A 72089-nucleotide genomic window follows, 5' to 3' on the forward strand; every position below is an offset into this window, starting at 1 on the left:
TATTGAACAAAGGAGAGACTATCTAAAATATTTCGTAGTATAGACAAATGCTGTGATAGATGTAAAACTGAAGTAGCTACTTTGTCACATAATTTCCGGCATGTTCATCATTAAAATCGTTTTGGAAATCTTTATTTCCAACAAGTTCTGAAGCTCTGAAAATGAATTTACAACCTAATAGATTGACTGTTCTATTTGGTATAGTTCCACATCATATTCAGGGTATTTCATCTTCAGATCTAGTTGTAACTGCATTTGTTACACTATTGACAAGAAGGGCCATTTTATTAAAATACAAAGATACTTCTTCCCTTGCATTAATTGATTGGTTTTCTCAAGGAATCTTATGTCTTAGTTTGAAAAAAATTAGGAGAACTTTTGATCCTCGATTCGATTTTGAGAGAAGATGGGGTTCTTTGCCAAATATTATCATTTAATTTGAATTATGCTATGTGGTTTCCTTCCAATTTTATTTTTTTATAAATATGAAATGGCGGTTGATGATTGTGTTTTCTTTCTGACAGTTATTTAGTTTATAATATTTTCGCTTAGTAATTCATTTGTTAGTATTTTCTAGTTAGAATTAGAAGTGTTTAAAGTATGCCTGTAAAGCATGCCTGTAAAAAATATCGGCATGCGATGACGTCACATCCGGTTTCGCCGCGTCTTGTGTGAAAATACCGGTTTGAGATTAACGCGAGGGTGGGGGGCTCACCACGAGGCACACCTGAGCAGAAGTTGTTTTGCAAGCATTAGAAATCACACTGAGAGCAACGCTGTAAGTTAATAGATAATCGATATATTGAACTAAGATGTTAATGCCGATCCTGTTAAAAGTAACGACGGTCGATAATGTTTATGTTTTCGTTAGTTAAAGAGTTGCGGATAGTTTGCATTGAAGTGTATTTAAAGTACTCAATGGCGTAGGTAAACTCTGCCTGTATACTGCACCTTAATGTAATGTAGTTATAGTCACTTTTACAAGTACTTACAATTGAAATGTGATATTAAGAAAGGAACAAATACTGTATCAATCTTGTATTGTTTTATCAACAGTTTTCACCATATGTTAATGTGAAGAGTGAACAGTAAATGGTTAATCTTACTGCGATCTGGTTTTCATTGACTGTGGTTTATCTCGACGTTTAATTCGGCGTTATCTGTTACACCCGAACGAGAACGTTACAATGATACTATTTTTATATTTAGATGATGGCTAAACGTATTGCTCCGGGGGGGTTGATTTCTAATGGGTTTTTTCCCTTTTTTGTAGTTAGTGGGTTCCCCCCTAGTTAGATGGGGTTCTTTATTACCTTCTTTTTCGTAAAAATATTTTCCATTTTTATATTTAGCGATTAGTTTTTTTCTTCAGCTTTATTAATTTTATACATATTAATCCATTGGTCTTGTTTCATTCTATAGCTGTAGAAGATTATGTACTGGTAAAAAAGATTATAAAAATGAAAAATGAAAATGACAAAACAACAATGTAACAAAGCATTATAGCTGCAGAGGTCACGTCGAGTTACATTGTGAGGCCGAGTCCATTTCATCATTCTTCTGGATTATGACCACAGACAGGAAGCCGTCCTTGAGCCGGGTAGTTCGCGCTTTAAGGCTTTTGTATCGCTGCCCCGATGGAGGAGCGGGTTTGCAGCGAGGATGTCCAGGTTGTGAGGGTCTTTGAGTACATGGCCTGCTTTTCCGAGGCAGGGGAAGTGTAGGAAGAGTCCATGGAGTGGAGGCTTGTTTCCCCGATGTTCTCTGCTCTCCAAAGTTCTCTGCAGTTCCTTGCAGTCATGGGCAGAGCAGTAGCCATACGAAGGCGTGAAGTATCGATAAGAAGCTCAGAGACCTCGGCCTTCACCCTGCCTTGTGTAGCTGGATCCTGGACTTCCTGTCAGATCGCCGGCAGGTGGTAAGAGTGGGCTCCCTCACCTCGGTCTCGCTGACCCTCAGCACACATATCCCACAGGGGTGTCTCCTTGCACCCTCCTTTACTGTCTGTAATCCCATGACGTGTCGCCACCCACAGCTCCAATCTGCTAATTAAATTTACTGACGACACTACTCTGACTGGCCTAATCTCAAATAATAACGAGGCAGCCTACAGAGAAGAAGTCATCACCCCGACACAGTGGTGTCAAGAAAACAACCTCTCCCTCATTGTGACAAAAACAAAGGAGCTGGTTGTGGATTACAGGATGAATGGAGACAGGGACCAACTTCAACATTTCCCTGTCTGTTATTGAGACAAAATGCACATTTTAATATTGATCATGACACAGCGTATTTTATATAACGTTAATGATATGAAGCATATTTACAAATCGTTACTGACAGAGAACCGTATAATTTGTGTTCTGCGTGTTATATGAATGTACTTACCTGTGATGTTGCCACAAGTCAGTCTTTCTCTGTACCTGTACCTTCCCATACTTGTGCAGTTGGCAATAAATTCAACAGGACCTGAGAAATCTCAGTGAGATTTGATTAGTGATGATCATCTTGTCAGCTCGGTAGGTCGAATGTATGAGACAGTCCACTGTTAAATGCAAAACACTGAACAGTGTCGATGATCAGAGGGATCATGGACTCCAAGTTCATCGCTCCCTGAGAGAGACTGCACAGATTGATCGGGTGGTTAAGAAGGCAAATGGCATGGTTGTCTTTATTAGTTGAAGCATTGAGTTCAAAAGTCGGGAAGTTGTTTTTCGGCTGTTACGAGCCTGTTACTATATACTAATAAAGGTAATGGTTTTAACATCAAAACCAGACTCCAGTGTGAACTCTATTGCTGCTGGTTCGTTTCTAAAACGCTACAGTTCGTAACAAGGCTTTACAAAACAGGTTACACCACATCTGGAGTGTTTCATACAGTTCTGGTCGCCCCCATTCTCGGAAGGATGTCGGGGCTTTGGAGAGGGCGCAGAAGAGGTTTACCAGGACACTGCCTGGATTAGAGGGCATGAGCTATAACGAGAGGCTGGACAAACTTGTGTTGTTTTCTCCAGAGCGGAGCAGGCTGGGGTGAGACTGGATGGACGTTTATAAGATTACAAGAGGAATAGATAGAGTGGACAGACGATATATTTTTCCTGGGGGTTGAAATGTCTAATACATTTAAGGTGAGAGGAGATGTGAGCGGCAAGTTTGCTTCTTTTCACAGACTAATGAGCAGCTGGAATCTCTGCCTGGGGGAGGGGGGAGTTGTCGCCAATCCTGACACGTGATCCCGTTTGCCCCTCCCATATAACCGCAGATTGGCAGCACCTGCGCGTCTGTTTCCGAGGGCCCGACTCCCGATGATGTAACAATCTCTTCGCGCATGTTCACCGTTTCCGGGTGGACGGTGTTATCCTCTCCGCTCAGAGCTGAAGTGGGTCGGCTGTGTGTTCGCGAAAGACTTTCGTCTCTTGCGTCGGGATCACTGTCTGCGGGCCGAAGATATCACTTTCCCTTCGGTGAATGTTGAGACCGATCCCGAGCGGGGAGATCCGATGTTGGCCGTGAGCCCCGAACTGAGGGTCAGGAATTCATTTGTTTCCCAACTGTCTGGGCTCGTCAGAAATGTGTCGACTTCACTTAATCTGCATTGAACCAAACCAGGAGCCCAGGCTGTCTGTTTCCGCAGAATTGAAATGGAAGTCCCGCCGACAGGTCACGTGAGGCTGTGTGCCACAGATTCGCCCCGCCCTCCGCTTTGTGACGCCAGATCACGTGGTGTGATTTTGGCCAATGTGTTTCATTAACTTCCCCGAACCCGTCTCGCTTCCTGAGGCTCCTTGCATTTGTCCTGGAGGTTTTTGGCTGTTGTGTCTTCTCCCGGGCTGGGGTGGGTGAGAAAGGAGAACGTCCCAGGTTGTGGGGATCTTTGATTTCACTGCCTGCTTTACCCAGGGACTGGGAAGTCCAGGGGGAGAATGGTTTCAGCCTCAGCTTCACGCAGTAGAGCTGAGCCACACATTACTCCTGCAAGTTTATAGTCCAGCAACTGTGGTCGGTCAAGTACAGACAAGACAGGATCTGTAATACAAATTTCCTGAAATGGACCTGTTTTAACCTGGAAGTGGAGTGATAGTATAACAGTAAAGGAAGCACAACTTGACCTTGTAAATTATCCTGGAACCGATTTGACTGTTATTCCCGGAAATGTGTCCGGTGCAGTTGTTGCTAACAAGGCTTACAAGAATAATCTCAGGAATGATCGGATTTATGTTTGAGGAGCATTTGATGGTTCTGGACCTGTGCTCGATGGAGTTCAGAGGGACGGTGGGGGTGGTGGAGGGATGTATGGTTAATAAACCTACCGAATGCTGAAAAGCCTGGATACAGTGGACATGGAGAGGATGTTTCCATTAGACAGAAAGTCTGTGATCTGACAGCACAGTCTCAGAATAAACTTGCTTCCCTTTAAAACTGAGATGAGAAATTTTTTTTGGCCAAAAGATGTCTGATATTTGGAATTTGTGAATTTGTTTGAACCTGCCATTTGGGTATATTTGTGACAGATTAATATATTGATGATTGCTGAGTAGCTTCAGGGTTACAGGAGGAAGGCAGGAATATGGTGTTGGAATAAAAATCAACCCTGGTTGTGTGGTGGACAGACCAGATGGATCGAATCACCTAATTCTGTTCCTGTGTCGTATGTCTTACCATGACTGAATGATGGCTCCTTCTTATCCCATATCGTCTGTGTCATGTGAGGGACAATAAAAGATTGTTCACTGAGATCATTATATTTGCCTTCAATGGTTAAATTTCAGTGAGTTTTATTCCTAGTAACATTAAGCAGAAATGTTAGGTCCTCCTTTGTATTGTTAACGTGCTTCATTATCTTTCATGTTTAAGTCAGACCTGCAGTGAGAGATTTATTGGAAGAAAAACCACGACTGAAGACGAAGGAACAGCAACAAGTGAACCAGCCCGAGGATTGAGAGCACTGATTGGAGAGAAACCATCTGACTCAGAGATTCCATTGATTCAGTCCGGAGAAAGTTTGGTGAGTCTCATTTACTCAAACACTGGTCCTTTAGATGTTACATACCTGCACAAAGGAAGGTAGGAAATAGTTGGGAGTGAGACTGAATATGCCCAGAAGGACCAGTTATGCCTCTGTCAGACCCAGTTGTGAAGAAGCCCCCCCTTATATTACCTTTAAACTTTTTGCCCTTCATCCTTAACCCATGTCCTCTGTTTTTTTTCTCTCCCCTAGCCTCAGTGGATAAACCCTGCTTGCATTCACTCTATCTATACCCACCCTAATTTTATATACCTCTATCAAGTCTCCCCTCATTCTTCTACACTCCTAAGAATGAAATCCTTACCTATTCAACCTTTCTCTGTAACACAGTTTCTCAAGTCCTGGCAACATCCTTGTAAACCTTCTCTGCACACTTCCAACCTTATTAATATGCTTCCTGTAATTCGGTGACCAAAACTGCACACAATACTGCAAATTCAGCCTCACTAATACCTTATACGATCTCACCATAACATTCCAACTCTTATACTCAATACTTGAATTTATAAAGACCAAAGGATTCAACAGTGGCTAGATGGGAGATGCCAGAGAGTAGTGGTGGATAATTGTTTATCGGGATGGATGCCAGTGACTAGCGGGGTGCCTCTGGGATCTGTTTTGGGCCCAATGTTGTTTGTAATATACATAAATGATCTGGATGATGGGGTGGTAACTTGGATTAGTAAGTATGCCGATGATACTAAGGTAGGAGGTGTTGTGGATAATGAGGTGGGTTTTGAAAGCTTGCAGGGAGATTTATGCTGGTTAGAAGAATGGGCTGAACGTTGGCAGATGGAGTTTAATGCTGAGAAGTGTGAGGTTCTACATTTTGGCAGGAATAATCCAAATAGAACATACAGGGTAAACGGTAGGGCATTGAGGAATGCAGAGGAACAGAGACATCTAGGAATAACAGTGCATAGTTCCCTGAAGGTGGAGTCTCATGTAGATAGGGTGGTGAAGAAGGCTTTTGGAACGCTGGCCTTTATAAATCAAAGCATTGAGTACAGAAGTCGGGATGTAATGTTAAAATTGTACAAGGCATTGGTAAGGCCAAATTTAGAATATTGTGTGCAGTTCTGGTCACCGAATTATAGGAAAGATATCAATAAATTAGAGAGAGTGCAGAGACAATTTACTAGGATGTTACCTGGGTTTCAGCAGTTAAGTTACAGAGAAAGGTTGAACAAGTTAGGTCTCTATTCATTGGAGCGTAGAAGGTTGAGGGGGATTTGATCGAGGTATTTAAAAATTTGAGAGGGATAGATAGAGTTGACATGAATAGGCTGTTTCCATTGAGAGTAGGGGAGATTCAAACGAGAGGACATGATTTGAGAGTTAGGGGGCAGAAGTTTAAGGGAAACACGAGGGGGTATTTCTTTACTCAGACAGTGATAGCTGTGTGGAATGAGCTTCCTGTAGATGTAGTAGAGGCCAGTTCAGTTGTGTCATTTACGGTAAAATTGGATAGGTATATGGACAGGAAAGGAGTGGAGGGTTATGGGCTAAGTGCGGGTAGGTGGGACTAGTTGAGATTAAGAGTTCGGCATGGACTAGGAGGGCCGAGATGGCCTGTTTCCGTGCAGTGATTGTTATATGGTTATATGGTACTAAAAGCTCTCTTTACTGCCCTATCTACATGTGATGCCACTTCTGGGAATTTTGTATCAGTATTCCTAGATCCCTCTGTTCTAGTGCACTCCTCAGTGCCCTGCCATTTACCTTGGATGTTCTACCTCGGTTTGACCTTCTAAGGTGCGATACCTCACACTTGTCTGTATTAAACTCCATCTGCCATTTTTCCAGCTGGTCCAGATCTCTCTGCAAGCTTTGAAAACCTTCTTCACTGTGCATACACCTCCAATCTTTGTATCATCAACAAATTTGCTGACCCTATTTACCAAATTATTATCCAGATCATTGATATAGATGACAAATAACAATGGACTGATCCCTGTGGCACACCACTAGTCACAGGCCTCCACTCAGAGTAGCAATACTCCTCTACCACTCTCTGACTTCTCCCATTCTCAATTTCCAATCAAATTTACTACCTCACCATGTATACATAGTGACTGAATCTTCCTAACTAACCTCCCATGCGGGACTTTGTCAAACGCCTTACTGAAGTCCATGTAGACAACATCCACTGACTTGCCTTCATCCACTTTCATTGTAACCGCCTCGAAAGTCTCCAATATATTTGTTAAACATGACCTACCATGCACAAAGCCATGTTGACTCTCCCTAATATGTCCCTGTCTATCTAAGTAATTGTCAATCCTATCTCTTAGTACTCCTTCCAATAATTTACCCATGACCGACATCAAACTTACAAGCCTATAATTTCCCGGATTACTGTTGGAGCCTGCTTTAAACAAAGGAACAACATGAGCTATCCTCCAAATCTCTGGCACCTAATGCGTAGATAATGACATTTAAATATATCTGCCAGGGTCCCTGCAATTTCAACATTAGTCTCCCTCAGGGTCCGAGGGAATACCCTATCAGGTTCTGGAGATTTATCTAGTCGCCTCAAGGTAGCAAGCACCTCCTCCTCTTCTATCTGTATAGGTTCCATGACCTCAATACTTGTTTGCCTTATTTCCATTGACTCCAAGCCAGTTTTCTTAGTAAATTCAGACACAAAAAAAAACATTTAACATCTCCCCAATTTCTTTTGGTTCCATGCATAGTCGACCACTCTGATCTTCAAGAGGACCAATTTTATCCCTTAACTATCATTTTGCTATTAATATACCTGTGGAAGCTCTTACTATCCTTCACCTTGAATGCCAACGCCACCTCATGTCTTCTTTCAGTCCTCCTGATTTCTTCCTAAAGTATTTTTTTGTACTTTTTATACTCCTCAAGTACCTTATTTGCTCCCTGTTTCTTATACATGTCATACATCTCTCTCTTCTTTATCAGAGTTCCAATATCCATCGAGAACCAAGGTTCCTTATTCTTATTCACTTTGCCTTTAATCCTGAGACTTTGTTCCCAGGGTGTCCTCATGGGCCATCCGGTAATGATTTAAGCTGGTGACAACCCTGTTTTCCCCTGTGGGGTAGCCGTCATGTGGAATCGGGCTAATGGTCGGACCTTCAACCAAGTGAGTCCAGTCTCCGCTGTTAGTCTGGCCAGTTTACTCTTCAGAGTGCCATTGGCTCTCTCCACTCTGCCAGCGGCCCGTGGGTGATGTACACAGTGGAATTGTTGCTTGATAGCTAGTTTGTTACATACTCCTTCGTTTGCTTTCACCATAAAGTGTGGGCCATTGTTGAACTCAGCATCTCTGGCTTGTACCTGGGAATTATTTCCCTTAATAATACTTCACAACAGTCAGCAGAATTAATGGTAGTTGGAATAGCTTCAATCCATCTACTAAACACATCTATAATAACTAAGCAGTATCTATAGCAATGTCCTCCAGGCAATTCAATAAAATCAACTTGTAGACACGAGAAAGATCCACCTGTCAAAGAAGTCGTACCCGGTGTGCAGGGTACAGGTTACCAACCATTCCCTCCTTTCCCAGGTGTGTACAATTATGTATATAATCAACCAATATTGGTAAAAACTGTGTAGGAACCCAGACCTGTCCCACTGGGTGATCCAAAGACCTAGCTTAGGGTCTTTCTGGCACCCCATCTGGGACCACAGTTTTCACTCCTCCTCAGAGGCAGCCCCCTGAGAAGAACAAAACTCGAGGTAGCTGTAGAGCGGTGAGTAAGTTGTTTACAAAGGTGACATTACTCATGGGGAGACCAGAGGAAGTCAGGAATCCCCATGTTCCCAGAGAGCCCCGTAGTCATGTACAATCCCAAATGCATAACGGGAGTTTGTCTAAACGTTCCAACTTTAGTCTGTTGCTGGGATACAGGCACGAGTCAGAGCAAACAGCTCAGCCTTCTAGGCAGAGACAGCTGCTTCAAAGGAGGCCTGTTCAATTACTTCACTGTCCGTCACTATCGCATAGCCAGAATGTCGTTTTCCTGCTGGATCCACAAAAGAGCTTCCGTCCTCATAAAACGTTTCCTCAGGCTAGAGGGGGTATTGCAGAATGGATGGGAGAGTCTGTCCCTTCACAGTGATCCGGACGGGCTAGAAGGGGTAATACCGAATGGATGGGAGAGTCTGCCCTTCTTTCACAGTGATCCGGGCGGGCTAGAGGGGGTATTGCGGAATGGATGGGAGAGTCTGTCCATCTTTCACTGTGATCCGGACAGGCTAGAGTGGGTATTGCAGAATGGATGGGAGAGCCTGTCCTTCTTTCAAAGTGATCCGGACAGGCTAGAGATGGTATTGCAGAATGGATGGGAGAGTCTGTCCTTCTTTCACAGTGATCCGGACAGGCTAGAGGGGTATTGCAGAATGGATGGGAGAGTCTGTCCTTCTTTCATAGTGATCCAGACGGGCTAGAGGGGGTATTGCAGAATGGATGGGAGAGTCTGTCCTTCTTTCACAGTGATCCGGACGGGCTAGAGGGGTTATTGCAGAATGGATGGGAGAATCTGTCCTTCTTTCACAGTGATCCAGATGGGCTAGAGGGGGTATTGCAGAATGGATGGGAGAGTCTGTCCATCTTTCACTGTGATCCGGACAGGCTAGAGTGGGTATTGCAGAATGGATGGGAGAGCCTGTCCTTCTTTCAAAGTGATCCGGACAGGCTAGAGATGGTATTGCAGAATGGATGGGAGAGTCTGTCCTTCTTTCACAGTGATCCGGACAGGCTAGAGGGGTATTGCAGAATGGATGGGAGAGTCTGTCCTTCTTTCATAGTGATCCAGACGGGCTAGAGGGGGTATTGCAGAATGGATGGGAGAGTCTGTCCTTCTTTCACAGTGATCCGGACGGGCTAGAGGGGGTATTGCAGAATGGATGGGAGAATCTGTCCTTCTTTCACAGTGATCCAGATGGGCTAGAGGGGGTATTGCAGAATGGATGGGAGAGTCTGTCCTTCTTTCACTGTGATCAGGACGGGCCAGAGGGGGTATTGCAGAATGGATGGGAGAGTCTGTCCTTCTTTCACTGTGGTCCGGACGGGCCAGAGGGGGAATTGCAGAATGGATGGGAGAGTCTGTCCTTCTTTCACTGTGATCCGGACGGGCTACAGGGGGAATTGCAGAATGGATGGGAGAGTCTGTCCTTCTTTCACTGTGATCCAGATGGGCTTGAGGGGGTATTGCAGAATGGATGGGAGAGTCTGTCCTTCTTTCAAAGTGATCCGGATGGGCTAGAGGGGGTATTGCGGAATGGATGGGAGAGTCTGTCCTGCTTTTACAGTGATCCGGATGGGCTAGAGGGGGTATTGCGGAATGGATGGGAGAGTCTGTCCTTCTTTCACAGTGATCCGGACGGGCTAGAGGGGGTATTGCAGAATGGATGGGAGAGTCTGTCCTTCTTTCACAGTGATCCGGATGGGCTAGAGGGGGTATTGCAGAATGGATGTGAGAGTCTGTCTTTCTTTCACAGTGATCCGGACAGGCTAGAGGGGTATTGCAGAATGGATGGGAGAGTCTGTCCTTCTGTTACTGTGATCCGGACGAGCTAGAGGGGGTATTTCAGAATGGATGGGAGAGTCTGTCCTTCTTTCACAGTGATCCGGATGGGCTAGAAGGGGTATTGCCGAATGGATGGGATAGTCTGTCCTTCTTTCACTGTGATCTGGACGGGCTAGAGGGGGTATTGCGGAATGGATGGGAGAGTCTGTCCTTCTTTCACTGTGATCCGGACGGGCTACAGGGGGAATTGCAGAATGGATGGGAGAGTCTGTCCTTCTTTCACTGTGATCCAGATGGGCTTGAGGGGGTATTGCAGAATGGATGGGAGAGTCTGTCCTTCTTTCAAAGTGATCCGGATGGGCTAGAGGGGGTATTGCGGAATGGATGGGAGAGTCTGTCCTGCTTTTACAGTGATCCGGATGAGCTAGAGGGGGTATTGCGGAATGGATGGGAGAGTCTGTCCTTCTTTCACAGTGATCCGGACGGGCTAGAGGGGGTATTGCAGAATGGATGGGAGAGTCTGTCCTTCTTTCACAGTGATCCGGATGGGCTAGAGGGGGTATTGCAGAATGGATGTGAGAGTCTGTCTTTCTTTCACAGTGATCCAGACAGGCTAGAGGGGTATTGCAGAATGGATGGGAGAGTCTGTCCTTCTGTTACTGTGATCCGGACGAGCTAGAGGGGGTATTTCAGAATGGATGGGAGAGTCTGTCCTTCTTTCACAGTGATCCGGATGGGCTAGAAGGGGTATTGCCGAATGGATGGGATAGTCTGTCCTTCTTTCACTGTGATCTGGACGGGCTAGAGGGGGTATTGCGGAATGGATGGGAGAGTCTGTCCTTCTTTCACAGTGATCCGGACGGGCTAGAGGGGCATTGCAGAATGGATGGGAGAGTCTGTCCTTCTTTCACTGTGATCCGGACGGGCTAGAGGGGGTATTGCAGAATGGATGGGATAGTCTGTCCTTCTTTCATAGTGATCCGGATGGGCTAGAGGGGGTATTGCGGAATGGATGTGAGAGTCTGTCCTTCTTTCACAGTGATCCGGACAGGCTAGATGGGTATTGCAGAATGGATGGGAGAGTCTGTCCTTCTCTTACTGTGATCCGGACGGGCTAGAGGGGGTATTTCAGAATGGATGGGAGAGTCTGTCCTTCTTTCACAGTGATCCGGATGGGCTAGAGGGGGTATTGCAGAATGGATGGGATAGTCTGTCCTTCGTTCACTGTGATCCGGATGGGCTAGAGGGGGTATTGCAGAATGGATGGGAGAGTCTGTCCTTCTTTCACAGTGATCCGGATGAGCTAGAGGGGGCATTGCGGAATGGATGGGAGAGTCTGTCCTTCTTTCACAGTGATCCGGATGGGCTAGAGGGGGCATTGCAGAATGGATAGGATAGTCTGTCCTTCGTTCACTGTGATCCGGATGGGCTAGAGGGGGTATTGCAGAATGGATGGGAGAGTCTGTCCTCCTTTCACAGTGATCCGGATGAGCTAGAGGGGGCATTGCGGAGTGGATGGGAGTCTGTCCTTCTTTCACTGTGATCTGGACAGGAGGTCTGACTTCATGGACTGAAATTGCCCAGAGATGGGGTACAACATCTTGGGTTCGGTCACTATTGAAAGAATGTCTTACCAGATGTCCCGTCTTCACCTCAGATTTCTTCCAGTATCGGAGCTGCCCCTTGACCAAGTCTTGCCAGTCTCCCTCGGTGCTGGATGCCTGTTTCATCAAGGTGTGGGCAAGGAGCCCTCGGCTCTTTGGCTTGAACCCAGGGCAAACCCTGACAGTCGTATTGGGAACCACCAGTCCTGTCTGTCGCCAAATGAAATTTGGAACTTTGGCCAGAAATGCAGTGCCGTCTCTTCCTTTAACCTCTCCAATCACCGTGACTGGGAATTTCTGTTCCTCGAGGGGTGCATAATATTAGCTGTCCTCAGTGTGCACCCGGTAGGGTCATAACACAGAGTCACATGAGAGCTGGCCGCTGGCAGAAGGGGTTCAAATGTACTGGAGTCCAGATAAAGTGCCCACAATTGGGTGGTCAGAAACTGAGGAAGCTGTCAGTTGTTCACAGTTCTGGCATGATATCCTTGTCCGTGCATGGAATCTCGACTTCCAACAGACAGAGCAAGTCTCTCCCTACGAGATTACACCCCCGTCTGGTGGTGACAGTAAATGAAACCTCACACTGGTTCCCCTGGAATTCCACCTGCAGTGGCTGGATACGTGAATACGTACGTTCCGTGCCTCTGAACCCAGACAGAGTGATTGTAGCGTCTGATAGCATGAATCCCTTTTCCGATACTATTTCCTGATCGAGAGTGGTTGTGCTTGCCCTCATATCAATCATAAACGGAACTGTATTTCCAGCAACTTGAAATATTACAGTGGGCTCTTCCTGAGGGTTTGCACTCACGGTTGGAAGCATCTTCTTGTCAGTTTCTGAATGTTTTGTTGTCCCCACCTGTCCCTTGTTAGGTTTTTGCTCCCATTTCTGTTCCTCAGATATAGCCTGCTCGCGTCCTTCTTCCCACTGAGCTTATTCACCTTTAATATTAGTTCCCTTCGGGGTTGATCGGGATTCGAAAGTTGGGTCCTAATGATATGTCAAAGCTCATCGCATTTGATTTCGGTCATTGTCAGGCCAATCCATATTATTTGTTTTAATCATGTTGGCTAACTTAGTTGGTAAGCATTGGAGCAGTAGGGCATTGAACTGGGCGGACAGATTTGCTTGGTCTCCTGCGAAGGTGCCGTAGCAGGCCACAAATCGCTCTCAGTAGTCTGGTCCAGATTCCCCAGCCTTATGTTTGCATTTAGGTACTTTGGTGATGTTGACAGATTGCTGGAGATCTGGTCTGTCTGTTCATTCTCGTTATGGTTTCCCACCTGAACTCCTGATAGGTTTGGTATTTCAATTCTGCCTTCCATTTCTGCCCTTCATCAGCTGAGAGTATCATGCAGCAGAGACCGAATAAATCTTGCGGAGTTGCATTAAACGTTTGTGTAGTACTGTGGACACACTGAGCAAACTGTGCTTGTTTTTCTTTTCTATCTGGGGCCAGATTCATGATCATTATCATTTCTTGAGGCTTGCAGGGAGCATACACAGGATTCACTGAGGGCTGTCCCTCCTCCTAACCCTAGGGGGAGCGTTTGCTACTGCTGTTCAGGGGGATTTAAACTAATGTGGCAGGGGGATAGGAACAAGTGCAGAGAGACAGAGGCGTGCAACATGAGAGTAGAACCAAAAAGTAGTAAGGTGAAAAGTAAAAGTGGCAGGCAGTCAAATCCAGGGCAAAAATCAAAAAGGATATGGTTGGAATCACAGAGACATGGCTCCAGGGTGACCAAGGATAGGAGCTCAACATCCAGGGATATTCAGTATTTAGGAGGGATAGACAGGAAAGAGAAGGAGGTGGGATAGCGTTGCTGGTTAGTGAAGAGATTAACGCAATAGAAAGGAAGGACATTAGCCTGGAGGATGTGGAATTGATATGAGTAGAGCTGCATAACACCAAGGGGCATAAAATGCTGGTGGGATTTGTGTACAGGCCACCTAACAGTAGTAGTGAAGTTGGGGATGGCATTAAACAGGAAATTAGAAATGCGTGCAAAAAAGGAACAGCAGTTATAATGGGTGACTTCACTCTACATATAGATTGGGTGAACCAAATTGGTAAGGGTGCTGAGGAAGAGGATTTCTTAGAATGTGTGCGGGATGGTTTTCTGAACCAACATGTCGAGGAACCAACTAGAAAGCAGGCCATTCTAGACTGGGTATTGAGGAAGGGTTAATTAGCAATCTTGTCATACGAGGCCCCTTGGTTAAGAGTGACCATAATATGGTGGAATTCTTCAGTAAGATGGAGAGTGACATAGTTAATTCAGAACCAAATGTTCTGAACTTATAGAAGGGCAATTTTGAAGAAATGAGACGTGAATTAGCTAAGATTGATATTTCAATGATATTTAAAGGGTTGACAGTGGATAGAAACATAGAAAATAGGTGCAGGAGTAGGCCCTTCAGACCTTCGAGCCTGCACCGCCATTCAGTATGATCATGGCTGATCATCCAACTCAGAACCCTGTGACTGATTTCTGTCCATACCCCCAATTGCTTTAGCCACAAGGGCCATATCTAACTCCCTCTTAAATATAGCCAATGAACTGGCCTCAACTGTTTCCTGTGGCAGAGAATTCCACAGATTCTCCACAGTCTGTATGAAGAAGTTTTTCCTCATCTCGGTCCTAAAAGTCTTCCCCTTTATCCTTAAACTGTGACCCCTCATTCTGGACTTCTCCAACATCGGAAACAATCTTCCTGCATCTAGCCTGTCCAATCCCTTTAGTATTTTATATGTTTCAATAAGATCCTCCATCAATCTTCTGAATTCCAGTGAGTATAAGCCTAGTCGATCCAGTCTTTCTTCATATGAAAGTCCTGCCATCCCAGGAATCAATCTGGTGAACCTTCTCTGTACTCCCTCTATGGCAAGAATGTCTTTCCTCAGATTAGGGGACCAAAACTGCACACAATACTCTAGGTGCGGTCTCACCAAGGCCTTGTACAACTGTAGTAGCACCTCCCTGCTCCTGTACTCAAATCCTTTTGCTATGAATGCCAGCATACCTTTCAACTTTTTCACCACCTGCTGTAACTGCATGCCTCCCTTCAATGACTGGTGTACAATAACACCCAGGTCTCATTGCACCTCCCCTTTTCCTAATCAGCCACCGTTCAGATAATAATCTGTTTTCCCGTTCTTGCAACCAAAATGGATAACCTCATATTTATCCACATTAAATTGCATCAGCCATGAATTTGCCCACACACCTAACCTATCCAAGTCACCCTGCATCCTCTTAGCATCCTCACAGCTGACACCACCGCCCAGCCTCGTGTCATCCGCAAACTTGGAGAGGCTGCATTTAATTCACTCATCTAAATCATTCATATATATTGTAAAGAACTGGGGTCCCAGCACTGAGCCTTGCGGTACCCCACTAGTCACTGCCTGCCATTCTGAAAAGGTCCCGTTTACTCCCACTCTTTGCTTCCTGTCTGCCAACCAATTCTCTATCCACATCAATACCATACCCCCAATAACGTGTGCTTTAAGTTTACACACTAATCTCCTGTGTGGGACCTTGTCAAAATCCTTTTGAAAATCTAAATATACCACAGCTACTGGCTCTCCCCTATCCACTACTAGTTACATCCTCAAAAAATTCTATAAGATTCGTCACACATTACTTTCCTATCACAACTCCATGCTGACTTTGTCCGATGATTTCACCTCTTTCCAAATGTGTTGTTATCACATCTTTGATAACCGACTCTAGCATTCTCCCCACCACCGACATCAGACTAACCAGTCTGTAATTCGCTGGTTTTTCTCTCCCTCCTTTTTTAAAAAGTGGGGTAACATTAGCCACCCTCCAATCCTCAGGAACTAATCCAGAATCTAAGGAGTTTTGAAAAATTATCACTAATGCATCCACTATTTCTTGGGCTACTCTGGGATGCAGAGCATCTGGCCCTGGGGATTTATCTGCCTTTAATCACTTCAATTTACTTAACACTACTTCCCTTCTAACATGTATTTCCCTCAGTTCCTCCATCTCACTAGACCCTTGGTCCCTTACTATTTCCAGAGCGTTATTTATGTCCTCCTTAGTGAAGACAGAACCAAAGTAGTTATTCAATTGGTCTGCCATGTCTTTGTTCCCTATGATCAATTCACCTGTTTCTGACTGTAAAGGTCCTTACATTTGTCTTGACCAATCTTTTTTCTTTTCACATATCTGTAAAAGCTTTTACAGTTTTTATGTTCCCTGCCAGCTTTCTCTCATAATCTTTTTTCCCTTTCCTAATTAAGCCCTTTGTCCTCCTCTGCTGGTCTCTGAATTTCTCCCAGTCCTCAGGTATGCCGCTTTTTCTGGCTAATTTATATGTTTCTTCTTTGGACTTGATACTATCCCTAATTTCCCTTGTCAGCCACGGGTGCACTACCTTCCCTGGTTTATTCTTTTGCCAAACTGGGATGAACAATTGTTGTAGTTCATCCATGCAATCTTTAAATGCTTGCCATTGCATATCTACTGTCAACCCTTTGTATCATTTGCCAGTCTATCTTAGCTAATTCACGTCTCGTACCTTCAAAGCTACCCTTCTTTAAGTTTAGAGCCTTTGCTTCTAAATTAACTATGTCACTCTCCATCTTAATGAAGAATTCCACCATATTATGGTCACTCTTACCCAAGGGGCCTCGCACAACAAGATTGCTAACTAACCCTTCCTCATTGCTCAAAACCCAATGTAGAATGGCCTGCTCTCTAGTTGGTTCCTCAACATTCATATGCAATGGCAAGCATTTAAAGATTGCATGGATGAACTACAACAAGTGTTCATCCCAGTTTTGCAAAAGAATAAACCAGGGAAGGTAGTGCACCCGTGGCTGACAAGGGAAATTAGGGATAGTATCAAGTCCAAAGAAGAACGATATAAATTAGCAAAAAATTGACACACCTGAGGACTGGGAGAAATTCAGAGACCAGCAGAGGAGGACAAAGGGCTTAATTAGGAAAGTGAAACAAAGATCATGAGAGAAAGCTGGCAGGGAACATAAAAATTGACTGTAAATGTTTTTTATAGATAAGTGAAAAGAAAAAGATTGCTCAAGACAAAGGTAGGTCCTACACAGTCAGAAACAGGTGAATTGATCATAGGGAACGAAGACATGGCAGACCAATTGAATAACTATTTTGGTTCTGTCTTCACTAAGGAGGACATAAATAATCTTCCAGAAATAGTAAGGGACCGAGGGTCCAGTGAGATGGAGGAACTGAGGGCAATACATGTTAGTAGGGAAGTGGTGTTAGGTAAATTGAAGGGATTAAAGGCAGATAAATCCCCAGGGCCAGATGCTCTGCATCCCAGAGTAGCCCAAGAAATAGTGGATGCATTAGTGATAATTTTTCAAAACTCCTTAGATTCTGGATTAGTTCCTGAGGATTGGAGGGTGGCTAACGTGACCTCACTTTTTTTTGAAAATGAGGGAGAGAGAATCCGAGGAATTATAGATTGGTTAGCCTGACATCGGTGATGGGGAAAATGCTAGAGTTGGTTGTGAAAGATGTGATAACAGCACATTTGGAAAGAGATGAAATAATCGGACAATGTCAGCATGGATTTGTGAAAGGAAAATCATGTCTGGCGAATCTTATAGAATTTTTTGAGGATGTAACTAGTGGAATGAATAGGGGAGAAAAAGTGGATTTGGTATATTTGGATTTTCAAAAGGCTTTTGACAAGGTCCCACACAGGAGATTAGTGTGCAAACTTAAAGCACACAGTATTGGGGGTATGTTATTAATGTGGATAGAGAATTGGTTGGCAAACAGGAAGCAAAGAGTGGGAATATACGGGACCTTTTCAGATTGGCAGGCAGTCACTAGTGGGGTACTGCAAGGCTCAGTGCTGGGACCCCAGTTGTTTACAATATATATTAATGATTTAGACGAGGGAATTAAATGCAGCATCTCCAAGTTTGCGGATGACACGAAGCTGGGCGGCAGTGTTAGCTGTGAGGATGCTAAGAGGATTCAGGGTGACTTGAATAGGTTAGGTGAGTAGGCAAATTCATGGCAGATGCAATTTCATGTGGATAAATGTGTGGTTATTCACTTTGGTTGCAAGAACAGGAAAACAGATTATTATCTGAATGACCGATTAAGAAAAGCGGAGGTGCAACAAGACCTGGGTGTCATTGTACACCAGTCATTGAAGGTGGGCATGCAGGTACAGCAGGTGGTGAAAAAGGCAAATGGTATGTTGGCATTCGTAGCAAGAGGATTCGAGTACAGGAGCAGGGAGGTTCTACTGCTGTTGTACAAGGCCCTGGTGAGGCCACAGCTGGAGTACTGTATGCAGTTTTGGTTCCCTAATCTGAGGGAAGACATTCTTGCCACAGAGGGAGTACAAAGAAGGTTCACCAGATTGATTTCTGGGGTGGCAGGACTTTCATATGAAGAAAGACTGGGTCGACTAGGCTTATACTCGCTGGAATTTAGAAGATTGAGGGGGGATCTTTTTGAAACGTGTAAAATTCTAAAGGGATTGGACAGGCTAGATGCAGGAAGATTGTTTCTGATGTTGGGCGAGTCCAGAACGAGGGGTCACAGTTTAAGGATAAAGGGGAAGCCTTTTAGGACCAAGATGAGGAAAAGCTTCTTCACACAGGGAGAGGTGAATCTGTGGAATTCTCTGCTACAGGAAACAGTTGAGGCCAGTTCATTGGCTATATTTAAGAGGGAGTTAGATATGGCCCTTGTGGCTAAAGGGATCAGGGGTATGGAGAGAAAGCAGGTACAGGGTTCTGAGTTGGATGATGCATGATCATTCTGAATGACAGTGCAGGATCGAAGGGCCTAATGGCCTACTCCTGCACCTATGTTCTTTGTTTCTATGTGTGGAAAATTAAAATCTCCCACAATCGCAACCTTATGCTCACTACAAATATCTGCTATCTCCTTACAAATTTGCTCTTCCAATTCTTGCTCCCAATTAGGTGGTTTATAATACACCCCTATAAGTGTTACTATACCTTTCCCATTCCTCAATTCCAGCCAAATAGGCTCCCTAAATGAGCCCTGTAATCTATTTTGTCAAAGCACTGTTGTAATATTTTCTCAGACAAGCATTGCAATACCTCCCCCTCTTGCCCTTCTGATTCTATCACACCAGAAGCAACAAAATCCAGGAATATTTAGTTGCCAGTCACACCCCTCCTGCAACCATGTTTCACTAATAGATACAACATCATATTTCCAGTTATCAATCCATACTCTAAGCTCATCCACCTTTCTTACAATGCTCCAAGCATTAAAACAGATGCATTCAAGATACTTTCCACCTCGTCCTCTCTGTTTATCACTAATGGTGCAAACAACTTTATTATCTCTTTTTTTTTCCTTCTCCCCTACATCTTCGGTCTGAGCGCTCCTACATCAGGGAGGAAGTTCAAATCAGCTCTGTGTTAAAAGTTTAGCCATCACAGTGACTGAAGGCAGCTGCAGGTTCATGAGGGACTGTTACCGTCAGATTCTGCAGTTCTTGCGGCTGCTCATCGCACCCAGGACTGAACTCTGGTCAGTGAGTATTGGAGGAGTCTGTTCTGCTGATGTTAGACTTAATCTAGACTGGTGTTTAATATTGTGGATCTGTGAAAGATAAATCAGTTCTGTATCAAATCCCGTGTCTCAGATATTTACTGTCTAGAGACACTCACAATGTACACTAGAAAGGCCACTCAGCCCATCTGGTTCCTGCCCATGTTTCTGTTCCGTATCTGTATATCAAAATCTCTCCCTGTCGTTCCCCTCTCACTCTCCCTGAGATGACAGGTTGCAACTAGTCACCACTCCGTGGGATAGGAGATTTCCTGTGAATTTCATGGAAACATATAAATGCACAACTCATTACAGATGCTTTGTCCCACATTGTTGTGCTGACCATGTATCTTACTCTAGAAACTGCTTAGAATTACCCTGCCACACAGCCACCTATTTTCCTAAGCTCCATGTAACTATCTGAGAGTCTCTTAAAAGACCCTATTGCATCCGCCTCTACCACTGTCGCTGGCGGTGCATTCCACACACACGCCAATCTTTGCTTAAAAAAACTTAGCTCTGACATCTCCTCTGTACCTACTTCCAAGCAGCTTAAACCTATTCCCCCTTGTGTGAGCTGTTTCAGCCCTGGGGGAAAAGCCTCTAGCTATCCACAAGACCAATGCCTCTCATCATCTTTTACACCTGCATAATTTTCTCCAGGGTGAATAAGATGATGAGCTCACTGTGGTTTTGTGTCTCTCTCTCCCTCTCCCCCTGCCCCTCTCTCTCCTCTGACATCACAGTCCCAACTCACTCAGGCTCTTAAAGCGACACTCACAGTAAGCGAACCTGAGGTCTCGGAACACAATGCACCTCTAAAGTCTGACAGCAGACTAGCGAGTGAATCTTCGATGGTGCAGAGTCAGAAACCAAAGAGTTGCCAGCCTGAGTCAGGGCTTTGGGGCTCCAGAGAGAGATGGGGTCTAGAGTTTACCAGGAGGAGCAGGAATCAGATCAGCAGGATGTGGCTACAAAAGAAAAATCAGAAACATTTGGAAACTGGTTGGCCGAAAAGAAGGTGGTTAATTTCAGGCAGCAAATGTGGAGAGGAATAAAAAGACATCATTTAGGGAGAGCCCCTTCAGCATGCCAAGCCTGTGTACTCCGCTGCTTAGTTCCTCTCTGAATTGCAGAGTTCCTCCAGTGTTTTGTGTATGTGCATCTCTGTATTTCCAGCAACTGCAGAATCTCCTGTGTTTTATAACTGCATTTTACTTTGGCATTAGATACACGTTGATATTGAGTATATTGTTTATGGGAGCCGCTTTCTGCGTTAAAACAGCTGCAGAATTTTTCTATACACACGATAAAAAAAAAAATGAGGTATGGACATTGAACCGGTGCTTGCAGAAATGGTTAATGGCACCGTGATTACCCATAGGGCCATGCGTTAAGAATTTTGCCAGCGCTGAAGCGCCGATGAAATGCGCAGGCGTCCGGCTGAGGACGTCCCCGATGCACGCAGTACACAGAAGGCCTTGAAAATGTCGGGTGCAGGTAAGAGCAATTCTCTGTGTTTTTATCTTAAACACCGACTTCGGGACAATTCCTGTGAAATCCAGAGACCGTGGCCAACAATCTGAGGGCTGTCCTGCTCTTGTCCCTCTCTCTCAGCACCACGATCCATACACGGACCCCGGGGAGCTTCCGGCTGCTAAGTGAATGGGAACTGATGGATCTCTCAGACAGAGCTGAGCTCCAGCTATCTAAATGCAAGGATTAGGAACTCAGAGAAAGGGAACAAAATCTTTTACATCACCAGTTGAGAAAATCACCTTTGTTCTACCTCCAATCACTAACAAGAGAAAACCTGCAGATGCTGGAAATCCAAGCAACACACACAAAATGCTGGAGGAATTCAGCATTAGTACTCTTTTCCATAGATTCTGCCTGGCCTGCTGAGCTCCTCCAGTATTTTGTGTGTGCTGCTTCCTCTACCTCCTCTTGCTCTGGACTTTTCTACTGGTGAAAACATGTTTTGACCAATTCTCCCTGGGTACGTAATGATATCAAACACCTTTGCCCTGGGCAACAAGTAGCTTTCACATCACAAATGTGCCAGACTCCAGTGAGACAGAAAGACTTCTGCCCTTCCCTTCGTATTCATTGGCATTGCCATCACTGAGTTCACCACTGTCAGTCTCTGTCTGATGTGTGTATTGTGGCGATGCAAACGTTGCTGGAGAATTGTGGCGATGCAAATGTTGCGGGAAAATTGGGGGAGGCTTCAGGGGCATATAGAAACTGAGTTCACCACTATCAGTCACTGGGGGGGAGGGTTCAGGGGAAATATTTATGTCGAATACAGAAACTGGTGATACTTGTGTGTATTCTGGTGTTGCAAAAGTTGCTGGAAAATTTGCAAGTGGGAAGAAGTAGAGTGATATTTGGAAATCTGCCTTTTTAAAGCGTAACTTAGCAAGCAAACCACATATGGACAATATGCCAAAACTTTGGTGAGAAAATCCTTCAATTCCCATTACAGGCCAGCTACATAGGTTGTGTGAGAGTGCAGATGAACTGGATCGAACCCAGAGGAGATCAAAGTTCCTATTGACCGTGATTTGCTCGCTGTGAAAATGAATACCTCTCTATAAAAAATGCACAGTGCAAGATTTATGTACACGCTGGTTATTACAAATTAGAGGGGGTATTGAAGATGGGGAGACCTGTAGTGTCCCTGATGCCCTCACTTACAAGAAGTGCATCCAGCTGCAGCTTTTAACCCTGCACTTCAAGGAGTTGGAACTTGAACTACATATGGAAATTGATGGACATTCCAGATACCAGCACTCTGCCCAGTCAGGAGATGATTACTCTGTTCAACTTGGGTTGAACGTCACTGTAACAGTGTGATACCAAATCAAATCTTGGCAACTCAAGTAATCTCATCTGAAATGTTGTCCTACACCCATTGATGGATTTTGTAAATCTTTTACAGGTTAAAAACGGGAAGGAATTTGTCTCCAGGAATCTCACACACGACACGCCAGTTTTGTTGTCTCTTTCTAGATATTTAAGAAGTGGAGCAAGGGATTCAATCGACCATCCTTCTTGCTCAGACTGTGCGAAGGGATTCACTCGGTCATCTGACCAACCAGCAAGCCCGTCATTTTACACAGGAGAAAGGCCATTCACCTGCTTAGGAATGGATTCACTCAGTCATTTCAACTGAAGGTATATCAGCAAGTTCACACAGGGCAAGGCCATTCATCTGTTGTGTGTGTGAGAAAGGATTCTGTCGGGCATCCCACCTGTGGACACACCAGTCAGATCACACTGGGCAGAGGCTGGTCATCTGCTGAATTTAAGGGAAGGGATTCTCTCGGTCATCTGTCCTAATGGCACACCAGCGTGTTCACACCAAGGGGCGGTCATTCACCTGCACAGTCTGCAGGAAGGGATTCACTCAGTCATCCAAACTACAGAGACATCAGCGAGTTCACACTGGGGAGAAGCTGTTCACCTGCTCAGTCTGTGGAAAGGGATTCACTCGGTCATCCAACCTACAGAGTCATCAGAGAGTTCACACTGGGGAGAAGCCATTCACCTGCTCTGACTGTGGGAAGAGTTTCACTCGGTCATCCCAACTACTGGTACACCAGTCAGTTCACACTGGGGAGAAGCCGTTCACCTGCTCAGACTGTGGGAAAGGATTTACTCAGTCATCCAACCTACTGGTACATCAGCGAGTTCACACTGGGGAGAAGCCATTCACCTGCTCAGTCTGTGGGAAGGGATTCACTCAGTCATCCAACCTACAGAGTCATCAGAGAGTTCACACTGGGGAGAAGCCATTCACCTTCTCAGTCTGTGGGAAGGGATTCACTCTGTTATCCAACCTACAGAGTCATCAGCGAGTTCACACTGGGGAGAGGCCGTTCACCTGCTCAGAATGTGGGAAAGGATTCACTCGGTCATCCCAACTGCTGGTACACCAGTCAGCTCACACTGAGGAGAAGCCGTTCACCTGCTCAGTCTGTGGGAAGGGATTCGCTCAGTCATCCAACCTACAGAGTCATCAGAGAGTTCACACTGGGGAGAAGCCTTTCACCTGCTCAGTCTGTGGGAAGGGATTCGCTCAGTCATCCAACCTACAGAGTCATCAGAGAGTTCACACTAGAGAGAAGCCATTCACCTGCCCAGTCTGTGGGAAGAGATTCACTGATCCATCCATCCTACAGAGTCATCAGAGAGTTCACACTGGGGAGAAGCCGTTCACCTGCTCAGACTGTGGGAAGAGTTTCACTCGGTCATCCCAACTACTGGCACACCAGCAATTTCACACTGGGGAGAAGCCATATACCTGTTCAGTCTGTGGGAAGGGATTCACTCAGTCATCCAACCTACTGGTCCACCAGCGAGTTCACACTGGGGAGAAGCCATTCATCTGCTCACCGTGCGGGAAGGGATTCACTAGCTCAGCTAAACTGAAGATACATCAGAGAGTTCACACCGGGGAGAAGCCGTTCACCTGCTCATTCTGTGGGAAGGGATTCACTCGGTCATCAAACCTACTGGCACACCAGTCAGTTCACAATGGGAAGTAGCCATTGTTATGAATCCCTGGGTTTCCTTTGCTGTGGACTGTCATTTTAAGAGAGAGAGATTAAGAAGGTGAATCAGTCTGACTTGCAGCTTGTTTACATCGCTCGCAGCTTGTTTAGTTTTAACCGAGAACACAGACACTCAGAGTCAGACGGAGACGAAGGAGGGAAAATGGAAGGATCGAAACCAGGGAACTAGTGGCCAAGAGTCACTGTTTAGAAGTTTCCTATGCCCACAAGGGTGGGTTAATTATTGATCCATGTACATTGAATGTGTGTTTGTCACCTTGTTTGATCCATAGGAGTGGATCTGATTTGGGATGTCCTGTGGAAACCACTTATGTGTTAACCCTTGCCTGGCTGTGATGTGGTAGTTCACTTGAAGATGATACACCTTGTGACAAGTCACTTTTGGTGATAATTTGTATGTGGATTTGGAGCGATGACGGATAAAATCTACAGCGACTGTTCTCTTGTTTTACCACCGTGGAACCTGAGGAATTTGACATATTTGCCTTCTCTCACCATTTACCCTGGATTACAAATCTCTCTCCCTCATCGCCTATTCTGTGGTTGAACTGAACTTTCATACTTTAGCATCTCAAGACTGCAAGCCTTGTTTCCCCTGAGCTCAATAGTTTGGGAGTTATACTTATACACATTTATAAACTTAACACTGTTAACTTCTGTTTATCTTGTTTAAGTTGCAATATTACAAGTAGATTCCAATAAAGACAGATTTAACATCAAAACCAAACTCCAGATGTAATCTATTGCTGCTGGCTTGTTTCTAAAGCATTATGGTTCGTAACAAATTTGGGGCCTGCGTCTGGGATATGAACAAATTTGCGAGCTATTGATCGAAGAATTATCATTTGATTGGGGAAATCCCTTTTGATTTATTTGTTGTGGAAATCACCAGCAATGGACATTTATAAATTTCTAGAAGCGCCAACCCCTAAGGGATTAGGAAAAGCCAAAAAGAATGAATTGCTGACTGATGCTAATGGATGAATCTTAAGCAGGTAAGGGGCTGTGAAGGACAAGGGCAAGCACACAACTGGGAGAGAAGGTAAAGGTAAAACAATAGGGGTTTTATTATAAAATATAGGCATCCACCCCATTTTTCAGAGACTGGGATCCCTGGTTCAACCGGTAATGACGTGCATTTCAATGTGCTCACCTCCCAGTCCTCGATTCTCCAAATGAAATTGTTATCACATTTGATCTTTCTTCATATGATGACCTAACCATTTCAGGGATCAGTCTGTTGAAACTTCATTGCACTCTCTATAACAAATACTCTCTAACCACTTTGTTAATCCTCTGTGCAAAAACTGTTCATCTTCTGCAGCCCCGTGTTGCCCCAACCATTCAGCTCCCAACCCTGTCATTGGCCCCACTTGCAGGTCAACAGTGTGCCGGTGTTTCCCCCCCAATATGAATCCCTATGCTCGCCACCACCGTGGGCTCAGACATTTTCACAGATTTCCACCGGGACAAACATCTTGTCCGCCCCCTCTCACACGATCTATTTCCTTTCAATAAAATCCCTCCTCTCCTTCCCCTGGGAGCTGGCATCAAACCGACGGGCCGAGCGGTCTCCTCCTACCTCTCGGTGACACATCAGACTCCGGCCGCAGGTGACGCTTCACAAACGCCCCAACTTCTCTTGGAGGGAAATGGAAATAAATCAAAAAACGGACATTTACTCCACTGTGATGTGGAGTTTGAGGCCGGAGCGGGAGGCGAACTCAGCAGGGGTAACGCCCTCTGGACTTGTCCAACTCTGCGACTGGTGGTAACAAGTGATTGACATCGCTTTGCACCAATGGGAATAGTGCAGCCCCTGAATCCTCTGTTGATAGCGGTGGGGGAGGGCTGGTCATGTGATTATTAGCCCAGCTATTAAACTGATAAAGCCCGAGCTCACCAGCGCATGGATGACGTAAGACGCTGTGCACGTAAGGGCAGATCCCGGTGTGGGAAGCCCATGCGTGACGTCAGGTGCGAGGGGGGTCTGTGCGACGTCACCTGTGGGGATGCGCTCGCATTTAAATGCACCTTAATGTGCGTTTCTTATGATTTCAGAGGGACAACAACATTAATCATGGGTTTCATTACAGAATCCACTGTTGTGAGATGTAAAGTCACTTGTTATGTGTCTGGCTGGGCCGTGTTGTTTTGGGGGCTATTGATCGATTAATTATCTATTTGATTGGGCATATCCCTTTTGATTTATTTGTGTGTGGAAATCAGCAGCAGTGGATATTGATAAATTTCTGTAGGTTGGATGACTGAGTGAATCCCTTCCCACGTACTTCCTCATCCAGGTCATCCACTCTTGGTCGTCCTGGAATCATTCTTTGAAACTTCTCCGGACCCACTCCAATACGAACACATCTTTTGCTCAGATAATAAGTCGTAAGTACAGGTCGGAATCTGCTCACAATACACCAACAGTGATCTGCCCAATGCGTTATAAAGCTATAGTATCGCATCCCTGCTCTTCTAATGCTAACATTGCAGTTGTCATCTTTAATCAACTCAATTTGCAAGCAAACCTTTAGGGCCTCTTGCTCAAGGACTCACAAGCACTTATGAACCTCTAATTTTTTCAAGTTTCTCCCATTTATTTTTTTTCTACGCCCAATTACTTCTACCAAATGTACATGACTTGCATACACTGTATTTCAACTGCTACTTTGCTGGCATTCTCCAGGCCTATCGAAGTCCTTCTGCAGACTCCCGCTTTGCTCTAAACTATCTGTCCCGTACCTATCTTTGTATCAACTGCAATGTTCGTCACCAAGGTATCAATTCCGTCATCCATATCATTCAGATTTAACATGAAACGATGCGGTCTCAATACTGACCCCTACAGAACAGCATTAGTTACCGACAGCAAAACAGAATTGCCCACATTATTCTGACACTTTCTCCCTTGTCAGCACAAGTTTCTTTCCTGTAATTCCATGAGCTGTGATCCTGTTAAGCAGCCTCACGTGCAGCACCTTAGAAACATAGAAAACCTGCGGCACGTTACAGGCCCTTTGGCTCACAAAGCGATGCCGAACATGTCCTTGCTCTAGAAATGCCAAGGGTTACCTACAGTTCTCTATTTTTCTAAGCTCCGTGTACCTATCCAGGAGTCTCTTAAAAGACCCTATCGTGTCCGCCTCCACCACCATTGCCGGCAGCCCATTCCAAACACTTACCACTCTCTATGTAAAAAAAACATACCCCTGACATCTCCTCCGTACCTACTTCCAAGCATCTTCAAACTATGCCCTCTCGTGCTAGCACTTTCAGCCCTGGGAAAAAGCCTCTAACTATCCACACGATCAATGTCACTCATTTTCATGGACACCTTTATCAGGACACCTCTTATCCTCCATCACTCCAAGGAGAAAAGACTGAGTTCACTCAACCTATCCCTATCCAAACAACATCCTCGTAAATCTCCTCAGCACCCTTTCCATGGCTTCCACATCCTTCCTGTAATTTGGCGACCAGGACTGAGCACAGTACTCCAAGTGGGGTCTGACCAAAGTCCTATATAGCTGCAACATTACATCTCGGCTTTTAAACTCAAGCCTGCGGATGATTAAGGCCAACGCACAGTATGGCTTCTTAACCACAGAGTCAACCTACATAGCAGCTTTGAGTGTCCTGTGGACTCCGTCCCCAAGATCCCTCTGTTCCTCCACACTGCCAAGAGGCTTACAATTATTACTATATTCTATCATATTTGACCGAAGCAAATGAACCACATCACACTTCTTTGGGTTGAAGTCCATTTGCCGCTTCTCAGCCCAGGTTTGCAGACTATCAATATCCCCCTGCAACCTAACCCAACCTTTGTGTCATCAGCAAATTTACTAACCCGTACCTCCACTTCCTCATCCAGGTCATTTATTAAAGTCACGAAGGGTAGGGGTCCCAGAACCGATCCCTGAGGCAGACCACTGGTCACCGACCTCCATGCAGAATATGACCAGTATACAACCACTCTTAGTCTTCTGTGAGCAAGCCAGTTCTGGATGCACAAAGCAATGTGCCCTTGGATCCCATGCCTCCTTACTTTCTCAATAAGCCTTGCATGGGGTACCTTGTTGAAGATCATCTGAAAATCCAAGCAAACAACATACACTGCCTCTGCTTTATCTACCTTGCCTGTTATTTCCGCAAAGTATTCCAAGAGATTTGTCAGTCAAGATTTCCTTGAAGGAATCCGGCTGACTTTGGCCTACTTCATCATGTTTCCCCAATTACAGTACCCAAAAAACACACTCTTAGTACACTCTAACATCTTCCTGACCACTAAGGTCAGACTGTCCAATAATAATAACTGTCCAACAATAATAACTGTCCAATAATTTTCCTCTTAAATTGTGGAGTGACATTTGCAAATTTCTGGTCCACCAGAACCGTTCCAAAATCTAGTGATTTGTGATAGATCATTACTCATCACTTGAAGAGAAAACTAAGGGGGAACTTCTTCATTCAGAGGCGGGGAGAGTGTGCCCCGAGCTGCCAGAGCAAGTGGCAGGGACGATTGTAATCTTTTAGAGAAGTTTGCTTAGGTCACTGGATGAGAAGCATATGGAGGGCGATGGTCTAGGTGGAATTTGTTGGAACTCGGAAGATTAATGCTTTAGCACGGACTAGACTGGCCGAATGGCATTTTCCTGTGTTATAGTGTTTTATGACTCTAATGCCTTCACAATCTCTTCAGCCACCTCTTTCTGAACTCTGCGGTGTCTTATCTACCTTCAGGCCTTTCCGCTTCAATAACCCCTTCTCTCCTTAGTAAAAGCATGTATCCTCACTTCTGCCCCAGGTACTGCTGAATGTTTGGCTTTTATGTAATAAATTTAATGACACAACTGTAGTGGGTGACTTCACTCTGCAGGAGGATTGGGAAAGTCAGATTGGCGTGAGATCGCAAAAGAGGAGATGTATTGAATGCTAACGAAATGGCTTTTTAGAGCAGCTGATGGTTGAGCCTACTCGGGGAACTGCTATCTTACATTGGGTGTTGTGTAATAACCCAGATCTTATTAGGCAGGTTAATGTAAAGGAACCATTAGAAGGCAGTGATCATAATATGATTGAAGTCCTACTGCAATTTGTGAGGGAGAAGCACAGGTCAGATGCATTGTATCGCAGGGGAATGACAGGGAATTTCAGAGGCATGAGAGAGGTGATTCCTCAGGTGGATGCTGGTGGAGATGACGCCAGAGCAGAAATGGCTGACGTTTCTGGGATTAGTTCATAATGTACAGGATAGATATGTCCCACAGACGTAGTACTGACAAAGGAAGTGAAAGACTGTACAAAAGCATATAAGGTAGCAAAAGTGAGTAGTAGGTTGGATAACTGGGTAGCTTTTAACATCCAACAGCAGGCAAATTTAAAATAAAAGCTATAAGGGGAAAGGTGAAATAAGACAGCAAACTATACAATAATATCAACCAGTTATAAAATATACGAAAGGGAGGCGAGAGTTGATATTGGACCACTGGAAAATGATGCTCATGGGGTACAAATGGGGAAGAGATGGTAGATGAACTTGATAGGTACTTTGCATCCGTCTTGTCTGTGGAAGACACCACCAGTGTGCCAGAGATCCATGAGTGTCAGGGAACAGGAGTGAGTGCCATTGCTATTACAAAGGAAAACGTTTGAGGCAAACTCAGGTTCTTAAAGTGGATAAGTCACCTGGACCAGATGGACTACATCCCAGAGTCCTGAGAGAGGTTGCTGGAGAGATAACAGATGCATTGGTCATGACACGTCAAGAATCACTTGATTCTGGCATGGTCCCGGAGGACAGGAAGATTGCACATGTCAATCCACTCTTTGAGAAGGGAGGAAGGCAAAGTAAAGCAAATTATAGTCCAGTTAGCCTAACCTCAGTGGCTGGGAAAGTGTGGAGTCATGATAACAGATGAGGTTCTGGGGTACTAGGAGACTAATGATATAATGACAAAGCCAGCATAGGTTCTGTACAGGGAAATCTTGCCTGACAAGTCTTCGAGGAAGTCATAAGCAGGATGGACAAACGAGAGGCAGTGGATATCATTTACTTGGATTTTCAGAAAGCATCTGATAAGGTGTCACACATGAAACTGCTTAACAGGATAAAAATCCGAAGTAATACTGGCATGGATAGAGGAATGGCTGACAGCCAAGAGGCAGCGAGTGGGAATAAAAGGGGCCTTTTCTGGTTGGCCAGCAGTGATTAGTGGTCTTCAGGGGTCAGTATTCGGACCGGAACTTCTTACATAGTTTGTCAATGACTTGGATAATGGAACTGATGGGGTTGTGTGGCTCAGACTGTGGGAAGAGATTCACCACATCATCTCACCTAGTGACTCACCAGTCAGTTCACACTGCAGAGAGGGATTTCACCTGCTCTGTCTGTGGGAAGGGATTTGCTCAGTCATCTAACCTACAGAGACACCAGCAAGTTCACACTGGGGAGAAGCTGTTCACCTGCTCAGACTGTGGGGATGGATTCACTCGATCATTCAACTTATAGGGACACCAGTGAGTTCACAGTGGGGAGAGGCTGTTCACCTATTCAGACTGTGGGAAGGGATTCACACAGTTAGGTAGCCTACAAGTACACCAGTTAGTTCACACTGGGGACCGGCCGTTCACCTGTTCAGACTGTGGGAAGGGATTCACCACATCATCTCACCTAGTGACTCACCAGTCAGTTTACACTGCAGAGAGGGATTTCACCTGCTCAGATTGTGAGAAGGGATTCACTCAGTTATCTGATCTACTGGCACACCAGTGAGTTCCACTGGGGAGAGGCCGTCGACCTCTGAATGTGGGAAGGCATTCACACGATTATCTCGTCTATTAAAACACCAGCAAGTTCACACCGGTTAGATGATGATCGTCTACTCAGACTTTGCGAAGAGATTCTCTCAACCGTCTTCACGAATGCTGCATCATTGTGTTCCACTGGGGAGAGGCCGTTCACCTGCTGTGAATATGGGAAGGGATTCACTCAATAATCTAACCTTGTAACACACGACTGGGTTCACATTGGGGAGAAAGATCCAATAAGCTGCAAGCTGGATATTAGTCCATCCCCATTGCTGAATGCAATTTCAAGAGTGACTGGGGGAGCCTAGTACAAAAGGGCATGACTCAAGGTTTGCAGGGCGCCCATGCAGAACAGAGATGTGGAGAATTTTTTTTAGTCAGAGGGTGGTGAATCTGTGGCATTTTTTTGACACGGGCAGCAGTGGAGGCCAAGTCATTGGGTGTGTTTAAGGCAGAGATTGATAGGTATCTGAGTAGTCAGGACATCAAAGGTTATGGTGAGAAGGTGGGGGAATGGGACTAAAGGGCAGATTGGATCAGCTCATGATGAAATGGTGGAGCAGACTCGAAGGGCCAAATGGCCGATTCTGCTCCTGTGTCTTGTGGTCGTTTTTTTTCTCATGTGCGTTATTCTTCTTCCTCCTTCTGTCCAAGGAAGTGTTAATCCCGGTGGGTTTGAGTGTAAATAGTCTTTTCTAAACTTGTCATTTCTGTTCTTACTTATCTTTGTAAATTTTATGATCGTAATGGGACTAAGATATTTTCATTTAAAAAAGTCAATGTCGGTATTGATGGAAGTGTTTATTGCCTTTGTTGTATTTGTTGATTATTGAGCTCTGTTCCACAGTTTTTTAAAGCCTTGAAATAAATTTTGTCACAGGTTTTCTCAATATTGCACTACTTTCTGTTGTCTTTGCTTGTTGATTTCCCAGATACGTGGGTATCAAGAGTCCCAAAGAAGGGTATTGGCCCGAAATGTTGATTCCCATCCACAGATGCTGCCTGACCTGCTGAGCTTCTCCAGCACTTTGTGTGAATTTCTCTCGATTTCTTGCACCTGCAAGTCCCCTTGTTTCCCAGATATTTATATGTTTAGTGAAATAACAAGCTGGTCGTGGGGTTGTGTGACTCTGTTGGTGAAATATTAAATAAAATCATTAGATAAGAGGTGGCATAGCGTTGGGCAGTGTAGAATCTGTGGGTAGTATTAAGGAACAGCAAATGTACAAAACATCCCTGATGGGAATTTTATAGTGACCCCAAAACAGTAGTAAATATGTGGTCCACAAATTACAATGAGAGATGGAAAATGAGTGCCAAACGGGCAATGTTACAATAGTCATGGGGATTGTCATGCAGGTGATTAGGAAAATCAGGATGGTGTTGGTTGGAAGAGGAGGAATTCCTAGAATGCCGACAAGATGCTTTTTCGAGCAGCTCGTGATTGAGCCCACTTGGGGATCAGCTATTCTGGATTGGGTGTAGTAATGAACCGGAATTAATTAGGTCACTTGAGTCCAAAGAACACTCAGGGGCAAGTGTTCTTAATCTGATCAAATTCACCCCGATATTAGAGAAGGAGAAACTAAAGTCGATGTGGAATAAAGAGAATTAGAGAGGCATGAGAGAAAAATTGACAAAATTGATTTAAAAAGAACATGAAACAGAGCAACAATGGCTGGAATTTCTAGAAGCAATTCAGAAGTCACAGAGTGGAAGTGGTATTCTAAAGGTAAGGTGACAAAACCGTGGCTGATAAGAGAAACCGAAGACAACATATAAAACAAAGAGAGGGCACAGAACAAAAATTACTATAAGTTGGAGGATTGGGAAGCTTTTAAAAGCAAACAGAATGCAACTAAAATCATTAAGAAGGAAAAGATGGAATACTTAGGTGAGCTAGCCAGTAATATTAAAGAGGATGCTATTTTTTCTTCAGGCATATATAGTGTAAAAGAGAGACAGAAGCGAATATCAAACCAATGGAAAATGATGCTGGAGAGGTATTAATGGGGTGAGGGTGAAAGATGATGGCTGATGAACTGAATAAGTATCGTACATCACTCTTATCTGTAGAAGACACTGGCAGGAATATGGAAGTCCCAGATATCAGTGGTCAGAATGTGTAAAGTTACGTTACTCGGGGGTATGTAGAAGGAAAGGTGGGCAGTATTTTTTTTACTGGAAGGAGAAACCGATATTCATGCCTTCATGTTGGAGCTCTGCAGGTGGAATATGATGTGTTTCTCTTCAACCCTGAGGCTGTCAAGTTGAACATCTCCAGCCATTGCAATTCTGCCATCATCCCTGCTAGTGTCCCCTTCCAATCAACTTTGGTAAGCTCTTCTCTCGTGCCTCCGTAGTTCCCCTCGCCCTACTAATAAAGATGCATCTTGTTGTACCTTTCCCCTCTCAAAGTGCAGGGTGAATTGCAACATGTTACGATCACAATGTCCACATGGTTCCTTTACCATAAGCACCCTAATCAAATTTGGTTCTTTGGACAACACCCATTCCAGAATTAACTTTTTTCAAGAGGGCACAATTACAAGCTATTCTAAAAGCACCTCATTAGTATTTTCCAAATTCCCTCTCTTGAGATCAAGGACCAACCTAATTTTCATAATCTAGCTCCACCCATCCCACTGATGGACGATTCATCTCACTCTCATTGGTGGGGAGATGCTCAGCATCCTCACCAGGATTACCAGCCTCCGGGACAGATACTTTTCCCAACCAGTAATGCTGATAAATATCTCTACCCTCTAACCCACCCTTCCACAACACCAAACACCTCTACTTTATCATTTCCCGTCTGTCATCTTATATGCAGGCATCCTATGCCGAGCGTCACTTTATGAACATACAATCAATCCGTGCACAGTATATAAGCTGTGGATATATGTTGTTACTATTGTGTTTTTGTGTTGTATTGGAGCCGGAGTAATAATTATTTCGACCTCGTTTACACATGCCTGCTGGAAATGGAATTAAACAACTCTGAACCTTGAATAAATATTTCAGCAGGCTGCAGCGTTACATTTCTGTCTCTCAGCGTTATTGCGGCAGAGCGCCACCTGGTGACAATGGAGTCCACAAATCGGGGGGGGGGGGGGGGTCCTGTTATTGTGGCAAATCACCACCAAGTGGTAGTGTTGTCCACAAAAGGGAGAGGTTTACAGCGATTGTGAAGTGGTCTGGAAGCCAACTGCAAGTGGATGAAGTGCCAGACCTGCCCGAGAACACTTTCCTCACCACGAGTCAGGTTCCCAAACAGTCCTTCCATTTGAGGCAACTTTTCAGCATCGTGACTGTTGGGGTCATCCACTGTTTCCAGTTTTCCAGGTGTGGCCTCCTCGACATTAGAGAGACCCGATGTAGTCTCTGCATTCTGCACTCTGTCCCGCTGAGTTTCTGCAGATGTTGGAGATGCAGAGTCACAGACACAAAATGTTGGAGGAAGTCAGGAGGTCCGGTAGCTTCTATAGAGGGGATAGAGCAAAGCAGAGATTTCCTGCCGAGACCCTTCATCAGGACTGGAAGTGCGGAGAAGCCGGAATAAGATGGTGCGGGGAGTGGAAAGAGCCCAAGCTGGTAGGTGATAGGTGAAGCCAGATAAGAGTGAAGGTGAGTGAGTGTGGGGGGGGGGGGGAGATGAAGTGAGACGCTGTGAGGTGGCAGGTGGAAAATGCAAAGGACTGAAAAGGAGGAATCTGATAGGAGAGGAGAGCGGACAATGGGGAAGAAACTTAAGAGGAACCAGAGGGAGACGGTCCGCAGTGGAGAAGAGAGAAGTGAGGAGACATAATGGAGGAGACTGGCGTGTGGGTTGATGAAATGAAAAGGTGGAGATAGAAGTTAAAGATATCGATGCTCATGCTACCCGGAAGTAATATGAGGTGTTGCTCCTCCAACCTGAGAGTGCACTCATCGTGTTAGTTAAACAATGAAACGGAAGGGAGAGTGGATTAATAATTTTCCCCTGGGATCCCTATTAAATCAATCCTCTCTCACCTTAAACCAGTCCTCTCTGTTGATTCCACAAAAGTGGGGTAAAGGAAAAAAATAAACATAGAAAACCTACAGCATAATACAGGCCCTTCGGCCCACAAAGTTGTGCTGAGCATGTCCCGACATTAGAATTTACGAGGGTTACCTATAGCCCTCTATTTTTCTAAGCTCCATGTACCTATCCAGTAGTCTCTTAAAAGACCCTATCGTAGCCGCCTCCACCACCATTGCCGGCAGCCCATTCCACACACCCACCACTCTGAGTATGAAACTTACCCCTGACATCTCCTCTGTACCTGCTCCCAAGCACATTAAACCCGCGGCAGCCATTTTAGCCCTGAGGAAAAGCCGCTGACTATCTACAAGATCAATGCCTCTCATCACCCTGTACACCTCTATCTGGTCACCTCTCATCCTCAGTCGCTCCAAGGAGAAAAGGCCGAATTCTCTCAACAGCGCACTTTCTCCATTTCTGTACACTTATATTTTGGAACACCTGCATAATATCTGCCTCATTAGTAAGTCTGAATCTGTTGAATTTATAACAGTGCTAGTGTACAGTAGAGAGTCAACTCAGGCCTGCTAAACCCTACCACTGATTCTGTTCCACGACTCCCCTTTTAAATCCTCCCCTGTTGTTCCCCTCTCGTTCTCCCTGCGAAATGGGTTGCAGTCATCACTTTCTGGGGGAAGAGGTTCCCCTTGCATTATCTGCAGACTGAAGAAGACGAGCTGACTGCAGTTCTCTCCAACATGTTCTTCGCCCCTCTCTTCTCTGGACTGAGGAAGAATGACATTGCTAGTTAACCTCCTTATTCACGACTCATTTCCATATTATGGATCATTTTCTCTATTTCTAAAAGTTGTTGAAAACGCCCGTCCTTTAAAGACTGAAAGCAGAATGGGGAACCACCTGTCGGATGTTCAACGAAGCAAGGTCAGAAACCCGAGGGGGGTCTACACAGGGCAGAGATTGGGGCTTTGGATTCTGAACGTATGATGAGGAGAAGGGAAGCTGCAGCGGGGCGTGGCAACGAATGACAGAGTAGCAACATTTGGAAGCTGATTGACAGAGAAAATAGTTTGGTTGTCTGACTGATGACACAAACAATGCCTGTGGTAAGGTGCTCCACTGGTTGAGGAACATGTATGTGTTGGGAATGGTTTAATCTGCTGGGGGAGTTGATCGTGTTTGGTTATCCTGTAATATTATAACCGGATGGTTATTATGGATTGTCCTATCTGAAATAATGCATTGATTATCATATAATATGTAAGATTTTGACACTAAAACTGTATTGGGCTTGAATTTATGGTACCTTTCTGAGGTGATGGGCATTCATGAGTTTGTACTTGAAAGCAAGATTTTGGTGAATGATATTTGCCATTTGTTTGTACCTTTGTAAGTAATCAGATTGAGTTAAACTGTTGCAGGATCCTGGAATGTGTTGGATTGTGTCTGCTTTCTCTGGCATTTTCTGCACTAACTGCCTCGTTTGTTAATATTTCATGTATTTTTTTATGTTTTCCCCCTTTTGTCAAGCGTCCTTTATTTCTGCAAGGAACCCCTTTGTTTTTTGGGGAGAGGTCTCCAACTCTCAGTCAGGTGCTCAAGGCTTCCTTGTCACCATCTAGTCTGCTCAGATCGTTGGGATGTCTGCCACGGAGGGTCATACTCATTCCACTGGTTAATGTTTTCTTCCAGAGTGATGATTTATTTTTCTGAGTTGGCCTCACTTGTACATGTTCTGGTCTATATTTCTTATCACGATTGCAAATACACACATGGAGTGCTGAATCCTGTTCATTTTTGATGAAAATATAAACTTAAAAGTTTTATCTGTTTTTCTTGTTGTTTTTTATTGAAGTTCATCATCAAATAAACATTTCCAGAAGGTGTATTTCAGACATTGTAGATATATATCATATAATCATATATGTCACAAATCTCAGCATTGAATATATCTGAGGTATACACTTATAGAAAAGAGTGAAAGAAAAAAAAAACAAGCAAAACGAAAAGAAACTATGTACAAGTAGGGAGTGTTCTTTTTTTTTAACAACATATTAAATGATTTGTGAGAATAAAATCAGGCCTATGAGGTATTATGTAGTTAAACCATTTTTCCCAGTATGAAGCAAATTGTTCCAGATTATGATTATCTTCTCCATTTTGTAAATGTCCATTGTAATTTCCATCCATGCATTTAACCTTGGGCTCTCCTGTGATAACCATTTCCCAGTAACAGTCTTTTTACCAGCCACCAACCATATATTCATTAAATATTTATCTTTTTGCAACCATTCTTGAGGTATATATCCAAAATATATGGTCTTACTCCCCAAGGGTATTTCACATTTAAAGATGCCATGTCGGGCATTGTGTATCCCCCCTCCAATAGTCTTTGATAACAGGGCAGTCACAAAAAATATAATAATGATTTGCATTTCGATTTCCACAGTTTCTCCAGCAAACAGCGAGGTTACTATCATAACGGGATTTCTAAGAGGGTGTAATAAAATATCTTATCAAGTTTTTCCGTCCGAACTCCCTCCATTTCTGTGAACTGGTACACTTCCATTGATACCTCCATATTATTGTCCATTCTTCATCAGATATAATTATCCCTCCTTCCTTCTCCCATTTTGTTTTAATGTATGAAGTCAAATGTATTTTAAGATTTGACAAACCCTTATTCATGCTTGAAATAATTCTACTACCGTTATCTGAATTATATGTTTTTCTAAACAGCTCTAACATGCACGTACTTGCCTTGGTTACAATTTTAAGCATCCTATTAACATACTGTCGCATCTATATATACTGATAAAAATCTTGTTTTTCTAAATGTTTCTCTTTCACATTTCAAAGCTGAACAGTGTTCCTTCTTTCATTATGTTGCAAAGAACTGTTATTCCTTTAACTGCCCAGTCCTTAAATCTAGCATCCAATTTATTTGGTGTAAAATCTGAGTCATATGCACACCATTTAAGAATTGCAGTATCTCCCTCTAGATTATATTCTTTTAGAGTAGGTTGCCATATTTTAAGAGTCAATTTCACCCATGGATTATCAATAGTATTTATGTACCTTTGCAAGTTATTATCAGCCAAAACTGCTTGTATGGGGATGGGAAGTACCCGCTGGGCAGTATTGTAGCGTTGTGCTACACGTAGCGCTAAAATTACGACATGGAGTCGGTAACTGCAGTCGAAGGAGAAACTTTATTCAAAATCCTCAGCCTCACTTTTAAGCCTCCCTCAACCTGCCCCCCGTGGCGCAGAGGCTCCAAAGCTCTGTGCTCGCAAACCCCCGTAGGCTATCTAATTGTGAGCCGGTTCGGATGTGCCAGGAAATGGGTCGCCACATAACCCCCTCCACCCAGAACCAGCGATACACCCCCCAATGTCCACAGTCTAGGCCGGAACCTCCTTAGGAGGTCGGCCTCTGCGCCGAGGTGCCGGAAACTCGGCCGGTTGTGCCAGGTCCACATGGGCCGGTTTGAGGCGGTCCACCGTGAAAACCTCCTCTTTCCCCCCAACGTCCAGCACGAACGTGGACCCGTTGTTCCGGAGCACCATAAACGGCCCCTCGTATGGCCGCTGCAGCGGTGGCCGATGCCCGCCCCTTCGTACAAACACAAACTTACAGTTCTGCAGGTCTTTGGGTACCCAGGTCGGGTTGTGCCCGTGCTGTGAAGTGGGTACGGGGGCCAGGTTACCGAGCTTCTCGCGTAGTCTGCCCAGGACTGCTGCGGGATCTTCCTCTTGCCCACGTGGGGCTGGTAGGAACTCCCCGGGGACGACCAGGGGCGCGCCGTATACCAACTCGGCCGACGAGGCGTGCAGGTCATCGGGCGCTGTGCGGATGCCGAGTAGGACCCAGGGAAGCTCGTCCGCCCAGTTGGCTCCTCGCAGGCGGGCCATGAGTGCCGACTTCAGGTGACGGTGGAAACGCTCCACTAGCCCGTTCGACTGTGGGTGGTAGGCAGTTGTGTGGTGCAGCTGAGTCCCCAAGAGGCTGGCCATAGCTGACCACAGGCTGGAGGGGAACTGGGCGCCTCTGTCGGAGGTAATGTGGGCCGGTACACCAAACCGAGATATCCAGGTGGTGATCAGGGCTCGGGCGCAAGATTCGGAGGTGGTGTCGGTGAGCGGGACCGCCTCTGGCCATCTTGTGAACCGGTCCACTATAGTCAGGAGGTGCCGCGCTCCGCGCGACACTGGCAGGGGGCCCACGATATCCAAATGAATGTGGTCGAAACGCCGGTGGGCGGGATGGAATTGCTGCGGTGGGGCTTTGGTGTGCCACTGCACCTTGGCCGTCTGGCAGTGCATGCACGTTTTGGCCCATTCACTGACCTGTTTGCGGAGTCCGTGCCAAACGAACCTGCTGGAAACCATCCGGACAGTCGTCCGGATGGAGGGATGCGCCAAGTTATGAATGGAGACGAAAACACGGCGCCGCCAAGCTGTCGGGACGACGGGACGGGGCTGGCCGGTGGCGACGTCACAGAGTAGGGTCCTCTCACCCGGGCCTACGGGGAGGTCCTGGAACTGCAAAACGGAGACTGCGGTTCTGTAGCTCGGAATCTCCTCATCTGCCTGCTGTTGTCTGCCAGTGCCTCAAAGTCTTGCCCTTGGGAAAGGGCATGAACGGTAGGGCGAGAGAGCGCATCCGCCACGACATTGTCCTTACCCGAGACGTGCCGGATATCCGTCGTGTATTCAGAGATGTAGGACAGGTGGCGTTGCTGGCGGGACGACCAGGGGTCGGACGCTTTCGTAAACGCAAAGGTAAGCGGTTTGTGGTCCGTGAACGCGGTGAAGGGCCGACCTTATAGGAAGTACCTGAAATGCCGGATTGCCAGGTAGAGCGCCAACAGTTCCCGGTCGAAAGCACTGTACTTGAGCTCGGGTGGCCGCAGTTGTTTGCTGAAAAACGCCAGGGGTTGCCAGCGACCTGCGATGAGTTGCTCCAGCAGCCCACCGACTGCCGTGTTAGATGCGTCCACTGTGAGGGCGGTAGGGGCGTCCATTCTGGGATGTACTAGCATTACGGCGTTCGCCAAAGCTTCCTTCGTTTGAACGAAAGCGGCGGCGGACTCCTCGTCCCAGGTAATGTCCTTGCTCGGACCCGACATCAGGGCGAACAGGGGGCGCATGATTCGGGCAGCTGAAGGGAGGAAGCGGTGGTAGAAATTGACCATACCTACGAATTCCTGAAGGCCTTTGATCGTGGTGGGTCGGGGGAAGTGGCGGACCGCATCTACCTTAGCGGGCAGAGGGGTCGCCCCGTCTTTAGTAATCCTGTGGCCCAGGAAGTCAATGGTATCGAGTCCGAACTGGCATTTGGCGGGGTTGATTGTAAGACCGTACTCACTCAGTCGGGCGCAGAATTGACGGAGGTGGGACAGATGCTCCTGACGACTGCTGCTGGCTATGAGGATGTCGTCCAAATAGATGAACGCGAAGTCCAGGTCCCGTCCCACCGCGTCCATTAACCGCTGGAACGTCTGTGCGGCATTCTTCAGGCCGAACGGCATGCGGAGGAACTCGAAAAGGCCAAACGGGGTGATGAGAGCCGTTTTGGGGACGTCGTCAGGATGCATCGGGATTTGATGGTACCCTCGGACGAGGTCTACCTTGGAGAAGATCCGTGCGCCGTGCAGGTTTGCTACAAAGTCCTGAATGTGCGGCACAGGGTAGCGGTCCGGTGTGGTAGCCTCGTTCAGCCTGCGGTAGTCGCCGCACGGTCTCCAGCCTCCCGTCGCTTTGGGCACCATGTGCAGGGGGGAGGCCCATGGGCTGTCGGACCGCCGGATGATCCCCAATTCCTCCATCCTCTGGAACTCCTCCTTCGCCAGTCGGAGCTTGTCCGGGGGAAGCCGCCGAGCGCGGGCGTGGAGGGGTGGTTCCTGGGTCGGGATGTGGTGCTGTACGCCGTGCCTGGGCATGGCCGCTGTGAACTGCGGTGCCAGAACCGGTGGGAACTCCGCCAGGTCCCTGGTGAAGTCGTTGTCGGACAGCGTGATGGAGTTGAGGTGAGGGGCTGGCAACTGGGCTGCACCCAGGGAGAACGTCTGAAAGGTCTCGGCGTGTACCAGTCTCTTCCTGGGCAGGTCGACCAGTAGGCTGTGAGCCCGCAAAAAATCCGCACCCAGAAGCGTTTGGGCTACGGCGGCCAGTGTGAAGTCCCACGTGAACTGGCTGGAGCCGAACTGTAGCTGCACCTAACGGGTGCCATAGGTCCTTACTGTGCTGCCGTTCACGGCCCTCAGGGGGGGACCCGGTGCCCTGCTGCGGGTGTCGTAACTCGTCGGGGGTAAAACGCTGATCTCAGCCCCAGTATCGACCAAAAACCGGCGTCCCGACCTTCTATCCCACACATACAGGTAGCTATCCCGATGGCCAGCCGCCGTAGCCATCAGCGGCGGCTGACCCTGGCGTTTCCCGGGAACTTGCAGGGCGGGCGACAACGGCGGGCTTCTGCGCCCCACCGCTGGTGGTAGAAGCACCAGTGTTCATTGGGCCGGGGGTTGGCGGGCTCTGCGGCCGGGCCTGGACTGGTTTGCTGCCGGGAGCGTGGCTGGGAGATCTGTGTGATGGATGCCCCGCTCACCTTTTTGGCGTTCCACAGCAAGTCCGCCCCGGCTGCCACCTTCCGGGGGTCACTGAAATCCGCGTCGGACAGCAGCAGGCGTATGTCCTCGGGCAGCTGCTCCAGGAATGCCTGCTCAAACATGAGGCAGGGTGTGTGTCCGTCGGCGAGAGACAACATCTCATTCATTAAAGCCGATGGAGGTCTGTTGCCCAAGCCATCCAGGTGCAGTAAACGGGCAGCCCACTTGCGCCGTCAGAGTCCGAAAGTCCTGAGGAGCAGGGCTTTTAATTCCGTGTACTTGCCGTCTGCCGGGGGCGACTGTACGAACTCCGCGACCTGGGCCGCTGTGTCCTGGTCGAGGGAGCTCACCACGTAGTAGTAGCGGGTGTCTTCTGAGGTGATCTGCCGAACGTGGAATTGGGCTTTGGCTTACTGGAACCATAGGTTCAGTCGCTGTGTCCAGAAACCCGGCAGTTTCAACGAAACTGCATGAACAGAGGCGGCGTCGGTCATTTCTGGTCCAAAAATCGTTTGGACGGTCGGGGTCACCAATTGTAGCGGTGTGCTACACGCAGCGCTAAAATTACGACACGGAGTCGGTAACTGCAGTCGAAGGAAAAAACTTTATTCGAAATCCTCAGCCTCACTTTTAAGCCTCCCTCAACCTGCCCCCCGTGGCGCAGAGGCTCCAAAGCTCTGAGCTCGCAAACCCCCGTCGGCTATCTAATTGTGAGCCGGTTCGGATGCGCCAGGAAATGGGTCGCCACAGTATATTCATTATAATAGACTCAATCCTTGAACTGAAACTAAAAGAAAGGAATCAGGTTCCATCTTGCTATATATTCCTTAATGTTCTTTTTTATATAAAGGCTGATAATTACATTCTGATAATGTTGCCTAATCTTTTGGCATAATGATGCCCAAATATTTGAAAGAATCTGTTTGCCATGCCCAGGGTTATCTACTTTCAATTTCTCTTGCTGGGCTATAGTAGTATGAAAGTAATTGGGTTTTATCTATGTTGATCTTGTATCCTGATAATTTACCATATTGTTCAAAGGATTGCATCAATTCAGGTAAAGAGCATGTTGGTTGCCCTAGATAGATCAAAATGTCATCCACGTAACAAGCCAATTTATGCTCTGTCCCTTTACTAGTAATTCCCCATTTTCTCTGATGTATTGAGCTAATGGTTCCAGATATAACGCGAAGAGCAGTGCTGACCATGCACAACCCTGTCTTGTGCCCCTTTCTAGGGTAAGACTATTTGATTAAATATCCATTGATTTTAATCCTAGCGGTAGGGTTGTCATATAGTGCCTGTATAGTTTTAATAATTGTTATGGAAACCAAATCTATGTAAAACTCTGTAAAGAAAATTCCAATTAACCGAATCAAATGCCTTTTCAGCGTCCACGCTTATCACTATTGCTTTGATTTTATTTTTTTGTATATATGATCCATAATGTGAAGTATCCTTTGTATATTGTGCAAACACGAGGAAATCTGCAGATGCTGGAAATTCAAACAACACACACACAATGCTGGTGGAACACAGCAGGCCAGGCAGCATCTATAGGCAGAAGCACTGTCGATGTCTCAGGCCGGGACCCTTCGTCAGAACTAACAGAAAGGAAAGATACTGAGAGATTTGAAAGTAGGTGGGGGAGGGGGAAATGCGAAATGATAGGAGAGGACCGTAGCGGGTGGAATGAAGCTGAAAGCTGATTGGCAAAAGTGATACAGAGCTGGAGAAGGGAAAGGATCATGGGACAGGAAGCCTAGGGAGGAAGAAAGGTGGAGGGGAGCACCAGAGGGAGATGGAGAACAGGTGGTGTGATGGGCAATTAAGTATGTCAGGGATGGGGTACGAAGGGGAGGAGAGGCATTAACGGAAGTTACAGAAGTCAATATTCATGCTTTTCTTTCTCTCTTATCACTATTGCTTTGATTTTTTTTTGTATATGAATTTGTATACGTTCCCTCTCTTCAGCAAGAGTCATTCCTTTGCCGCCCGGCTGGCAGTTTCCGCAGCCACAGCCCCCGCATTTTGGCTCGCATGCTGCGCCAATACTATCCACTTCCGATTTCCACGCTCGATTTCCATAGCGGTTTTCTAGAACACAGAAGATGACATCTGCAGTTTTATAAGTTTTGAGGCGAAGGTCACTTCTGACTTTGTGGTCAAGACTGTCCAGCAGTTGAACCTTTTCCACCTCCCTTGAACCGGTCGGCTCTCCCTGCCTCTGGAGTGCTTCCCAGTCCTTTCTCCACCTGTGAAAATCACGTCTGCTGCCAGGAAACTTGGGAAGGGCCGTCGGTTTCAGTCTGATGGCTGGCGTGGGAAAATTGGAGGAAAAGCCCAACGCCGTCAGTGTTAGTCTTTCTGCATCCTCCTTTCTCCTTGCCTGTATGAAGTGGGCCTTCTTGGAAACCAGCTTGGGGATTTGGAGTTCGAGCCCCTTTAGACGACTCTGAAGGTGCTTCCGATCCCCCGGCCGGTTCCGTCATTCCCACCTCCTTCGCTGTCTTTACCAGTCCTTGCAGGTGGTTAAGCATGAAGCCATACGCCTCCTGGTGGCCATCGGGTTGTACAGCAGTTACGTCTTCACATTCATCCTCTGCTGCTTGTAGTACTGTGAGCAACTCAACATTTCCAAAGTTGGTCCAAAGAGTCTCCAGGATCAGCCTTCTGATTTCCTTTAGTTTCAACTCACACTCATTTGCTGTCTTTGCCAGCTTGGCTTTTTGCTGTTCAGTTAACACAGCTACTTTCTCTATGTTCACCACCGTCTCCCGTTCTGCGGTGAGTCCGGCCTCCGCATCATCATTGGCTTTCATGGGCTTCTATTGTGAGTTTATTGAAACTCACTCTGAGCTCCTCTTCAGACATGTCTTCATAGGTCCTGGTAATACTGTTGGCCAGATGAGAAAACAATCTTTTTGCTGTCATTCTCTCTAGCTTGAGTTGCTCAACTGATTTCCCAATAGCTTGATCAGCCATGTCTGATTCCCTCTGAGGGTGAGAGTACAACTTTTTAGTGATGCTTTGATGTTTTTTTTTATCTCAACTTGATTTCCTTCCTTTTTCAGGACTCCAGGTTATTGCTCTTGCTGTTCCAGCTCAAAGCTCCCAGATTTCTGTTTCCTGGTCAAACAGTTTTGTCAAGTCTGAGCAGGTGAACGGCCCCTACCCAGTGTGAACCTGCTGGTGTTTTTCGAGACCAGATGACCGAGTGAATCCCTTCCCACAGACTGAGCAGGTGAATGGCTTCTCCCCAGTGTGAACTCGCTGATGTACCAGTAGGGTAGATGACTGAGTGAATCCCTTCCCACATTCTGAGCAGGAGAATGGCTTCTCCCCAGTGTGAACTCGCAGGTGTTCAAGTAGGTGGGATGATGGAGTGAATCTCTTCCCACATTCTGAGCAGGTGAACGGCTTCTCCCCAGTGTGAACTCGCTGATGTGCCAGTAGGGTAGATGACTGAGTGAATCCCTTCCCACAGACTGAGCAGGTGAACGGCTTCTCCCCAGTGTGAACTCGCTGATGACTCTGTAGTTTGGATGACTGAGTGAATCCCTTCCCACAGACTGAGCAGGTGAACAGCCTCTCACCAGTGTGAACTCGCTGATGTACCTTCAGATTAGATGTGTAAGTGAATCCCTTCCCACAGTCTGAGCAGGTGAACAGCCGCTGCCTGGTATGAACTCGCTGATGTTTCAGTCTGCTGGATGAATCAGTGAATCCTTCCCCACATTGTAAGCAGGTGAACGGCTTCTCCCCAGTGTGAACTCGCTGATGTCTCTGCAGGTTGGATAACTGAGTGAATCCCTTCCCACATTCTGAGCAGGAGAATGGCTTCTCCCCAGTGTGAACTCGCAGGTGTTCAAGTAGGTGGGATGACCGAGTGAATCCCTTCCCACATTCTGAGCAGGTGAACGGCTGCTCCCCAGTGTGAACTCGCTGATGTCTCTGTAGGCTGGATAACTGAGTGAATCTCTTCCCACATTCTGAGCAGGTGAACGGCCGCTCCCCGGTGAGAACTCGCTGGTGAGCCATTAGGTCAGATGACCGAGTGAATCCTTCCCCACAAATTCAGCAGATGACCAGCCTCTACTCAAAGTGAACTGACTGGTGTGTCCACAGGTGGGAAGACCGACTGAACCCGTTCCCACACACAGAATAGTTGAATGGCCTTGCCCAGTGTGTAGCTTCAGTTGAGATTACTGAGTGAATCCATTCCCAGTGTCTGAGCAGGTGAACGGTCTCTCCCCTGTGTAAAATGACGGATGTGTCAGTTGGTCAGATGACCGAGTGAATCTCTCCCCACAGTCTGAGCAGGAAGGATGGTTGATTGAATCTCTTGCTCCTTAAATATCTAAACAGAGACAGCACAACTGGTGTGTTGTGTTTGAATTCCCATAGACAAATTCCTTGTCGTTTTTAACCTGTAAAAAAATTTAAAATCCATCAGTGGGTGAAGGACAACATTTGATATGAGATCACTTGAGTTGCCAAGGTTTGATTTGGTATCACACTGTTACAGTGAAGTTCAACACAAGTTGGAGAGCGAAATCATCTTCGAACCGGGCACAGTGCTGGTATCTGGAAAAACCCACAAACTCTCTGATGCTCTATAAGGGTGGGGTACTTCTGCCATCTCCAATATGTGACGGCTCAGTTTGACTCTCTTCAATGGTATTATTCCCTGTTCCCACTGAGCTGAAAGGGTATCAGGCCCCACAGTAACAGAAACCCTCTCATGGCGCATCAGCGCCAGACATTGAGATGAAAGGTCCTGAGTTCGAATCCGGCTGGCTCCCCTGCACGCATTCCATCCGTGCTGGGTTATGAGCTGGTGATCTCTTTGGCCCCTCACCCAGCAGAAGGTAATGGCAAACCACTGCAGTAACTTGCCTCAACATTAGAGAGACATGGAGAAACTCTGGAATTGAGGATTTCTCCTACTCAGATATATGGTTGGTCTGCACAGCTCTTAAAGGAATTCGAGTGAATGGTCGTATTATTTAAGGTTCTTGTCATGGAAAAGTACAACACAGAAACGGGCCCTTCCAGTTGGTGTTGAACTATTTAAACTTTCTACTCCCATACCCCTTTCATCCAAGTACCTATGCAAACCTCTTAAATTTTGAAATTGAGCTCGCATGCACCACTTCTGCTGGCTGCTCATCCCACACCCGGATCTGTGTGAAGAATTTTCCCCTCATGTTCCAATTAACCTTTCACCTTTCACCCTTAACCCATGGCTTCTGGTTGTAGTCCCAACCCATCTCAGTAGAGAAAGCCAGCTTGCATTTACCCCATCTATAACCCTCATAATTGTGGTATACCTCCATCAAATCTCCCCTCAATCTTCTACCTTCCAAGGAATAAAGTCCTGACCTGTTTCAGTCTCTCCTTATAACCCAAGTCCTCCAGACCTGGCATTTCTCTGAAATCTCTGAACCCCTTTTACATCTTTCCTGTAGGTTGATGACCAAAACTGCACTCAATACTCCAGATTAGGCATCACCAATGTCTTGTACAAAGTCAACACAACATACCATCCAGTACTTTGGTTTATGAAGGACTATGTGCCAAAATCTTTCTTTCCGTCCCTATCGAACTGTGACACCACTTTTAGTGAAACATAGGCCTGTATTCCCAGATCCCTTTCATCAACAACACTCCTACATGTCCGACCAGTCACTGCGTAACACCCACCCTGGTAGGTCCTACCAACATGCAACATCTCGCACTTCTCTGCATTGAATTCCATTTTCCATTTCTCAAGCCATATTTCCACCTGGTCCAGTTCGCACTGCAAGCCATGATAGTCTTCTCACAGTCCGCTGAATCCCCAGTCTCGGTTTCATCCAAAAATTTGCTGATCCCTAACCATCTTATCATCCAGATTACTGATATAGATGACAAACAACAACAGATCCACCACTGATCCCTTTGGCAACCACCAGTCACAGGTTCCAGTCAGAGAGGCAACCATCTGCTACCATACTGGCTTCTCCCAAAGACAGTGTCTCATCCAATTTACTGTCTCATCTTGAATGCTGAATGACTGAACCTAATTGACCAACCTCCCATATGAGACTTTCTCAAGTGCCTTGCTAAAGTCCATGTAGACAACATCCACTGCCTTGCCTTCATCCACTTCCCTGATAACTTCCTCAAGAGACTCTGTAAGACTGTTTAGACATGACCCACCATGCACAAAACCATGCTGTCTATCCTTAATCAGTCCACATCGACCCAAATACTTATATATCCGGTTCCTGCACATATGTTCTAATAACTTTCCCACTACTGATGTCACGCTCAATAACGTAACATTTTCTCGTTTCTCCTTACAGCCCCTCTCGAACAGTGGAACAACATTGTCTGTCCTCCAATCCTCCAGTGCCTCACCTGGCACTACGGATTATTTCAATATCTCTGCTTGGACCCCGACAATTTCTGCACTTGTCTTCCGCAGGGTCCGAGGGAACAAGTAGTCAGGCTCTGGGGATTTATCCATGCTAATTTGCCTTAAGACAGCAAACACCTCCACCTCTGTAATCTGTCCAGGGTCTCTGAATTTGATGCTGCCTTGCCTCACCTCTATCGACTCTGTGTCCATCTCCTGAGTAAATACGGATGCAAAACTACTATTTAAAACCACCCCCATCTATTTTTTCTCCCATATAGATTACCATTCTGATCGTCCAGAGTGGGCATGTTTCTGTTCTGACCTCCTCCATGTTTCTGTGTCAGAGAAGCTGGCCAAACCTGACTGGAAGGGGAGTCTGGTAGGAATGACGATGGAGCAGCAATGGCTGGAGTTTCTGGGAGCAACTCGGGAGGTGAGTGATAGACACATCCCAAAGAAGTGGAAACATTGGAAAGGCAGGAGGACACAACTGTGGCTGAAATGAGAAGCCTAAGCCAACATAAAAGCCAAAGAGAGGGCAAATAATAGAGCAAAGAACATTGGGAAGCTTATAGAAACCAACAGAAGTCAACTAAAGAAAGTCAGATGAGCTCAGGGTGTGGGAGTATGATATTGTAGTCATTAATGTGTCTTGGTAGCACCCAACAGCCTGAGGAATTTAGAGGAACAAAATATCCGGGGCCTCGATATCAGTTGAAAACAAAGGTTCCCTGCACCAGTTACCTTTCAACATTTATTTTGGTAGGTGCATACAAACTCTGCACCCTCAAAATTTCACTTCTGAAGAACCCCCACTTACCAAGTACTCCTTTGCAGAAAACAGCCTGTCCCAGTCCACACTTGTCAAATCCTTGCAAATACCATAAACATTGATCTTTCTCCAATTTAGAATCTCAAGAGAGGTCCAGACCTCTGTTTTTCCGTACTTACTTGGAATCTCATGGCATTATGATCACTATACACAAAGTGTTCCCGTTCACTAATTTTTGTCACCAGCCCTAGATCGTTTCCCAACAGCTTATTGCACAATTCTACGCCGGATGTTTTACGTACTGATTAAGGAGCATTTGACAAGCTCTACCCCATCTAGTCCTTTTACAGTATGGGAGTCCCAGTCAATATATGGAAAGTTAAAATCACTTACTATATCAACTTTTTTTTCTTGGTATAGTCTGTGAATTCTCTACAAATTTGTTCCTCCAGATTCCTCAGACTGTTGGGTGCAACCAATTCCCAGTAATGCCTACGATATCACAATTCCATGCCCTGGGCTCATCTGGCTTTCCTACGATGCTTCTTGCATTGTGATTTCCACAGCTCAACACATCCATCGCACCAGGCTCAAGCATTTGATGCTGACTCTGTCTGAGCTCTGAACAACATCTGTCTGGTGTCAAGAAAATAACCTCTCCCTCAATGTCAGAAAAACCTCTAATGCTGAATTTTGTGATGAGGACGCAGGAAAGGTTTTCTTCTGATGACTCTTCCATGAAGGTCATGTTTGTGCAGGTGTCGCTGTACAGTAGAACAGTGCACCACCAGTTCAGAGTCTGCTAAATCTTCCTGAATGTTTTTTACAGTCAAACGGGGGTTTTGATTTGCCTTTCTAGCAATCCTACGAGTAGCTCTTTCGGAAACTTCTTGGCCTTCCAGACATCAACTTGACCTCCACCGTTCCTGTTAACTGCCAGTTCTTAATTACATTATGTACTGAGGAAACAGCTACCTGAAAACGCTTTGCTATCTTCTTATAGCCTACTCCTGCTTTGTGGGCATCATTTTTTTTAACTTTCAGAGTGCTCAGCGGCTGCTTAGAGGAGCCCATGGCTGCTGATTGTTGGGACAAGGTTGGAGGAGTCAGGATATTTATAAAGCTTTGCAATTTGTACAGCCTGGCCTGTCCTAATGATGATTGCAAACAAGCCATAGCCCTAACAAGCTAATTCAGGTCTGAGACCTTGGTAAAATTTAACTGAGAGCTCAAATCTCTTGGGGTGCCCGAACTTTTCCTTGGTGCTCCTTTCCCTTTTTTCTCCCACTCTAAAATTGTACAAAACAGAAATAATACACTAAACTCCTGATGAAGGGTTTCGGCCTGAAACTTCGGTACTACCTCCTCCCATAGATGCTGTCTGGCCAGCTGAGTTCTGCCAGCATTTTGTGTTTTTAATAATACACTAATCTTGCTTAAAATGTTGAATATTTTGTCTTTAATTTTGAGACTTTTGGAGACCAGTTCACCTTCTACTCACTGAACTATTCACAGTAACAGGAAGTTTGACCAGTGGTGCCCAGCCGTTTGCATACCACTGTATGGGATGGGGTGGAAAGCGCGGGGTGTGACGGGAGAGAGGAGGAGGAGGAGGAGTGGGACTGACAGGGAGCGAAGAGGGAGAACGCGTGGGGTGAGTGGTAGATTTAGAGGGTGAGAAAGAGGGGAAGACAGTGTGGGATACGGGAGGCAGCGGGGAGAGTGTTTGAGAGAGGGGGGAGGGTGGGATGTAGGGAGAGAGAGAGAGGTTGAAAGCTGGAAATGGAGGTGGTTACAGAGTGGCGGAGGTGAGTGAGTGAGAGACAAGTTTGATTGAGGTGCGTGAGAGAGGAGGAGATGGAGAGGGGAAGACAGAGGGCGACTGATATTGAGAGTGGGATGGCGGGTGATAGGGGTAGGGACAGGGATTGTAGAATGGAAGAGAAACAGATGGAGAGATGGATAGAAGGGGAGAGAGTGAGAGAGAAATGAAAAGAGGCATGACAGAGTGAGGAGATGAAGAGAAACAAGAGAGAGGAGTATGATTTATTACTAGAGGGGTAGAGAGAGTGGCAAAAAAGGAGAGTGCAAGGAAAGGGGTGAAAGAGAGTGGGAGGCTGGTCAAGTAGCAGTGTAACTGAGAGGGATAGGGAAGAGAGAAGCGGGAGGGAGAGAGGCGGTGAGGAAGCACGGATGATTGAGAGGGGTGATGATAAGGAAGGGGTGAGGGAGAGTTGAGAGTGAGGGAGAGAGGGAGCAGGAAGGGAGGGCTGGAGTAGAGGGCCCTATGAGGAAGACGGACTGTGAGGAGGGTGTGGAGAGGGAAATGGGGTAAGTAGCTCGGGGTGAGGGAGAAAGGCAAGGAGATTGGTGTGTATGATCTGAATTGTTAGATTAACTATTTATCCAGTACCCAGTTGCAGGGTCATTAATCACGTATGTTCACAAGTCACCGAACAAATCCACCATGGGATTACGGTTCCATGCTGGGAATTATGAGTGTGAGGGCAGCTTGCTGTTCTCGGTGTCGGATGTGGGAGGTCCTGGAGTTTCCTAGCATCCCGGACGTTAACATCTGCGCCGGGTGAGCCGAGCTGCAGTTCCTAAGGGACTGTGCCAGGGAACTGGAGCTGCAGCTCGATGACCTTCGTCTGGTCAGGGAGAGCGAGGAGTTGATAGAGAGGAGTTACAGGCAGGTGGTCACACCGGGGCCACGGAAGGCAGACAGGTGGGTCATGGTTAGGAGGGGGAAGGGGAAGAGTCAGGTACTAGAGAGTACCCCAGTGGCTGTACCCCTTGACAATTAAGTACTCCTGTTTGAATACTGTTGCGGGGGGTGGGGGGGTGAACAGCCTACCTGGGGGAAGCAACTGTGGCCGTGCCTCTGGCACAGAGTCCAGCCCTGTAGCTCAGAAGGGGAGGGAAAGGAAGAGGAAGGCAGTAGTAATAGGGGACTTGATAGTTAGGGAGTCAGATAGGTGATTCTGTGGATGCAGTCAGGAGATCTGGATGGTAGTTTGCCTCCCTGGTGCCGGGTCCGGGATACTTCTGATCGCGTCCAAGATATCCTGAAGTGGGAGGGTGAGGAGCCAGAGGTCGTGGTAGATATAAGTACCAATGACATAGGTAGGAAAAGGGAAGAGGTCCTGAAAGGAGAATATAGGGAGTTAGGAAGGGATTTGAGAAGAAGGTCCGCAAAGGTAGTAATCTCGGGATTACTGCCTGTGCCACGTGGCAGTGACAGTAGTCATGGAATGAGGTGGAGGATAAATGTCTGGCTGAGGGATTGAAGCAGGGGGCAGGGATTCAAGTTTTTGGATCATTGGGAGCTCTTTTGGGACAGGTGTGACCTGTACAAAAAGAACGGGTTGCACTTGAAAGCTAGGGGGACCAATATCCTGGCGGGGAGATCTGTGGAGGCTACTGGGGAGACTTTAAACTAGAATGGTTGGGGGGGGTGGGAATCAGATTGAAGAGACTAGGAGAGAAGAGGTTAGTTCACAAATAGAGAAAGCTTGTAGACAGTGTGAGGAAATCTAGGAATAATGGTGCATATTTCCCTGAAGGAGGAAGCTCATGTGGTGATGAAGAAAGCTTTTGGTATGCTGACCTTTGAGCATTGAGTACAGGAGTTGGGATGTAATGTTAAAATTGTACAAGGCATTGGTGAGGCCAGATTTGGAGCATTATATACAGTTCTGGTCACCAAATTATACGTAAGATGTCAACAGAGAACAGAGATTTACTAGAATGTTACCTGGGTTTCAGCACCTAATTTACAGAGAAAGGTTGAACAAGTTAGGTCTTTATTCTTTGGAGCATAGAAGGTTGAGGGGGGACTTGATAGAAGTATTTAAAATTATGCGGGGATTGATAGAGTTGATGTGGATAGGCTTTTTCCATTGAGTGTAGGGGAGATTCAAACAAGAGGACATAAGTTGAGAGTTGAGGGGCAAAAGGTTAGGGGTAACATGAGGGGTAACTTCTTTACTCAGAGAGTGGTAACTGTGTGGAACGAGCCTCCAGTGGAAGTGGTAGAGGCAGGTTCGATTTTTTCATTTAAAAAAAAATTGTATAGGTATATGGACAGGAAAGGAATGGAGGATTATGGGCTGAGTGCAGGTCAGTGGGACTAGTTGAGAGTAAGCGTTCGGCACGCACTAGGAATGCCGAGATGGCCTGTTTCTGTGCTGTATTTGTTATATGGTTTTACCGCGTACGATTCTGGTCTCCAGATCCGACAGCGGGGAGTTTTAACTCATATGGGGACCAACTGCAGCTCAACCCCAGCTGATGCGGGTGTTTCCTCTGTTCAGGTGGTGGTGAGGAAGGGGTTAATCTCGGGTTTGTGTAAATCGAGGGCTGGTTGCTGTGGGAAAGGGCCGGGACCGAGCCGGACAGCTGGAGGCTCCGGGCTCTCCAGTCTTGCATCCCTGGTTTTAGTTTTGCACTGTGTCGGGATCGCGGGATCATTTTGCTCTGGTTCCCCAAGCTGGGAGGGTGGACGTGGGTGAAGGGGGCCTGTCTATGTGTCGGTGTGGGATGAATGGTCAGAAGGGTCTGGGGCCACTGGCGGAACGGAGGGTGGTTGGGGTACTGTGGGTTATCGGAAGTAACATGACCTGGGTGGATGGGCAAGGGGTAAATTACGTTGTCAACGAGGGTGGATCTGGTCCAATGAATCAGACAGCTCAGCTCGCGTGTCCTTTCAGGAGGCCACAATTCTCTCATCATCTTAATCACTGACTAATCTTCCTGTTAACATTGAGTTTGTTACAGAGCCCCAGGGTCTGGGAATGGCTGGGTGGTAGGAATCAGAGGGTGATGGTGAGAGGCTGTTTCTTGGACTCGAGTTCCATGCTTAGTGACGTTCCCTGGGGTTACACCCATTGCTACTTGTAATCTATGTCAATACTTTGGTTGAGAAAGTACAGGGTATGGGGAGAGAGTTTGCAGCAAGTTGAAACAAATACTGTTTTTGAAAGACAGTCAGTAAAAACACTCCCCTCTCTTTCCCTCTCCCCACTCAGATCTGACCAAAAGCGACTTCAGAGGATGCAAGATCTTTTACTGAGTAACCACTGTGAGGGAATGGGAGTGGTTTCAAAGGGCTGGGCTGCTGGAAGCACATTACCAGACCTGGAGTGATTGCAACTGGGTCTGACAGAGGCATAACTGGTTCTGCTGGGCACATTCAGTCTCACTCCCAACTATTTCCTCCCTTCCTTTGTACAGGTATGTAATGTCTAAAGGACCAGTGTTTGAGTAAATGAGACTCACCAAACTTTCTCCTGACTGAATCACCGGAATCTCCGAGTCAGATGGGTCCTCTCCAGTCGGTGCTCTCAGTCCTCGGGCTGGTTCACTTGTTGCTGTTCCCTCGTCTTCAGTCGTGGTTTGCGTCCAGTTGGGGATTTTCTTCAAATAAATCTCTCACCACTGGTCGAACTTTAAACAGAGAGACAATGAAGCACATTAATAATGAAAAGGAGAACTAAACATTTCTGTGTAATGTTACTAAGAACAAAACTCACTGAAATTTAAACACTGAAGACAGATGTAATGACCTCAGTAAACAATCTTTTATTGTCCCTCACATGACACAGACGATATGGGATAAGAAGGAGCCATCATTCAGTCATGGTAAGACATACGACACAGGAACAGAATCAGGTGATTCAATCCATCTGGTCTGTCTACCATTTAACCAGGGCTGATTTTTATTCCAACACCATATTCCTGCCTTCCTCCTGTAACCCTGAAGCTACTCAGCAATCATCAATATATTAATCTTCACAAATATACCCAAATGGCAGCCTCAACCAACCTCTGTGGCAACAAATTCCACAGATCAGACATCTTTTGGCCATAAAATGTTTCTCATCTGAGTTTTAACGGGAAGCATCTTTATTCTGAGACTTTGTTTTCAGATCACAGACTCTGTGTCTAATGGAAACATCATCTCCATGTCCATTGTATCCAGGCTTTTCAGCATTCGGTAGGTTTAATAACCATACATCCCTCCACCACCCCCACCGTTCCTCTGAACTCCATTGAGCACAGGTCCAGAACCATCAAATGCTCCTCATTCATAACACCGATCGTTCCTGAGATTATTCATGTAAACCTTGTTAGGAACACTGTACTGAACACATTTCCAGGAAAAACAGAAAAATCGGTTCCAGGATAATTGACAGGGAAAAGTTGTGCTTTCATTACTGTTCTACTATCACATGTGCTGGCGCGTGGCCAAGTGGTTAAGGCGTTGGTCTAGTGATCTGAAGGTTGCTAGTTCGAGCCTTGGCAGAGGCTGCCTGTGTGTCCTTGAGCGACGACACCGGTACCAAGCTGTATGGGTCCTAATGCCCTTCCCTTGGACAACATCGTTGGCGTGGAGAGGGGAGACCTGCAGAGACTCTAACGGAGGCCTACAAATTATCACAGCCATTTTCATTTCCAGGTTAAAACAGGTCCATTTCATGAAATATAAACCAAGAAATAAAAAGAAACTGGAATTACCAGAAAGACTCTGCAGGTAAGGAACAGCTTACAATACAATTCAATTAATAACATTTCATCAGATTGAGTTCAAACATTTTCAGTTTTTAGTGCAGATCTCCAGCACAGCTGCCTGATTTCCACTGTGTAACAGTGAGGGGGGATTTCCAAACACAGTTTGAACACCAGACTCAGGGTCTATTTCTACTGTTGTAAACACGGAACAGCCCATTTACTCACAGCCTCTCCCTGTGAGGATGGAATGGGAACTCATCCTCTCCTCAGACTGGCAGTCATTGCTTCCAAAGGAACTCCAGAAACAAACATCTGATCCCAGACCAGAAATACTCGATCAACACCTCACAAGCCCAAACAGCTCAATCCCTGGGTCCACTTTAGCTGGATCAAAAACTATGATATCCCAGAACCGAACCTCACAGACTCACACAGCTGAACCTGCCACTCACTGACCCTGAGAGTCTCACACATCGTCCCCACATCTCACACTGGGTCGTGCAATCTGAGATTTCCCCACAGCCAATGGCCAGCTGCTCGAAATTTCTGCTTCATTGCAGGATGACCATCCAGCCCCATCTGTTGAAGCTCAAACCAAAGTCAAAGCCAAAACACCAGCAGTTCCATTTGCCTGGAAAGCCGATCACAGGATTAGAGCCCAAGCACCAACTCTCCCAGTACTCTTTGCTGCCAGTAAAATGCTGCAGTGTGTCAGCCCGTCACTGTTCATAAACGAGCACCTCCACACCAATGCACAACAGAACTAGGACCTGATGACCCTCCGGCATTCCAGCTAACAATAACCGATTCTGGAAATGACTCAGCGAGGCCAAAGGTTCAAAAGAACACTTCACAATGAAGACAGAGGTTGGAAGAAAGTTTGCTGATATATAACATTGAGGAGGTGGGATACAGGGTGGACCGAAGATGACCCAGATGGGAGATGTAAATCACTGAAGCAGGAAGATGGGTTTAGGAGACTGCACAGAGATTGAACAAGATGAGCAGAGATAAGCAGATGGAACCAGGTGGGAGAAGGGATCGTACATTCAGAGGTGCAGTGCTACCAGAGCTCACCGGACAACTGCTCCGATACCTCTGTAAAAAAGTCAAAATAAACAAGCGGGTAATTTAACAGCAGCCACATATTAAATAGAGGGAATTCTACGGAAGCGGGGGTTGGGAAGTGTTGGCTGGTGGGCAAAAATACCACTAATAAACATTAGGATATTTGATCGTTTTTGGTTTAATCCTGGAGCTGTGACTGTTTTTTATTTAGGTATTTGTGAAATTCCTTCTCGCTCGACCCATTGTCCAAGGAAGCTGGGAAAGCATTTTCCTGCTCTTTCCAATGGGTACCATTGGATTCCAGGAAGGAGCTATATTAAGCAAGGAATGAACATAGAAACCCAAGTTTAGAAGTTGAAAACAATGAAAGAGAAATTCACTGCTCGCTCATCTTCTTCCTGATTTTGATCAAATACACAAGCTAATCATCCAAAATCCTCTTCTACACCTGGATAAATTTAGTTTTGTTTTACATGCTAAATGGAAAAAAAAACATTTCTGGGCTATAAGGTAGTTTTACGTCATTTCAACTATCATTAATAGCGGATCAACCCCTTGGCCTCGCTCCACCAACTGAAGCTGATGGGAAAGAGGCTCTTTTTCTCTTTGTGTTGATAGGAAAAAGAGTAATTTAGTGAGGCAATGAATGAGATGAAATGCATTTCCAAAACTCCCAAATGGTTGCTGTCCTCCCGTTAACATTTGTCACTTCCAAACAACGATATTTTCTATTTGTATAAATGCGATAATAATTTATGTAAAGATTCAAACTTGTTTAACTTTTTATATATTTAAAGACTAAACAGGATCTGTAAAGGTCGAACTATGTAACACCCGACGAGTGAGGAGATTGTATCGACACTCACAGATACACTTCCCGTCCAACCATTTCTGCGAGAGAAACGGTACGAGGCAGATTTGCCAACCTACCACTTTTGAGAATAACATTCAGCAATATTCGTGGCTTTTGCAATAGTTCATCAGAGTTTATTTTTTCATACTTGATTACTTGGTTCCAATTTAGGTGGCTAAAATTGTAAAAAATGAATTGCTTTATTTCTGTTATTTTTATACCTCTGAGGAACACTGCTAAGCGCTGCAGGCCCTGCCGTCTGCTCTGACTCAGTCGTATTAGTAAGGCTACATCTATGGTGGTCCGTGGATTACTCGCTAATCCTAAAGTAAATTTTTCTCAGTAACAACCCTTAGGCTTCTAAGCAAACAAAGTTATTTTACTTGCTTGATAATTATATTTTATGATAATCGGTTAAGTGCAACAATGCAATATTTTGTCATATTAAATTAAGTATTATATGTTTAATTTTACCAGTTATACACTGAAATGTAATGATAGGCTGTCATCTTGTTAATGTCTTAGCTATCACTATATTTCTGTGGAGCTCTCGAATTCATATATTTCTTTCACCTTGGTTTACTGCTTGCCATTATAGGAAGCCCTATATATGTCACATCCAATTTGTGCACCTGCTCATTGCACGAATGGGGCAAGGCAGTTGCCCAGTAAATGAAATGAGCATGTACACAAATTGGGTATCACAAACTGGAAGTGATTGATAAGTTCATGGCCTAAGGTGGAAGGAGTCAATTTTACAAAACCTAGCAATTTTCAATTATCTGAAACAGAAATACCACAAAAGTTATTAACTTCAAACTTTCTGCATAATCTCAAAGAGTTGAACTACACGTGCAGGGACCGAGCGCTGTATAACTTCAGGCCTTCCAACTTAGGCCACGAACTTATCAATCAAACCACCCCCCCCCCCACAGCTCCGGCAGCTAAAAAATTACCACTTCAGCCCTGCTCCTCAGCCGTCCGGCAGAGCTCGGGCCCGGCCCTTTCCCAATGCAACCGGCCCCCGAGTTACACAACACCGGGATCATTCCCTACTCACCTCTGCTCGAATCGGAGAACCGCCAACAACAGCGGCACTCGGCACCGCGCATGCGTTCAGCAGGCGTTTCTCCGCAGCGCCACCGATGGCCGGAGGTCTGCACATCGTCTCCGAAGGCCGGAGATCTGCACAGCGCCACCAGTGGCTGGAGATCTATACAGCGCCACCCGTGGTCGGGGGCCGGATGGACAACGGAGAGGTAAATCACAAACACGACAAAGTCTGTAGATTCTGGAAATCCAAAGCAACACAAACAAAACGCTGGCCGAACACAGCAGGCCGGGTAGCAGCGGGAATGGAAATCAGAATGAAAATGTTTGGACACCGGGAACTCCCGCACGGAGCGGATAGTTCAAAGGTTAGTTTATTATTAGAGCAGCTATCCATAAATAACACTGAGTTTCTGTTTCTCCATAGAACCACGAAACAAAGAAAGAGCATGAAAGTCGCTCAGGGAGAAAAATCAAACTCCCACCCCACCCCCCGGATCAAGAAGAACGGGATCCCAATCATCAAACCCCAAAACCCACCCCTCCGCACAAAAGGGAACAATAACATCGAGCCCCCCCATAAAAAAAAACACTCCTACCCCGCACAACTGCGGTGGAGCCGGTGTCACCAGTGTCGAGGTGGCCGCATCGGGAGCAGCGGACACAACGGGCGACCCCGGAAGATTCACAGGTGAAGTGTCGCCTCACCTGGAAGGATGTTTGGACAACGGAGAGAGTTCGGCCGTCCGGCCCTTTCATTGTGACACCCCGAACTCCACGTCAAATCCGTCCAAACGAATCTGGGTGAATTTTAATGACCAATATATATCGATCAGCTGTCTGAATGATCCCCTGACTCTGAGAGGAAGGGGTATCTATGGTCCACACTGTCAGGGTGTTGAGTTTACCAGGAAACAAAGACTGCAGGGACGAAAGGTTTTCTGTTGGCTAATACACTGTGTGTGGACCCCGCTGGCAATTCTGGTGTTGTGACCCGAATCGGGACAAACACCACGCTGCCCACTCCACCAACAACACTGCACAGCCGGACACATAACAGGGGACTTTACATCCCACAACACTGGATTCAGTGATGAAACCCGTGATTAATGTTGTCCCACTGAAAAGTCCATTAAGGTGCTTTTAAATGCCTGCGCTCTCCCACAGGTGACGTCACATAGCTCCTACCCCCCCACGCGCCTGACGTCACACATGGGCTCCCCACACCGGGATCTGCCCTCACGTGCGCGGTGTCTTACGTCACCCACGCGCTGCTGTGCACGAGCTTCATCGGTTTAACGGCTGGGCTAATAATCACGTGACCAGCCCCTTCCCCCATCGCTGTCAACAGAGGATTCAGGAGCTACGTTATTCCCATTGGTGCGATGCGATGTCAATCACTGGTTACAACCAGTCGCGGAGGCGGACAGGCCGAGTGGGCGTTACCCCGCTGAGTACGTCTCCCGCTCAAGCGCCGACCGCCTCCTCAGAGCGGAGAAAACCTCAAAGTAAATGTCCGCTTTCTGATTTATTTCCATTTCCCTCCGAGGGAAGTTGGGGCGTTTGTGAAGCGTCTCCTGCGGCCGGAGTCTGATGGTATCGCTGAGAGGGAGGAGGAGACCGCTCGGCCCGTCGGTTCGATGCCGGTTCCCCGGGGAGGGATTGTATCGACAGGATGAAGATGGTGAGAGAGGGGGCGGACAGGATGTTTGTCCCGGTGGGGACAGGAGGGGCTCATCTGTGGAAATATCTGAGCCCACGGTGTTGTCGAGCAGAGGGATTCACCACATTGGGGGCAAACACCGGCAGACTGTTGCCCTTCAAGCGGGGACAATGGTCCGGGCAAAGTGACAATTGTTTGTGCTTTGTTGAGCTTGTACCTGGAATATGGTGTAAAATCCCGCTCCCCATACTAACACGGGTTATACAGACCAAAGAACAAACTGCCGGAGGAACTCAGTGGGTCGGGCAGCATCTGTGGAGGGAAATGGACCGTCAACATTTCGGGCCGAGACTCTCCCTCTGGACTGAGAGTGGACGGGAAATAGTCAGAGAAAAGAGGTGAGGGGTGGGGATGGGGCAAGAGATGGGGAGAGAGAGGTGGATCCAGGTGAGGGGGAGGTGGAAAGGTGGAAATAGTAACAGGGGTGGGAGGTGAGTGGTTGGGGCAACACGAGGCTGCAGAAGATGGAATTTAATTCCACAGAGGATTATCAAAGAGGTTAGAGAGCATTTGTTGTAGAGAGTGCAATGAAGATTCACTAGACTGATCCCTGGAGTGGTGGGGTCACCATATGAAGAAAGATCAAATGTGGTAACCCTTTCATTTTGAGAACCGAGGACTGAGAGGTGAACACATTGAAATGTACAACATCATGACCGGTTGAACCAGGGATCTCAGTCTCTGAAACAGGGATGGACTGTCCGGGACTGAGATGAGAGGAAATGTCCCCATTCCGAGGGTGGTAAATGTCTGTAAAACCCCTCCACAGAGGGCGGTGAAAACTCAGTGATCGTCCCCACGTAAAACAGAGGGCGGCAAATGTGTGGAGACCGAAGGGATCGAGGAAACGAGGACTGGGCAGAAACATGTGGCTGAGATGGGAGAGCAGACGCAATCTTGCTGATGGTTAGAGGGGCTGAATGGCCTGCTGTTTCTCACTTGATATTTCAGTGTTCCTGTCCAGCAAGGCTCCGGAGGAATGCGAATACAAATTAGTGTTTATAAACACAGAACTGATTTAAATGGAACGTGAAAGTTTCCTGTTTGGGTCTGAATTATGTTTTGGACCTGGATGGGAATGAGCCGCTGACTCTGTGACCTGGAGGTGGAGGGAAAGGAATCGGGGAAGATATGGTGTGAAATAATAATCATGTCTCTGGGGTAAATATGGAATAATGTGGGGAATGCAGTGGATGAGTCGGGCAGCGTGTGAGGGGCGAGGAGCAGAGTCACCAGATCAGAAGGGAGACCCTCCACCCTTCACCTGATCCCGTTTCCCGTTCACGTTTCTCTGCAGATCTGCAGCATCTGCGGGTCACTGCTCTACGTGTGCGTGTAGCTTCATCTTTCCCCGTTCAGACAAGTCAGTGAGATCCGGATCTGTCACGTCCTCTGTTGTGCGTGGACAATGTTTTTTTTCTCTGCAATACTTTCTGCATGTTTCTTGTTTAAAATCACAATTGTTAAAATCTATTGTTATGAATTAGGTTCTACTGCTGCCGCAGGGACAATGAATTTCATGTCATATGCCGGTGCTATTAAACCTGATTCTGATATTGATATGGGAGACCCACCACCGGTCACCTGTTCCCAGTTACCGCAGATCGTAATGTGAGATTGAAGCATTTTCCATATAGTTGCTTTCCACAGAAATGACAACAGTTCAGTTTCCTTCTGAGGTTCCAGAGCAGAAGCTCAGTCTGTCTAATATTTCCACACAATTAAAATGGGGAATTTGTTTATTATCATCGGGTACTGATTGATTGGCCTAATCTCAAAACCGCTAACAATCAATCAAATGCCTTCTGACAAGGCTCGGTCCAAACAAACTTTTCACCCTTCTTCAGGAGATTGGTCAGAGGAAGAGCGATAGCAGCAAAGTTCTTACAGAACTTACGATAATATCCATCCATTCCCAGAAACCTTCTAAGAGCCTTCTTAGCAGTCAGAATAGGAACTTGAGAAATTGTCTGGACTTTTGCCCGAACAGGAGCCAACCTGCTTTGACCTACAACATAGCCAAGACAGGTCACAGTGGCATGGCCAAATTCACTCTTAGCCAAGTTAACTGTAAGGTTGTCCTAGGAAAGCCTGTCAAACAGCTTTTCTACTGCAGAGATATGCTCTTCCCAAGTGTCACTCCCTGTAACTAAGTCATCAATATAGGTATCTGTGTATTCTAACCCTCGAATTACAAAATCAGTCATTCTCTGGGATGTTCCTGGAGTATTTTTCCTTCCAAAAGGCAAAACATTGTACTCATACAACCTAGATGGTGTCACAAATGCAGAAATTTCTCTACCTCTGTCCGTCAATGGAACACACCAATACCCTTTCAACAGATCAATCTTTGTAAGAAATTTGCTTTTCCAGCCTTATCGATGTAATCCCTGGGGATAGGATAGGCATCTGTTTTTGTTACTGCATTTACCTTTCTATAATCAACAATATCTAACAATACCATCAGGTTTGGGCATAATAATGCAGGGTGACTCCAATCTCATTTTGATGGCCAAATAATACCATTCTCCAGCATATACTCAATTCCCTGGTCAGCCAATTTACACTTTTCTACGTTCATGCAATTTGGGTGTTGTTTAATCAGTTTGGCTTGACCAACATCTACATCATGTACTGCGACCGTTGTTTGCTTGGGAACATCGGGAAATAAAACTTTAAACTGCAGAATTAATTCCTTCAGCTGTTGTTGCTTTGGCTGGGGATGAGACAACCTGTTAGCAATGTTTTCTGGAACAACCGAGTTCACTAGCCTAACTGGAACCATGTTTGGCTTGTGAAAGGTCTCAGATGAGTCAATTGTTTCACTCTCAGGGTTGCCAGATTCATTTGTTTTGACAACACACACAGATGGTACCTGCTAGTCAAAAAAGGCTTTATCATATTTATGTGTACCACCTGTGTTAGTTCAAGTCAGTTGGGTGTTTTAATAACATAATTCACATCATTAATTTGGGAGACTATCTCATACGGTCTATTGAATTTCACCTGTATGGACTCATCAACATAAGGCAAGCACCTTATCCCCCACCCGGTATTTTCTTTCGCAACCCTGCTTATCAAACTAACACTTCATTTTGTTTTGAGAAACCTTTAAGTTTTGACTCGCTAAACTAAAGGCTTGGTGTAGTTTATTTTTGAACTTCAAAATGTACATCTCCATCAATCCACCATTCCTTTTAACAAGATCAAACGTCACTCTGCGACCAAATACAAGTTTAAACGGAGTAAAGCCCAGTGATTACTGTACTGACTCTCTTTCTGTGGACAAAAGCAAATGTATTCCTTCATCCCACTCTTATAAATTTTCAACACAATATGTCTTAATCATTGTGAGGTCGAGTCCATTTTATCATTCATTTGGCTTATAACCACAGACAGGAAGCCGTCCTTCAGCCTGGTGTTACGCACTTTACGGCTTTTGTATCCCTTCCCCGATGTGGGAGCGGGTTTGCAGCCAGACTGTCCAGGTTATGAGGTTCTTTGTGTCCATGGCCTGCTTTTCCGAGGGAGGGGAAGTGTAGGAAGAGTCCATGGAGTGGAGGCTTGTTTCTATGATGTTCTCTGCTCTCCAAAGTTCTCTGCAGTTCCTTGCAGTCATGGGCAGAGCAGTAGCCATACAAAGGCATGAAGTATCGACAAGGAGCTCAGAGACCTCGGCCTTCACCCTGCCTTGTGTAGCTGGATCCTAGACTTCCTGTCAGATCGCCGGCAGGTAGTAAGAGTGGGCTCCATCTCCTTTGTCTCTCTGACCCTCAGCACACATACCCCACAGGGTTGTCACTTTGGCCCCCTCCTTTACTCTCTGTGCACCCATGACTTGTGTTGCCACCCACAGCTCCAATCTGCTAATTAAATTTTGCTGACAGCACTACATTGATTGGCCTAATCTCAAATACTGATAACAATCAATCAAATGCCTTCTGACAAGGCTCGGTCCAAACAAACTTTTCACCCTTCTTCAGGAGATTAGTCAGAGGAAGAGCGATAGCAGCAGAGTTCTTACAGAACTTACGATAATATCCATCCATTCCCAGAAACCTTCTAAGAGCCTTCTTAGCAGTCAGAATAGGAACTTGAGAAATTGCCTGGACTCTTGCCCGAACAGAAGCCAACTTGCTTTGACCTACAACATAGCCAAGACAGGTCACACTGGCATGGCCAAATTCACTCTTAGCCAAGTTAACTGTAAGGTTGTCCTAGGAAAGCCTGTCAAATAGCTTTTCTACTGCAGAGATATGCTCTTCTCAAGTGCCACTCCCTGTAACTAAGTCATCAATATAGGCATCTGTGTGTTCTAATCTTCGAATTACAAAATCAATCATTCTCTGGGATGTTCCTGGAGCATTTTTCCGTCCAAAAGGCAAAACATTGTATTCATACAACCCAGAAGGTGTCACAAACGCAGAAATTTCTCTACCTCTGTCCGTCAATGGAACACACCAATACCCTTTCAACAGATCGTTCTTTGTAAGAAATCAGCTTTTCCAGCCTTATCGATGCAATCATCCACCCTAGGGATAGGACAGGCATCTGTTTTTGTTACTGCATTTACCTTTCTATAATCAGTGCAAAATCTAACACTACCATCAGTGAGGGGGGATTTGATCAAGGTATTTAAAATTTTGAGAGGGATAGATAGAGTTGACGTGAATAGACTGTTTCCATTGAGAGTAGGGGAGCTTCAAATGAGAGGACATGATTTGAGAGTTAGGGGGCAAATGTTTAAGGGAAACAGGAGGGGGTATTTCTTTACTCAGAGAGTGATAGCTGTGTGGAATGAGCTTCCTGGAGAAGTAGTAGAGGCCAGTTCAGTTGTGTCATTTAAGGTAAAATTGGATAGGTATATGGACAGGAAAGGAGTGGAGGGTTATGGGCTGAGTGCGGGTAGGTGGGACTAGGTGAGATTATGAGTTCAGCACGGACTAGGAGGGCCGAGATGGCCTGTTTCCGTGCTGTGATTGTTATATGGTTATATCAGGTTTGGGCACAATAATGCAGGGTGACTCCAATCTCATTTTGATCGCCTAATAATACCATTCTCCAGCATATACTCAATTCCCTGGTCAGCCAATTTACACTTTTGTACGTTCATGCGATATGGGTGTTGTTTAATCAGTTTGGCTTGACCAATATCTACATCATGTACTGCGACCATGGTTTGCTTGGGAACATCGGGAAATAAATCTTTAAACTTCAGAATTAATTACTTCAGCTGTTGTTGTTGCTTTGGCCGCAGATGAGCCAACATGTTAGCAATGTTTTCCAGGACAACCGAGTTCATTAGCCTAACTAGGACCACGTTTGGCTTGTGGAAAGTCTCAGACAAGTCAATTGTTTCATTCTCAGGGTTGCCAGATTCATATGATTTGAGAACAACACACACAGATGGTGCCTGCTTGTCAAAAAAGGCTTTATCAATTTTATGTGTACCACCTGCGTTAGTTCAAGTCAGTTGGGTGTTTTAATAACATAATTCACATATTTAATTTGGGAGACTATTTCATACTGTCTATTGAATTTCGACTGAAGTGGATTCGTCAACATAAGACAAGCACCTTATCTCAAACCTGGTATTTTCCTTTGTGAGCCCTGTCATCAAACCAACACTTCATTTTGTTTTGAGAAATCTTTAAGTTTTGTCTCGCTAGACTACAGGCTTGGTGTAGTTTCTTTTTGAACTTCGAAACATAGTCTAACGAGTTAACATGTACATCCCCATCAATCCACCGTTCCTTTTAACAAGGTCAAAGGTCACTCTGCGACCAAATACAAGTTCATACGGAGTAAAGCCCAGTGATTCCTGTACTGACTCCCTTTCTGTGGAAAAAAGCAAATGTATTCCTTCATCCCAGTCTTTTCCATTTTCAACACAATATGTCTTAATCATTGTTTTGAGGGTAGAATTAAATCTTTCTAAAGCCCCTTGTATGGTACGCAGATGATGCAATTTGTTTTGCTCCCAGTTCAGAAGCAACCTGCTGGAATAATCCAGATGTAAAATTACATCCTTGATCAGACTGGACTTCTTTAGGCATATCGAATAAAGTGAAAATCTTGGTGAGAGCCTTCGCCACAGTTTTAGCTTTAACATTTCTGAGAGGCATTGCCTCTGGGAATCTGGATGTAGTACACATAATAGTTAGCAGATACTGATGGCCAGCTTTAGTCTGTGGCAATGGGCCAACACAATCCACTACAACTTTGGAAAAGGGTACACCGAATGCAGGTACAGGCCACTGGGGTGACCTCATTAGGTTTACCCACAACTTGACAACTGCCTTTTGGAAACTCTTATTCAGGGTAAACATAACTTTATCAGTTAAAGCAAATTGATCTGCTAATCTAGCAGATTCCTGCATAGTGGCAGTATCATTTCCATCTAAATACATCTTTATGTCATCAGGAACGCACCCTCTGAACTCTTCAATTAAAACCAACTCTTTGAAGCTGTTAAAATTATCATTTACATGTTCAGATGTGCACCAGCGGTCAAGACACACAAATTTCTCAAAAGCAAATTCCGTATGTCTGGTTCACAGATTTCTTCAAATTTCTGAACTTCTGCCTGTCTGCTTCTGGGACCAACTCACAAGCTTTGAGCACAGCCTGCTTCAATAGGTCATAATGTGTCATGAATAGGTCATGACCATGTGGCTAAGGTGTTGAACTCGTGATCTGAATGTCATGAGTTCGAGCCTCAGCCGAGGCAGCTTGTGTGTCCTTGAGCAAAGCACTGAACCACACACAGCTCCTGCAGATTTATAGCCCAGTGGCGATGATTGGGGCAGCATAAATAAATAAATAATAAGCTGCTTCAGCAACTGTCAAAGCAGAATAGGCTTGCTAAGCATTCCCCTTAATTACCCTTTGTAAGAGAAATTTCTGTCTGCTTTTCTGCCTCTCCAGCCTGAAACTGCCTCTGCCTTTCCGCAGTCTCCATCTTTAATTTTTCTCAATTGTACTGGATCTCAAGCTCACTAAGTTTACTTTCAGGAAACACCTCCAACTCCTCCACTTTAAACACACCCTCAGCTATTATCCTCCGCATCTGTGCCCTCCTCATTGTCAATTTCACCTTAGCAAGTATTAACATTATAGCAATACTGAACAACTCAATCCTTCTGCTGTTCTCTAATGCCCGAGAGGCTCACACTTCCAGATATCTATCAACATCCATTGCTGCTGGTTTTCCACACACAAATAAATCAAAAGGGATTTCCCCAATGAAATCGATAATAAATCAATCCTTAAATTTCTTCATATCCCAGACGCAGGCCCCATTTTGTTACAAACCGTAATGCTTTAGAAACGAACCAGCAGCAACAGACTCTGCCTAGTGGCTACGCATTTTAATTCCACATCCCATTCCCATTCTGATATGTCTATCCATGGCCTCCTTTACTGTCAAAATCAATCCAAACTCAGGTTGGAGGAACAACACCTTATATACAAGCTGGGTAGCCTCCAACCTGATGGGGTGAACATTGACTCCTCCACCTTCCGTTAATGCCCCTCTTCCCCTTCTTACCCCATCACTGACATATTTAATTGCCTGTTTTCCATGTCTCTCTGGTGCTTCCCCCCCCCACCTTTCTTTCCTCCGAGGCCTCCTGTCCAATGGTCCTCTCCCAGCTCTGTATCACTTTCGCCAATCACCTTTCCAGCTCTTAGCTTCATCCCACCACATCCGGTCTTCTCCTATCATTTTGCATTTCAGCCTCCCCCCACTACTTACAAATCTCTTAGTATCTTTCCTTTCAGTTAGTCCTGACGAAGGGTCTCAGCCTGAAACGTCGACAGTTCTCCTTATAGATACTGTCTGGCCTGCTGTGTTCCATGAGCATTTTGTGTATGTTGTTTGAATTTCCAGCATCTGCAGATTTCCTCCTAAGTGTTATGTGTATAAATGTGTATAAATAAAATTCCCAAACTATTGAGCTCGGGGGAAACAAGACTTGGAGTCTTGAGATGGTAAAGTATGAAAGTTCAGTTCAACCACAGAATAGGTGATGAGAGAGATATTTGTAATCCAGGGTAAATGTTGAGAGAAGGAAATTATGTCATATTCCAAAGGTTACATGGTGGTAAAACAAGACCAACAGTTGCTGTAGATTTTATCTGTCATCCTTCCAAATCCACATACTAATTATCACCCAAAGTGACTTGTCATGAAGGGTATCGTCTTCAAAAGAATTACCACACCATAGCCAGACAAGGGTTAACACATTAGTGGTCACCGCAGGATACCCCAAATCAGATCCACTCCAATGGATCAAATGAGGTGACATCCACATATTCAATGTACGGAGAATCGATAATTTGCCCACACTTGTGGGCAAAGGAAAGTTCCAAACAGTGACCCTTGGCCACTAGTTCCCTGGTTTCGATTCTTTCCATTTTTCCTCCTTCGTCTCCGTCTGACTCTGAGTGTCTGTGTCCTCAGTTAAAACTAAACAAGCTGCACACAATGTAAACAAGCTGCAAGTCAGACACATTTGCCTTCTTAATCTCTCTCTCTCTCTCTCTCTCTCCACAGCAAACAAAACCTAGAGATTCATAACAATGGCCACTCCCCATTGTGAGCTGACAGGTGTGTCAGTAGGTGGGATGACTGAGTGAATCCGTTCCCACATTCTCAGCAGGTGAACGGCCTCTCTCCAGTGTGAACTTGTTGATGTTTCTGTAGGGTGAATAACTGAGTGAATCCATTCCCAGACTGAGCAGTTGAAAGGTTTCTCCCCAGTGTGAACTTGCTGATGTACCAGTAGGGTGGATGACAGAGTGAATACTTTCCCACATTCTCAGCAGGAGAACTGCCTCTCTCCACTGTAAACTTGCTGATGACTCTGCAGGGTGGAAGAGTCAGTGAATCTCCTTCCACATTCTGAGCAGGTGAATGGCCTCTCCCCAGTGTGAACTCACTGATGTTTCTGTAGGCTGGATAACTGAGAGAATCCCTTCCCACATTCTGAGCAGGTGAACGGCTTCTCCCCAGTGTGAACTCGCTGATGTCTCTGTAGGGTGGATGACACAGTGAATCCCTTCCCACAGACTGAGCAGGAGAGCGGCCTCTCCCCAGTGTGAACTGACTGGTGACTCTGTAGGGTGGATGACTGAGTGAATCCCTTCCCACAGACTGAGCAGGTGAATGGCTTCTCCCCGGTGTGAACTCGCTGGTGACTCAGTAGGTTGGATGACTGAGTGAATCTCTTCCCACATTCTGAGTAGGTGAACGGCTTCTCCCCAGTGTGAAGTCGTTGATGTCTCTGTAGGCTGGATAAATTAGTGAATCCCTTCCCACAGACTGAGCAGGTGAACGGCCTCTCCCCAGTGTGAACTCGCTGATGTACCAGTAGGGTAGATGACAGAGTGAACCCTTTCCCACAGACTGAGCAGGTGAACGGCCTCTCCCCAGTGTGAACTCGCTGATGTATCAGTAGGGTAGATGACAGAGTGAATCCTTTCCCACATTCTGAGCAGGTGAACAGCCTCTCCCCAGTGTGAACTCGCTGATGATTCTGCAGGGTGGAAGACTCAGTGAATCTCCTCCCACAGACAGAGCAGGTGAACGGCTTCTCCCCAGTGTGAACTCGCTGATGTTTCTGTAGGCTGGATAACCAAGTGAATCCCTTCCCACAGACTGAGCAGTTAAATGGCCTCTCCCCAGTGTGGACTCGCTGATGTATCTGTAGGTGGGATGACTCAGTGAATCTCCTCCCACAGACTGAGCAGGTGAACGGCTTCTCCCCAGTGTGAACTCGCTGATGTTTCTGTAGGCTGAATAACCAAGTGAATCCCTTCCCACATTCTGAGCAGGTGAACGGCTTCTCCCCAGTGTGAACTCGATGATGTCTCTGCAGGTGGGATAACTGAATGAATCCCTTCCCACAGACTGAGCAGTTAAATGGCCTCTCCCCAGTGTGAACTCGCTGATGTATCTGTAGGTGGGATGACTGAGTGAATCCTTTCCCACAGACTGAGCAGGTGAATGGCCTCTCCCCAGTGTGAACTCGCTGATGTACCAGTAGGGTAGATGTCTGTGTAAATCCTTTCCCACACTCTGAGCAGGTGAACGGCTTCTCCCCGGTGTGAACACGCTGGTGTGCCATTAGAACAGATGACTAAGTGAATCCTTTCCCAGAAACTCAGCAGTTGACCAGCCTCTGCCCAGTGTGAACTGATTGGTGTGTTCACAGGTGGGATGACCGACTGAACCCCTTCTCACACACAGAACAGGTGAATGGCCTTGCCCAGTGTGAACTTGCTGATGTACTTTCAATTGTGATAATCGAGTGAATCCATTCCCACTGTCTGAGCGGGTGAAAGGCCTTTCTCCTGTGTAAATCACAGGCGTGCCAGTTGGTCAAATGTCCGAGTGAATCCCTCTCCACAGTCCGAGCAGAAAGGGTGGTCAATTGCATCCCTTGCTCCACTTTTTAAACATCTAGACAGAGACAACAAAACTGATGTGCCGTGTTTGAGCTTCCTGGCGACAAATTCCTTCTCATTTTTAACCTGTAAAAAGATTTAACAAAATCCATCAATGGGTTTAGTGCAACATTTCAAATGAGATTACTTGAGTTGCCAAGGTTTGATCTGGTATCACACTGTTACGGTGAAGTTCAACGAAAGTTGGACAGAGAAATCAACTTCTGACTGGGCAGAGTGCTGGTATCTGGAATGACCATCAATTCCTTGATGCTCTTCCTGTCTCTATAAGAATGGGGCATTTCTGCCATCTGCAATCTGTGACCTGGCTCAGTTTGACTCTCTCCGTTGGTATTATTCCCTGTTCCCACTGAGCTGCATGGGTTCCTGGCCCCTCAGTAACTGAAACACTCTCACACAAATAGTTTTTCTTGACTTGCAGCTGGGATCTTCTTTGATGTATTATTAACTTAAAGTGCCACAGTTTTAATGCCACATAAAAATTCCTGCTGAAATGACTGGTTGGTTCACACAGCTGTCAAAAGGGGTTAGAGTGAATTTTTGTATTATTTCAGGTTCTTGTCACAATCTTAGAAAATTTCAACATAGAAACAGGCCCTTTGGGCCATCCAGTTTGTGCTGAACTATTTAAACAGCCCACTCCCATACCTCTACCATCCAGGTACCAACACAAACCTCTTAAATGTTGAAATTGAGCTCGCATGCACCACTTGTGCTGGCTGCTCATTCCACAGCTGGATGACCGTCTGTGTGAAGAAGATTCCCCTCATGTTCCCCTTAATATTTCACCTTTCACCTTTAACACATGGTCTCTGGTTGTTGTCCCACCCAATCTTCATGGAACAAGCCAGCTTGCATTAACACTATCTGTGCCTCTCTATCACAATCAAATCTCCCCTCAATCTTCTGCATTCCAAGGAATAAAGTCCGGATTTGTTCAATATTTCTTTATTATCCAAGTCCTCCATACATGGCAACATCCTTGTGAATTTTCTCTGAAATCTATGAACTTCTTTTACAACTTTCCTGTAGGTAGGTGACCAAAACTGTACACAATACTCCAAATTAGGCCTCACCAATGTCTTCTAGAAGTCAACATAATACCCATCTATTGTTATCAGTAATTTGGTTCATGAAGGGCAATGGGCTGAAATCAATCTTTCTATCCCTATCTACCTGTGATACCACTTTCAGTGAATTAAGGTCTTGTATTCCCAGGTCCCTTTCTTCTACAACACTCCTCCGTGCCCGACCAGTCACTGTGAAAGACCTCCCTTGGTAGGTCAGACCAAAGTGCAACAACTCATACTGGACTGCATTAAATTCCATTTTCCATTTCTAAAACCATTTTCCCACCTGGTCCAGATTGCACTGCAAGCCATGATAGTCTTCTTGCACTCCACTGAACCCCCTGTCTTATTGTCATCCACAAATTTGCTGATTCAGTTAACCACACGATCATCCAGATTACTGATATAGACTGACAAACAACAAC

General features: G+C 45.9%; 1 protein-coding gene, 1 long non-coding RNA gene and 1 pseudogene across 8 annotated transcripts; 2 read left to right on the forward strand and 1 right to left on the reverse strand.

Moving 5' to 3' along the window:
• The first annotated feature begins 3272 nt into the window (after window positions 1–3272).
• On the forward strand, window positions 3273–34078 carry LOC132389608 (zinc finger protein 226-like). 7 transcript variants are annotated; one of them, XR_009510619.1, is made up of 4 exons: window positions 3273–3464; window positions 4855–5005; window positions 21094–21209; window positions 32038–34078. XR_009510619.1 is itself a non-coding variant. In XM_059962104.1 (4 exons), the coding sequence occupies exon 4, from the start codon at window positions 23054–23056 to the stop codon at window positions 24260–24262; it is 1209 nt and encodes a 402-aa protein (XP_059818087.1). In that variant the 5' UTR covers window positions 3273–3527; window positions 4855–5005; window positions 21094–21209; window positions 22654–23053; the 3' UTR covers window positions 24263–25664. The 7 variants fall into 7 exon arrangements, 6 of the variants coding, with proteins under 6 accessions (XP_059818087.1, XP_059818086.1, XP_059818084.1 ...); XM_059962104.1 differs by lacking the exon at window positions 32038–34078 and adding an exon at window positions 22654–25664 and having other exon boundaries at window positions 3273–3527; XM_059962103.1 differs by lacking the exon at window positions 32038–34078 and adding an exon at window positions 22654–25664 and having other exon boundaries at window positions 3273–3527; window positions 4859–5005.
• A 12040-nt stretch (window positions 34079–46118) lies between these two features.
• On the forward strand, window positions 46119–54251 carry LOC132389614 (uncharacterized). Its single transcript, XR_009510621.1, has 3 exons — window positions 46119–46240; window positions 48490–48578; window positions 54153–54251. It is a non-coding gene; the product is annotated as an uncharacterized LOC132389614 (long non-coding RNA).
• Window positions 54252–66595: 12344 nt separating this feature from the next.
• On the reverse strand, window positions 66596–70281 carry LOC132389613 (zinc finger protein 229-like; annotated as a pseudogene).
• Between the last annotated feature and the right edge of the window lie 1808 nt (window positions 70282–72089).

Source organism: Hypanus sabinus, unplaced genomic scaffold (assembly GCF_030144855.1).
Source record: "Hypanus sabinus isolate sHypSab1 unplaced genomic scaffold, sHypSab1.hap1 scaffold_61, whole genome shotgun sequence".
In the NCBI taxonomy this organism is placed as follows: Eukaryota; Metazoa; Chordata; class Chondrichthyes; order Myliobatiformes; family Dasyatidae; genus Hypanus; species Hypanus sabinus.

Bases quoted from the DNA above. Each gene is read 5' to 3' on its own strand.
- LOC132389608 (XM_059962104.1), top strand. From the start codon at position 23,054: ATGGCACACCAGCGTGTTCACACCAAGGGGCGGTCATTCACCTGCACA.